Source organism: Tribolium castaneum, chromosome 6, assembly GCF_031307605.1.
Source record: "Tribolium castaneum strain GA2 chromosome 6, icTriCast1.1, whole genome shotgun sequence".
In the NCBI taxonomy this organism is placed as follows: domain Eukaryota; kingdom Metazoa; phylum Arthropoda; class Insecta; order Coleoptera; family Tenebrionidae; genus Tribolium; species Tribolium castaneum.
In genome coordinates this window covers 4,749,465-4,800,771 of record NC_087399.1, presented here as the reverse complement: position 1 = coordinate 4,800,771, position 51,307 = coordinate 4,749,465, and the positions used below count along the sequence as shown (strand labels likewise).

The following is a 51,307-nucleotide window of genomic DNA, read 5'->3' as shown; positions in this document are numbered from 1 at the left end:
TTTATAATTCTACTAAATTTATAGTCATAACATAAATTTTATTGCATCGAGTCGTCTATTAGAAATTAAATTGAAATTTCATCGAGACGTTATCAGGCGTCTGTTTCTTTGCTCATCTAAACAATCGTTACGCTCATTATGTGCAGGATAAATGCGTCCACCCAATAAATAAGGAGAGGTAGATAAATTAATAGCATAGCTGTATTTGCGTTACAACATCTAATTTATTATCTTATAACTATTGAAAGTGTTAATTATTAATAAACACAAACGTGTCGGATACATTAATTTACCGATTTTTTCCATTCATTATGGAATTAATCATTTTTATTCAAATATTAATTACCGAAATTAAATTAAAAACGGCGGTTTGTTCTCGTCGATCTATCAATGAACAGTTACATGAGAAAACGCCGCAGCGAATGCTGCAATTTAAAGACATAAATAACAAACTGGAAGTCCCTTAAACACCTTTTCGAAAATGGAATTCGATTATAGTTTAGTAATTTACAGTCGGGGGCGTGCGAGAACTGTTAATATTATCCAGCCGTCCAGACGAGTTCTCGGAGGATAATCCAGCTTAACAAGGATCTCCCGGAGTTGGACGAGCGGAGCCTTAGGAGCGAGATGCATGTGATAACCCGGAGTTGACCGAGTCTGTTTTGATTTTGTTGCAGATTTATTTTTTCGTGAGATATTTAATAAGATTGATCCTGCGGTGCGTTGACGAATTGATTTCGAGCCCGGGTCCTGTGTCTGTTTATATCGCGCCATATAATCACTAATAATAGAATGGATAAGTGATCGGGAATATCGGTGTGATCTATTGAAAGCGATAAGACACGCCGGATCTGATACAAGGATCGGTAATTACGCTGCCGCAAGCTCCAGTAATTAATTCCGAACCAGGCAACACCTTCTAATACGAGGCTTGTTTAAATTGGAGAGGCAGAAGATCAGCCCAAGCTGCGGCATGGGGAAAATAACGCAAATTGTTGTCCCATTTTTTCAAAATTTTTCTAATAAAGTGATTAACAATGAAGTTGTGTAACTACAAAGCAAAAGTTGTTGTTAAAATATACTGCATCAGAGTTAATCCGGCTCGGAGGACCAATTTAATGGGACTAGGTTCCACCACTGAATTTTCGCAATCAGGAATATGTTTGTAGTTTTAGTTCGATATTTTGATTAAAATGATTGAGGAAAACGTGTTTAAAAACTTGACTAGTCAGCTAGTTTTCAAAAAAAGTCGGAAAAATTGGATTGTGAACCCTGTTTTCGCCTCATGTCCGCTTTGCGAGAAGGTGGCCCCTACTAAGGGCTAGGTGCTAAATATGCTACATTCTCACGTGTCAAAGGTCGCAGTGGGACATCAATCACTATATTATGGCTAATAATATGGTGGGCCGCGGGCAGCTCGTCCCGACCATTATTGGGCCCTCTCTCGGATTATTTTATGGATTTTTGTTCCAACAACCACCTGGCCATTTACGCAAATCACCATTTAAAATAATGGATTTTTAAATGATTACCTCTATAAAAATAACTTAATGAAATCGGCTTTACTGCCAATAAATTAAGACGCGTCAAAGGGCGCCTGCTTATTAAGACATCAAGCGAAACAGCTCTTTTCCGATGCTCCTAAAACGTAATTAGTACGTCTGTATTATTACGCTAATTGCGGGCGTTTTTACTGCTCGCCGTTCAATGGAAATGAATAAATTGGTGCGTGAGCACTTGATAAATATCCCCCTTTGTGGGGCAATTTTTCGGCCATTTGTAAGTTTCAGAATAAATTGTGGCGAGGTGCAGTAATAGGGTCACAGTTTTCTTTTTTTAATAACATCCGAATCTCCAACTGTGATCCCAGGCACTGGTCTCGAAAAAAGTCAAAATTAATTAGTTTTTAATTTATAGCTTTCAAACACCTGCGCTTTGTTTCTGAAATATACATCACCACTGTAATTAGATTAATACGCTCGGGACATTATCATAATAATGTAATTATGAATATCTTACTTAATACGAGGAGTTTTCGTCTATTCGGGAACTGGCGTTTGTTGCTCTTGTAATTAATTAGTTGATTTCCATTTTTATTAACACTGTAACAATGTGTGCTTACCGATAATAATTAAGACAGCTGACTGGAGCGCTTTTTGAATTCTCTTATCTCCAGTGTTTTACATAAGCATTCACAGTATACCTGTAATTAATAAAAATGAGGAAGTAACACTATCTTCATCTATTACATTTCTCATGTCTTCGGCTCCGCGCGAAGTGTGAAAGGTCTTTTGTGTGGAGCGCTTTTTATTGCGAAACACCGACTCGATGCACGCCCGCAGGCCGCATCCTCTTATTTATAGAAAACTAAAAATAAGCCGATTATCTTGATTGAATTTCCAAGACAATGATGACCAGTTATTATTCACATGAGATGTATTAAGATTCAATCAAGTTTTCATCAATAAAAGTATAAAAAAATGTTTCTTTAGAAAAAAGCTTTTATTTAAAAGATGCACTAAAAAGTAAAAAACAATGTTTTTCTATCAAAAGAAAATATTTTTAAGAAAGTAATGACTTATGGCCGTTCCTATTGCATTGGCACGCAGATTACGTAAGTATGCAAAATTTCAGTTCATTGGAACAACGGGAACTTTTTTAAATTCGGCTCCAAAAATATGAAACAGACAGACAGACAACAAAGCAAGTTAAATAAATGTTTTTAAATATAAAAATGTGCCGCATGGTTCTACCATTCACCCAACTACCTCTGCCAGGATTATATTAATAGATGACGTGACGTTTTAACGTGGTGTGAAATATGGTGGAAGTTTGGCCGATTTCGGCTTTGTGTGCGGAAAGCTGTTCAGAGTGGAGCTTTGTAATTGAAATATGGCGTTTTGTCTTAATTGTGTTCTGGCTTGTCTGAAAGCGCAAATTGCTTTTTTCTGTCACCTATACGTCGTAAAGTAAGCCATTGTGGCCGGCCTGTAAGTAGTAATAAGCAATTCTGCGCAGTGCTTCGAGCAACGGCAATAAAGTTTATTTCTTCATTAGCCATCTCAACATCCTTTGATTTGTTTTTGTCATTTCCACGCAGTTTCTTCGAAGCATAAATTTTACGAGTGCTGGGGGATTGTTGTAAAAATCGCTAGATTTCGGTGGGCAGCGTTCGCGTCTCAACGCTTAATAAAGTCATTGTGAAAGCAACAATTTTCTATGGCACGTCGTGCCGCAAATTACGGGTTTTGAGTGGTGGTTCAAAGAGCGAAGCTCGTAATTTTGACTCTGAATCAATTTTTATTTTGCTCACTTCGCCTTGTATTTTGTACTTTATAGCGGCATAATTCCGTTGTGCTAAACATTATGTTCATTATTTACGGTTTTAGAAAATTTCAAAGTGAAATATTGAGTCTTGGTCACGATATTAAATGATTCTGTGGGTGAACCTCTTTGGCATGCATGCGAAATTTACATAAGACACTCGAGGGCAAAGATACCTTATGTAACGACTCGCGCGAACAAATTTCATCAAAAGGAGCCTAAGTAGCCGGGAGAACTTGATTGGAACTCTCATTTAAAACTGTTTATCACTTTACGAATATTTCACACACAGAGATAATGATCAAAGTTGTTATTACCTCATCATAATGTAATTGTTTATTATAACAAGCCATTGTAGTAAATTACTTTTATGAAGAATAATAACGCATTGGGTTAGATAATAAAGACATTAAACTGACGGGTGAAAGGGCTGGGAACGCTATCCTGAGTAAAATCTTCTATTTACTGTAAAAAACGAGTCAAAACAACACATTTTGTGTTCAGAGATTGTTTTGCGCTTCCTCCACGTATTAATATATTCATATACACCCACACCTTCTTCGGGATCTCCCGCAGTTCGAGCCACGTAATGGATTGTGGTTGTAATATATTTAATTAGTCTTGAAAGCTGCACCCAATGTTCTTAATGGGAGTTGTGTTAAGGCGGTGTAATGATATCTTTTACACGTATTAACGTGGAAGTGTTCTGGTTATGAGGATTGCCCGCGTTCTCCATCACAGGGTTTTGCCTTTGCATTTTTAATACTCAGTTTCTTTGTCTCTCCTTGCACCATTTATCGCACGATCGATATCTATTGCTCCAATAATGGCACTGGCCATTGATTTATTGCTCGAATTTCCTAATTTATGTTGCGTTAGTCGCCCGATTAATCATGATTGTATGCACATTCACCGAGTTTTACACATTAATTAAATTCCGTATCAAGTGCAACAATCTCATAATTATTTGTAATTTGAAGTCAGTTCATTGAATAACTTTCAGACGTGTTAACTGCTCGTGATACGACCTGACATGAGAATTACAACGGCTGCACTCGGGGTTAATTAAATTTTGCACATTCTTTAAAATAAGTTACGAAATTATAGCTTTACTTGGAAAAATCATCAAAATGTAAAACTCAAATAAAGATGTAGAATTATACATTTTTTCTTTGCACTCTTCAGTCTCGCGGTCACGACTAGTTCGAGGCGAAAAAATTATTAATCTGCTTAACAAGACGAGGAGTAATAACATATAATATTATTTTTTTCAACACGTTTGAGGCTGGATTATACAAGGTGTCTCGTCTAAACTCACACTAGAAGTATTGAAAGTTCTAATAAAGATATTTATTTGAAAGTTGGTGCTCAGCCATAATGTGTTGAGTTCTGCTCAATGAAAATATTTTTAAGATGGTGACACTTTCGGTTATACCAGAAGTCGTTTTCAAATTTCTCTACAAAAATGGCATAGGACTTAAGGCGATATCTCGCAATAAAAAATTCAGTTGTCAAACGCCGATTACGGCCAAACTAAAAGAGCTAGGGGAAAACGGTTTTTTCCATCGTAAAGAGCACATTAAAATCTATAAGATAGGGTCGGTTTTATTTGATTTTGAGACACTTTAAAAATTGACCGATTTTAAGGGGGGGGGGTGTTAACTTTTTTTTAATTTTTTTTATTTACTCATTCACGGCTAAACTATTTCAAAAAACTGAAACTATTTTGATCCATACCTATGCAAAATGATCCGGGGAATCGATTGGCATCGAGAAAATTGCCAGACTCTCAATAGTTTTTTAGTTATGATTTTTTTTAAATTTCACCAATTTTTGCTTTTATCTGCAATTTGCTCGAAAACTATTAGTTGGAGAACAATAATCTTTTTTGAAAAAAATAGATATTTTAAAGAGCTTTCCAACGATAATACACTTCATAGGGTTATCTCTAATAGTTTCGGAGTTATTGCTCGACAAATGTTCCGGGTACCCAAAATCGACAAAAACCGCGACAAAAATTGAAAAAATCAAACATCAATAAATTGAACATATGGACTTTTTGTGGGCTTTTAACAACTTTAGTGGGTTGTTAAGACATATAGAAGTCCATGAAAATTTGCTGGAGTGAGTTAAAATTTTTTTTTCATCTCTTTGAAGGTAAGTGTATTACTCAGGAAATTTGAGCAAAAAAATTGAAAATTTTAAATCTCATGAAAAGTTGGTATAATACAGAAAATGAGCCGCTGAATTCAATGGAACAAACCGCATTGCTCTACGACTTTTAGTTTTCGAGTTATGAATTTTTTTTGGTAAATAAAGTTTTTCACTATAGATATTGCCTATCTTAATTTTTAATTTTAATTTTCTCAATTACGACTAAACTATTTGAAAAAGTGGAACTGTTTTAATCCTTACCTATGAAAAATGATCCGGTGAATCGATTGACATCAGTCTGTCCTGTAAATTCATTGAATGTTGGTTTAAAAAACTATAATTTTTCACATTTTTTTTATTTTCATGGCAACCTTTGAGAAACGGCCAATGGCTAGGTATACGTTTTAGATCTTAATACAAGATTAGTAATTTTTGAAGGACTTAGTCAAGTTGGGGCACTGCAGAAATTTATAGGAATTTGCAGGAATATTTCCGTTTTGCATTTTTATATTTATTGGTTGAAAGCTTGTCGGCGCTTTCTCTTGCGTCAGTTTTTTTAACAAATGCGTTCGTTAATAACATGTGATGTTAAATTTCGTCAACAAGCGTTCCGTGAGCTCGTGAGCGCCTAATCTCCACGTGAGCACAAACAGGCCGTCGTGTTGATACCATCTAGTCATAATGGAATGTAGATACGAATGTATTCAGCAACAAAAGACACGACTACAAGTCCGAACAGATTTTCGTGGCTGTAATTCATATCTGATTATAGCATTAACACCTCCATGGCCAGTAAAATAACTCAACACACGTCGAGACATGTTTATCAATTATGCGGCCAGGACCGGGTCTATTAGTTATTCACATTGTGAACGTGGAAAGTCCATAAAACGCCCCACGGATTATTAAATTAGGGTTTAGCGTGGAAAAAGCTCGCGTCGAATTCCGTGCCCGAATCTTCAATTTATTCGTCGTATTTTACGCGGCAAACAAAGAGTCGCGGTTCTGGACTTCTCATATCTTACTATAATAACTCGGATGATTTTTTCTCTAGCGTTAATAAAGCCGTCACTGTACATAATCGGGCCGACAGAGCGGACAGAGCCTCCAGCTAAGGTGCTAAGCCCCGGGGGGCGACACATTCACCTTCATAAATCATTTGTGTTATTATCCGCGAGGGGCCAGGTGCGTACAACGTCTTCTTCGCTGGCTCGACCGCTGGGTGAAGCGAAAGGGCCGCTGTCACGACGACGGCGGGGGCCCACCGACTCTCGCTCCACCAAATGGGACACATTTTTACACTTCACACAGCAAATCCGCAAGACGGTTCGAAACTTCTGACATATCTTAATTCAACGGTTGGCAAAATTGAATTTTTAATGCCTCCAAGTCGTAAAGTTATGGGAATATGATCAAAGTTTCAATCGTTCACTTGTGGCTTTATTAGGGACACCCTAACACCCTAACCAAAGGGCTAAATGAAAGACTAAATCAAGTAGGAGGACCAGCAAGTAGAATAGTATTTCAGAAATCATTTGATGGTTACAAGGAATAAACAATAATCAAAGTATGGATTTGTCATTATCACATCATGGAAATTATTTAGCAAAATTTATCTCGTCTTGCAATGTTTGTTTTATTTGAAAAATAAAGTTTTAAGTCAAAATGTAGGTATTTATTTGGGATGTGCTCTTACGTTTACAATTTGGCGTCTTTATGTACTTTTAGCATTTGCCGCATTATTTTCTTATTCCTGTCAGTTTTATGCTCCGCTTTACGTTTATACGTCTATATGTTCTCTCAATCTCTTATTTTTGTTTACGTGTTGTTTCACTTACCTTTTCTACACTTTTTTTTATAGAAAAATTGTTACCCTGATCCGGGTTCGAACACCCGACCTCCCCCGTTGTAAGTGGCGCTTATACCACTGAGCCACCAGGCCCCAGGTACTGGCCGTCTTTTGCAGATATTTTAACACAAGCTTTTTAAATAAATCAACATTACAAACTATATAATTGCAATAATTCTCCTAAAAGACAAATACTTTTGTTTAAAAGTCGGCGAATTAGCTCGAAAAAGCATTTTTTTCCACTTTTTTCAATTTAATTTTCTAATTTTTTATCAGATTTCATCAAAAGATACCAGGCGTATAAGTTCATTCTACAATTTTAAAATTATTTTTACTTTTTTGAGACTTTCAGCACGTTTTTGATCGAAAATGGACATAATTTCTCCAAAAATCACCAAATTCGTGTATTTTATACTCAAAAATATTGGACGTGGCAAATCCTACCGTATTCGCAGTGGCCATGATTTTTATTAACAATGTTTTTCCAGACTTTACTAAACAAACTCAGTTAACTAAAAATTTTTTGACATAAATTAAATATTTTCGTTTAATTTTTTTATAATTTAAGAAAAAAGTTATCTAAGGATTTAACGCTAAAGTTGAAGTTATGTTTCACCTTTACATTCATCTCTTTTTCTCTCAAAACAAAAGGTATTTTTTCTTTATTAGGATGTGCTCTTACGTTTACAATTTGGCGTCTTTGCGCTTTTACCTTTTGCCGCATTATTTTCTTATTTCTGTCAATTTTATGCTCCGCTTTACGTTTTTACGTCTATGTGTTCTCTCAATATCTTATTTTTGTCTACGTGTTGTTTCACTTACCTTTTCTACACTTTTTTTATAGAAAAATTGTTACCCTGATCCGGGTTCGAACACCCGACCTCCCCCGTTGTAAGTGGCGCTTATACCACTGAGCCACCAGGCCCCAGGTACTGGCCGTCTTTTGCAGATATTTTAACACAAGCTTTTTAAATAAATCAACATTTCAAACTATATAATTGCAATATATCTCCTAAAAGACAAATACTTTTGTTTAAAAGTCGGCGAATTAGCTCGAAAAAGCATTTTTTTCCACTTTTTTCAATTTAATTTTCTAATTTTTTATCAGATTTCATTAAAAGATACCGGGCGTATAAGTTCATTCTACAATTTTAAAATTATTTTTACTTTTTTGTGACTTTCAGCACGTTTTTGATCAAAAATGGACATAATTTCTCCAAAAATCACCAAATTCGTGTATTTTTTAGACAAAAATATTGGACGTGGCAAATCCTACCGGATTCGCAGTGGCCATGATTTTTATTAACAATGTTTTTCCAGACTTTACTAAACAAACTCAGTTAACTAAAAATTTTTTGACATAAATTAAATATTTTCGTTTAATTTTTTTATAATTTAAGAAAAAAGATATTTAAGAATTCAACGCTAAAGTTTGAAGTTATGTTTCACCTTTAGGTTCATCTCTTTTTCTCTCAAAACAAAAGGTATTTTCTCTTTATTAGGATGTGCTCTTACGTTTACAATTTGGTGTCTTTACGTACTTTTACCTTTTGCCGCATTATTTTCTTATTTCTGTCACTTTTATGCTCCGCTTTACGTTTATACGTCTATGTGATCTCTCAATCTCTTATTTTTGTTTACGTGTTGTTTCACTTACCTTTTCTACACTTTTTTTCATAGAAAAATTAAAATCAACATTGCAAACTATACAGGGTGGTCCACAAGTAATAATGAGCCTGAAAAAATTTTTGAAGCAACTTATATCCTTATTGTTATTGCTTCCTTACTAAAAATTGAAGAACTGTGTTTTGTGTTTTTGTTCCTAAATTTTCTGACACGATTTGTGTGTTGTTCAATAGCCAAAAGTCAAAAACTGAAATTGCCATTTTTATTAGATTTAAACATAGAACCAATGTTATATTTTCGTACAAAAACAAAAGCATTATTATTTAAGCATCTCAGAACGGCCCTGGTTTAATAAATCGGGAGCCGTTTTTATGGTGGATGTTGTAATCGAGCCCCGCGTGCGTCCCGTCTCGAGTAAGACATTAATAATGAAAATTTCCGTTCGTGCGTATCGTGTATTCATTTAATTAGAATTTTAACATTTCATAGTAAATTCGCCGAGACAGTTCCAATAACAGGTTCAGAACCCTGAATGACGTTGCATGAACTTACAAGCTGTCTGGGCAATATTTCAGAGGTGCTGGATCAAAACAACACAAAACGACCTCCTGAGACGGCAAATTGAAATATCCGCACGCGATCCGGGGCCTGGCCCTGAGGCCCGCCACCGCCCGGACTCAATAATTTAAACCAAATTTCAATTAACGAGTGCAAATAAAATCACATTTTTTCCAAATTCGGTATGCAATCGTTGTTTATTAATTCCTCCGTGATAACTAATTTGTCTAACAAACGTTGATTGTTAAACAACACGCAGCCATAATACACAACAATTCCATTATTCCCCATCGGGTCATTCAGTGCGCCGGCTTTCTTCTTCGCCGACATCGAAGATAAGGCCGATTTAATAACACAAATTACGTCTTTTTGCTGACATGTAACCCCGAATTATCTTAATGCTCGTGTTTATTTTATTCAATAGTAGGAACCAAAATTCCTGCTCATGAATAAGTCTTTAATTGATGGCACAACTGTGATTAGAGACAAAGCGGCTAATTCCAGGCCCGCGGCACATCGCATGTGATTTTTGCATGCGAATGCAATTAATAAGTGTAATTCGTTCTACAAATTACTGAATACAAATAAACAATCAGGCTGGATTTATGGCAATTTCCAATTATATTTATGCCGCACGTTGGGCATTAATTGCGGCTGACTCTGGAAAAACCGGAGCCGCATTGTCCTGAGAGGGTTTGCCCGATTGCAGGCGTTATCTGCAGCCCGAGGCTGGCCGGCTAATTGGGCCCGAATCGAATTCAATACCGGATGCACAATTCACCCATTACAAAGCAAATCATGACCCAAAATTTCGCGAATCCGATACCGATTTTAGGAAAATCAGAGCAATAATCGCAACTCAAGTCAAATTGTTTTTAAGTAATCTAAACTCAGTGTATCCTATTTATTTTATAAAATTTCGTTCTAGTATTTCAATTTTCTATTTTTTGTAGATAACTCTATTTATCAAAGTTAGTGATGGAAGCATATGTTGGGCATATGTGTTGAAGTGGTTACTTAAAATAATTACCTGCTAAAAATTCCATCTGCACCCATGGCAATGTCTGCAACACCCATATCATAATTTTACGTTAATTGCGATTGGTTTATAGTACCAGTAATCCATAAATAAAAATTATGGAAAAGATTAAATTGCCCAAAAATCGCTCGTGGCGCACAAACCCAAAAATTAAGCAAATTGCTCTTGAGGAATTGTTTAAGCGCGACTTTCACATGACTCCTGCTGGAGAAAACGCACTTTATTACAAACATGATAGATTAATTACTCTCATAAATCATTAATACGCACATAACTGTTTTTATTAATTTAGTATTCTTATGAAAATTAGACGGAACAATTGTTGGAACATTTCTGGATTTCATGACGACCGGTTTCAGTATCAATTTGTTGGGCAATTTTTCGCCGATATAAAACCCCACGGTGCATTCCGAAAGCTTTTACGGCCCTGCGCGCCCGCAACGGTAAGTAAGACATCCTGTAGCGGTAACAGCATATTAGCCGGTGCCTAATCCCTATCCAATTATGCGTGTCAAGGCAGTTAATTTGAATCGTCTGCGATTCAGATGTCATAAAATAAACAAGTCGGATGAAGGTAGGCGACTAATAAACTCGCACACACCGTATGTACATTTATCGGTTTTCACGTTGCAAGGAGCGAGTCCTGTGTGCTGCTGGATAGCCCATTCGGGCGTCTAAAGTGTTACGGAGCTTCGCTGTAATAAATTTAAATAAGCATTCTGTTAATAATTAGCAACGCGTTCTCGTGTGCCTTAATTACCAACTAGGTTCGATTCAATCTGCAGAGATTAACGTGCGGCTTGTTCTTTTATTAATTTTCTCACTCACGTTTTCTTGCTCGTTATCTTCTCTTTGCCAGCTTTAAAATAACTTTTGTTTCTTTGTGCCCCGTTCTTATCGGACGCAGAATCTCCATAGCCGTTTATGGCTTTTTTATTGTTACACACCATGTGTAATTATTGCCGAATGGGATTGTTATTGGTGTCACGTATTGCGTAAACGGGTTTTGTAATTTGTAATTATTAGCCGAAAATTAATTGATTTTAGCTATATTTGTACCAGCCGTGGGTCGCGGAATAAGTGCCGCCATAAAATATTGCAATGGACGATCATCGGCTTAACAAATTGCATGTTACCTTTTTTTAACGAATTAATAAAGAACGTTTCCGCTTGTTCAACTTTGGCTCACTATAATCAACTCCTGTCATTTCAAACATGATGGATGGCTTATAATGTGTTATTTTAAATAATTTTGAATTCGGTTTTTAATGAAAAATTAGGTGGGCAGGCCGAGGCTAATGAATTAAATCAGTTCCACTTTGTTCCTTCAGGCACAGGGTGAACCAAATCGGGTGCTGCCTCACAGAAGCTAATTTAATATTGGTCTAATAATTCATTGACGTTTTATTAATTTTTCTATATCTAACAACAATAATAATAATAATAAAAATAAAAATAAATAAATAATAATAATAATAATAATAAAAAGATATAAAGATTTTTGACCTATTAGGTACATTTTCAAGTTTTGTGAAGGAATCTTGCGAAGTAATTTTCTTTTTGCTAAAAAATTTGCGAAATGTTTGAGCTGGAACACCAAGTAATAGCGAGAATTAATCTTTATCATAAACAAATCGGTCCACAATTTATCCACGATTTGTGAACTCAAGTGTAATAGAAAACTTGAAATTTTCTTAGAAAACAGCGAAATTTCAGGTGGTTTGGCCGACATTTACAAAATAATCAAGCACCAGTTTTTTGCTTAGTTTTAATCGCTTTATGATTGGTCTGTTTCACAGTCGGGAGTGCAATACCCCACCCATAGCCAATAACGAACGCTTCAATCGTCTTGCAATTTTTTGTGCTCCAGATAAATAAGTAGGAGGAGACTTTTATATTTTTATTGGTCAAATTCCTCATTCTTGAAACAAATAACACCAGCAAAGAAGTTTTAGGGCTGGTCTTCTCATAGAACGGAATTTTGGCTTAGGTGGCTTAGTTTTTGAAATAATTTGATTTTTTTTGACGAGAACACACTTTTTTAAATTTATTATACAAAACCTAAGAATCCTATAAAAGTAGGATCTTTACACAATTAGTTAAAATCTACACTATTGCCGGTTGGAAAAAATTAATAATGATAATTGTTATAAAATTATTGTTATTGTTATAAAATCATAATAAACAATTGACGAACACTACAATTTTGGCACGTCTACATAAATTATTTATTTTATTCAAAAATCAAGGCTGATACAAAAATTTTGAAAAAATTAAAAATGTTTCAAATATTTTTATTTTTAACATAACAAATATATTTTGAGTTTTGAGAAAAAAAATATCCGGTCTCTACTAATAATGAATTTCAAAAATTGTGTTAAGACTGTAAGAATTACCAAAAAGAGAAAGTAAATATAATTTTTGCCACTAGTTGTGAAAAATTGTGTTTCCGAATTCCTCAGCGGCTTCGCATCGTGACAAATTGAAGATTGTTGTGATAATACCAGACACGCGGTTGGAGACTGAAGAACACTCCGCCTGCATCAGTCCCACCTCACTTTGTCACACCGCAATGTATTTTAATTTGAGCACTAAATGAAATATCACATAACATAAAGCCGCCCACAAAAATATAAATTTATGACACCGCAGGGTAAGGCATTGTAATTACAGGAAATTTCCCGTCGACTGTCCACCAATCCTCAAGTTAATTTTTTACCAGAAAACTTCTTTCCATCGGGAGATAATTACACACCCTTCATTATTATGTATTGTGTGCAGTCTAATTTATTCAACTCATCGACTGATTTACACAGCCCGGGCCCAATTAATTTAGCTCCACGATGCGGATATTTGTACAACTATGATATCGTAATAATTTTAACGTTGTTACCCTTTTGGCGTCATTGCTCCTGAAAACCAATTAGAGGGAAAAGGACGAATTAGCGGGACGTCCTCTTCTACACAACCCAATTAATTACGCGGCGCTACCCTCCTATACACCGAATCGCGCTCTGTAAAGATGGTTTTAATGGATTTTGCGCCAAAACGTATTTTATAATTACATTTGATATATTCCACCTGTTTTAATTTGTTCTTTTTCGCTTTGTAAGCTGTTTCATAAATTCAGTGGCTTTTTGTTCAGCTGTCCTGTTGCGTTTTAACTACATTATGCGCTAAATTAATTAATTACCCTTTTTAAATACAGTAGCCGGCTCAACAAATTGCGCGAAGCTTTCTTTAATCGCAATCGCTCCAAATAAAAATTTTATTTCGTTTTTTTATGCAACACTTGTTTTTGTGTGAAATTTTCATGACTTGAGATTGCATTTTTGCAAATTAAGCAATAATTCAGAGGTGCATCCCGCCTGTTATCAGCCTCCCATCGGCAGCAGCAACAAATCGATTTCGTTAAACGTCCGTGAATGATTTGGATTTATGGAGATGGGCCTGATAAAGAGTCCATATAGTTTGGGGTTTGCTCTGGGATGAGCAATGATAAGGTGGTGCAGCATATGGCCGACAGAGGGCTGTTAATGCCCTTATCTCTTGCAGGGGCGGCGCTGGCGCGATTTATGCACTTGCCGGGGGCTGCCGTAGTGCATCCAATTTCGGTCAACTGATCGCCGATTAAACCGTAATTAAATCCCCGAAACTAAAATTTGAAGAATGCTTGAGTAGTGATCATCAATCACGCGAGGTGCTATGTTACTAAATCACTATAAATCAGCTTCAATAAGAAATATTAAATCGATTTCTTTATATCGGTTATTACCGTGGGCTTTTAAGCTTTACCGCGCAATCTGGGATGTCAACATCATTTTTCATCGTGTCGCTTCTTATGCAAAATTTGTCTTCTCATTTCCATCACCATCGCGAGCTTTGAACGAACACAAAAGTAATAAATTACGACACACTCGTATCACGAAACAAATTATGACCATTACGATACTAAAAATAGTCGGGATTATAAATAGCTTCGAGATTAATCATCGCTCATTGTTGGTAAGTAAACTAGTTGCAGACAAAAATAGCGGTTTTAGGACTAATCGGGCCATTTCCGAAACAAATTTGCTATTTTCAGCCAAGATTTACCGAAGTGACAACAACGCAACCTACTTTTGATTCAATCGTTTAGTAATTTTCCTGCTATTAGATCACAAAAAGTGATTAACACCATCCTTTGTGCTTAATAAGTAATAACCCACACTGATTTGTGGGCGTATTCTATACTACCAAAAATAGAACAATCAATCAAACCTCGATTGAATTGTCCACCAACAAACCAAGAATTGAATCCGACCCTATGGTTAAAAACCCATAACGATTAAGTAAACACAATAAAAATTTTTGAGGAGAAAAAACGCCGCAGTCGGTGCACACGCAACCTGGAATTATAAAATACCTTCTCTGGATTTAATTTACCTGATGGTCGGATAAAAAACGTTCCATCTTGCCACAAATAACACCCAGATATGAGGACGTTAATTAAAAACTAATAGCTAAATGGTATCAATTAAGTGGGTAGGTTTGCGATTACCATTTCCATACTGGTCTGAGAAAATTGCAGACCATTCCCATATTAATACTAATAGCCGGTGATTGCAACTAATTGGGTGCAAACTTGCACATCGCAAAAACTGCAACTTTAATTCAGTAATTGTGGAAACATTAATTTAAGCTCGATTTTTGTGTCGAAATAAAAGCACGAGATTCCACTAAGCGTTTCCTGAACAAACAACAACGAAATTAGAAAATTAACAATGTTAATGTTAATGTAATGTTAATGTTAATGTTAATGTTAATGTTAATGTTAATGTTAATGTTAATGTTAATGTTAATGTTAATGTTAATGTTAATGTTAATGTTAATGTTAATGTTAATGTTAATGTTAATGTTAATGTTAATGTTAATGTTAATGTTAATGTTAATGTTAATGTTAATGTTAATGTTAATGTTAATGTTAATGTTAATGTTAATGTTAATGTTAATGTTAATGTTAATGTTAATGTTAATGTTAATGTTAATGTTTATGCTAATGTTAACGTTAATGTTAATGTTAATGTTAATGTTAATGTTAATGTTAATGTTAATGTTAATGTTAATGTTAATGTTAATGTTAATGTTAATGTTAATGTTAATGTTAATGTTAATGTTAATGTTAATGTTAATGTTAATGTTAATGTTAATGTTAATGTTAATGTTAATGTTAATGTTAATGTTAATGTTAATGTTAATGTTAATGTTAATGTTAATGTTAATGTTAATGTTAATGTTAATGTTAATGTTAATGTTAATGTTAATGTTAATGTTAATGTTAATGTTAATGTTAATGTTAATGTTAATGTTAATGTTAATGTTAATGTTAATGTTAATGTTAATGTTAATGTTAATGTTAATGTTAATGTTAATGTTAATATTAATGTTAATGTTAATGTTAATGTTAATGTTAATGTTAATGTTAATGTTAATGTTAATGTTAATGTTAATGTTAATGTTAATGCCTTTCCAAGAAAGAATAAACCGTAATACTTTATGTGGAATAACAATTTGAGAGAAATGCTATTCTAAAAAAAGATGATTTGGGTCTTTCCTGGCTACCTTTCATGGGAGATGTGGCTTTGTAGGCAAAGCTATCGTTATCTTTAATCAGCTGGACAAAAAGTGGTTCATGCCCCTTTTATTATTATCATAATTACATATAATTACACTGTTGGTTGTTATTGTGGAAATCATTTACATGTCGCGGTGGCAGTGGGCGAATTATCAATGTACGGAATCGCGTGATGATTACAAAAATGAATTTGTTATACAATGCGGTGTTTGTAGCAACTTGAAGATAATCTTGGCTGTTCTTCAAATAAGGCATATAATAATTCAATTATGTTTAAATAACACAGAAGTCAGGAAAATGGAAATACATTGTTGCGTGATAGTGATGTCTGACATCGGCAATTCGAGCAATGCAGTCACGGAGGGATATTGAAAACGTCGGCCGGATAATTGACGAAAAATTGGACAGGGCGCCTGAAAATGGAACACGACATAATTTCGCGTTGTGCTTTTTGAAATTCCATCGAACTGATGGCTCCCAAAATAGAAATTGAACGATTTTTTGTATAAGAGCGAGCTTCTGTGGTCGTGGCCGGATTTAATTTGCTCGATAATAATTAAAATCTCGTTCCGTAGAAAAAATCCTATTCGTCGGAGAGGTTTAATTAAAAAAGTGGGAATGGTCGAACGGATGACTGAAAGCCCAGCGCACTAATTTTCTCGCGATGGTTTATACACTGGCTTTGCTACGCGCAATTTACCTGTCAAACAAAGTTATTAAGATATCTCTGTCAGGTGTTTTGTTCGGTGTGCGGCTTGGATACTTTTTCATTTCAGGCCGAATGGAGGTGGGGATCGTGCAAGGAAAGGTTGGCTCACATCGTGGCTCACATCGTAAATAAAATCGGGGGAAATTATTGTAATTGACCGCGCTGGGAGCTCGTTTCAAAATAAACGAATTTATCGAACAACTTACGACTGTGATGCCAATGGTAATGCCGACCGGTTGGACTTTTTTTGATATTTATTAAATATCTCACGGCTACTCGGCGACGGGGGTCATAAAGTAATATCAAAAAATTGCACCTGGATTAAGTTGTCAAGGAAGAGGACCCCGGTGATGAATTGACATTAATAACATCCTCAAAGAGAAATCTCGGCACTGTGAAGCCAAAATTAAGAAGAAATTGCTCCGAGATCTTAAAAAAGGTGGATTCGGACCAATGCGATATTTTTGTGTCTCAGTTAATCTGTTATTAAAAGAAAGTTAAAGAAGAAAATTTCACAATATATCTAAAGGTTTTCTAAAAAAGCAGATGGTTTGATGATTATTGATTATCCATAAAAATTTAAATTTAGATTCAAATTCAAATTTCAAATTTTTAACAGTCTGGAGAATGAAGAATATACCTTACACCTATCAATAAAAAAATAAAAAGTGAAAATAAAAAAATGGAGAATTATTTATCATAATTTATGAATCACTTAGACTGTTTTAAACCAAGACTATATACAAAATCATAATTAGATAGAAACTCTCTAAATTTTCCAAATATTTTTTATCAATTTACAGATATCGTTAATATTCTACTTTCGACCAAACATACAACAGTCTTCAACTTAATAATGAGTTGAGGTTTTCAGAAACAATTAGAATTGCTTTTAGGTTTGACCACCTCAGTAATAAATTCTCCACAAAAAAGGTTTTTTGAAAAAGAAAATTTGAAAAAATCAGGGGTATCTTCCATTTTTCATATTTCTGTGTAATGAAATTTTTAATTGAGTTGATAACGAACCGTCTCTGTACTGCTAAAACGATTTCGTCTGGAAGATTTTGACTTAGAGGACGCAATACAAATTACTAAGTACTACTAGTTTTTTTCTCAACTTTTGAAATTTCGAATTCTTAAAGAAGATTAAAAAACTAAAACTTCTCTCTATTCTATATATTTTTGTTTATCACTTTCCATCTCTTGATAGTTAAAACAGAATTCGAGGGCATTTTTAATATTGTCGTAAGATTTACCCAAGTTTTAAAAAAATGCGTTTCGAAAAATTGTGTAAACATTTTCATAGGTATGTGTGCCAACCCAGTAAACATACAGACCTAGATCTTACGTTTTTTTAACGTTACGGCGGTTGATATAACTTTATACGTTGAAATTTATAACGTTTGTTATTTGGTTGTATAATTACGTTTTTTTAACGTTTATGTTGCAAAGTTTAAAAAACATCTTTTTTTTACTAATTTTTAACATTTAGAGTAACGTCTTAACTTAATGTTGTATTTACGTAAAAGACGTAAAAGAACTTTAACGTTATTAATAAACGTGTTTATTAACGATTCTTTTAAACGTATAATTTACGTTTTAAAAAAACTGAATTTGCTTTTTATAACTCTGTCTAACGTCAATGTAACCTTTAATTGAACGTTATATCAATGTCGTCAAACAAAATAAAAGTAAACGTAACTAATGACTTGCATAGAAAACACAGAATATATAAAAAATAACTGCAATTGTTTGTAACAACTAGTCTTGCATCTATTTTTAACAATCATTATAAAATATAAATACTTCTATAAAAAAATAAACAAAATAAAAAAAAATTACAGCCTTTTTAATTTAATGTCACTGACTTTTAGGAAATTGAAAAAAGTACAGTGCTGGTATTGTACTTGACTTCTAATAAAATAAAATTCTTGAAACTCTACACACCTAACTGTACATTTATAAGGACCACTCTCAATTTTTATTTTTTTTTCTCAATAAATATGTCACAGTCACTCACAGTTTTGTGATTTTTCGGGCACTAGCTCTTAAATTAACTATACTAAGTGCTAGCGGATCGAACCAATACCTTATCCACAGAAACATTAAAAAAATATTTATTTATAAAAAAGTTTTGAACGTTTATTCTTACAGTTCAACGTTACAACAAGCGAACTAAATCCATGGCTTATGTTGATTGTTTAGTATTTTTGGTCAGAGATTTGTGTCCACGTAACCGCCGCATTATTTTGTCGTTACAAACCAATCACGCGCCCAAATCATGAAATAATAGAAAAATTGAAAAGTGCATTCGCGTGAACGTACGCTCGATTTTCGCTATCAGATTTCCACAAGTTCCGATTGTGGAGCTAATGACTCAATTGCGGGCGTCATTTCCATTCATTCTCGCCCCTTACGGGGGTCATTGTTTAGTGTTGACGGCGCCCTGAGCAGAATCTATAAGCTTACTGACCCGTTCTGGCACGCAATCATTCGCATTTCCGCCTTAAATCATGTAACTTGAGGTACTGCAGGGCGTTGGTAGCAAATTCGCCGGTTGATATTTCATAACCGCGAGGACAGGTGACGTTCGGTGGGAATGCAGACGCGAATTAGCATATCGTATATTGATTTTATTTATAATTATGTGCTTGTGAAAAGGATAATAATGCCCTGGTCGAATCTGATCGCTGGAGGCCCACTTTCTTATCTCTCGCATGAGCAAAACGAGCTAGAATCTCCAGTTCGTTGTGGTCAAGTCTCCAGTAAATTGTTTACGTGTAAACTCAATTAGCGCATTTTTTAATGCTTCGCTATGAGTGACGCAGGAGCCAAACATCCGTGAGTCACGTCTTTGGGCGAAAATTGGGCCCTAATCCGGCGTGTCCAGCCAATCGGTGTTGATTTTTTCGGTGGGACTTTAATTAATTCCAAGTGAATTTTTGAAGCTTCTTTGTGCAACGTAAGATGCGGTAATTAAGTTATGTTGGTAATCAAGGCGCTCTTGCCTACTGGGCTTATCTCATTAACTCGCCTATATTTCAATCAACGTTCCAATTTATCACGCAAAAAAAACTATTAAATTCCCCTTTTGTCAAGCGTCGGGTTTTTGTTTCAGACAAATTAAATTTCACCTGACGAAGAAATCCATTATTTTCGATAATAATAATACCACGACGGGATTATCAATTTAAGAGCCGGCAATAAACTCATTTTGTTTATGGACGAGTCGCCCGACTTTTATCGAGTAATTATTTTTAATATGGCGTGTCTGACACCTAGTTTGCCTGAATTGAAAAAACCCAATCGGCTATAAAAACCAGCTACCGAAACCGAATTTTCCGACAGGATAAATCAAAATGCTGCTTTTATCACCCAATTCATTAGTGTTACGACCTCGACTACAAAGCTGTAGCATGATGGAAGTCAATTTTCGGGAAAAAAATCAGGGAAATTGTATCAGTGGCCAGTCAGGCGATGTTAACTGTCCAATGTTATTATTTTGAGCGTGTTTGTCCAAATTTTTTCATAATTACACGCTACAGGACCAGGAAATTGTAGCTTTGGCTTTCAGCTCGTAACACTGGATGTGATGACATGTATTTATTATTTTACGCAATCTCTTGTTAGGCAAATAGCAACAAACACGCGGACTCTAAACTAGTCAAATTTTGAACTGTTTACTTGTCACGTGATCAAGTAATTATGAAAACGGTAAAAATCCACAAATAATGCAGCAAAAGCAAGAATTTTATCGATGGAATAAATTTGTTTACAGCGATGTGCACGGTTGGCAAAGCTTAATTATTCATCTTCTTAAGTCTTCTCCAATTATAGACTGCTTTTAATTGCGTGCAAGTTAAATAATAATGCCATAATTTTATGTCTTGTTTTCATGTTATAATTATTTTATTTTCATCATCCATGAAATAATAATGGTAAACTTTGCGTTTACTTTCAATGTTGCTATTAAGTGGTGATTATGCCGGCATAATAAATTTAGTTAATTATTTCGCAGAATCAACAATGTTTTAATAAACAAATTTTATTTAGTATTGGAAATAATATTAATTTTTTTCGGTAATTTGAGGTGCTTTGGGAAGAAATGAGACTCAAGTGACTCGAATAAATAATATATTTATCATCATACTTAATTAATTTGATATATTAGTACTGCAGATCACTGATAGGAATACATTCAAAGCTTGATAACAATATTATTCATTTCCATTAACGTTGTGACGCGATATTCGTTGTTGTTTTCCATATTGTCCGATAAAACAATGAATAACTGGTAATATTGGAATCAAGCTGTGGTACATGAACTTAACTAAAATAGGACGACATGCACGAAGAGTTTAAGTGTATTCTAAACAATTTGAACTTGCTGGATGTATTGCTGTACTATGTGTGTTATTACTAATCATATTAATAAATACAGTACTGGAATGTCTGGGACGTTTATACACAGGGTCGTTTAGACTATATGTACACTTTATATTCAATAAATATGTGAGATTCCGGCATTTCCGGATCAGCTTGTGATATGTGTGTGGAAAAATCGGTCGGAAATGTCGAAGCTCTCGCTGTTCTCGCACCTATCACTAGATATAAAACATTATTGCACAACATGTTTCATCTCCGAGCATCTTCAAGTATTGAGTAGCGACTCTATACTGAAGGGGTTAAGTCTGCGGGTCTTGTCGTCGTGCGAGGCGGCGGTCAAATCCACCCCCGATTCCGAGGAGAACATCCCCTGATCGCTACAAGCGTACGTTTCCGATTCTGCGCCCGAATCCCCCACCACGTCTATATCGCTATCACTGTCGGCGCCGTCCGCACCCCTCTGGGCCAGATACTCCCTCTTGAGGGCCACGAGGTCGACGGCGATGCCCTTGGCGCGCAGCTTCTTCGCCTGCCGCTCCAGAGCTTTCTGGAGCTTTTTCCGGCGACGCGCCCGCTCGCGGGCCCGCAGCTCGGCGGGAGGGATGGGCTCTCCGGAGCAGGACTGCGGGTGAGCGTTGTGGGCCGGTCGGCCGGGGCCTTTTTTCGTGTGCTCCTTCTTGCGCCACTTGGCTCGACGGTTCTGGAACCACACCTGGAAAACGAAACACTTTATTGATAAAATATTCGATTAACAGAGGCGGATTTAACCGTCTTATGGCAAAAAAAACTTTGGCACTATATCAAATAAAAAACGCATATGCGATTCAAACAGACAAACAATTTAGTTTTTTATAAAAATGGGGTTTTCTTTAATAAAGCCGTTTGTTCGCTATTCGTCTTTTTTTAACTAATGGTCAAAAAGTTTACTATGTTTAATTAATTGAAACCAAATATTTTACTATCTATGAAATGAAATGTTGATTGCTTCAAAAAAATTCTCAGGCTCATTATTACCTGTGGACCACCCTGTATTTTTTGTTTGTAATGTTGATTTATTTAAAAAGCTTGTGTTAAAATATCTGCGAAAGACGGTCAGTACCTAGGGCCTGGTGGCTCAGTGGTATAAGCGCCACTTACGACGGGGGAGGTCGGGCGTTCGAACCCGGATCACGGCAACAATTTTTCTATGAAAAAAAGTGTAGAAAAGGTAAGTGAAACAACAATTAAGCAAAAATAAGACATTGAGAGAACACATAGACATATAAACGTAAAGCGGAGCATAAAACAGACAGAAATAAAAAAAATAATGCGGCAAAAGGTAAAAGTACGTAAAGGCGCCAAATTGTAAACGTAAGAGCACATCCTAATATAGAGAAAATACCTATTGTTTTGAGAGAAAAAGAGGTGAACCTAAAGGTGAAACATAACTTCAAACTTTAGCGTTGAATCTTTAAAGAACTTTTTTCTTTAATTTAAAAAAAATTTAACGAAAATATTTAATTTATGTCTAAAAATTTTTAGTTAACTGAGTTTGTTTAGTAAAGTCCCAAAAAACATTGTTAATAAAAATCATGGCCACTGCGAATCCGGTAGGATTTGCGCACGACCACTATTTTTGACTAGAAAATACACAAATTTAGTGATTTTTGGAGAAATCATGTTTATTTTCGGTCAAAAACGTGCTGAAAGTCACAAAAAAGTTAAAAACAATTTTAAAATTGTAGACTCAACTTATACGCCCGGTATCTTTTAATAAAATCTGGTAAAAAATTAGAAAATTAAATTGAAAAAAAGTGAAAGAAAATGTTTTCTCGAGCTAATTCGCCGACTTTTGAACTGAAAGTATTTGCATTTTAGGTGAATAATTGCAATTATATAGTTGCTAATGTTGATTTATTTAGAAAGTTTGTGTTAAAATATCTGCAAAAGACGGCCAGTACCTGGGGGCTGGTGGCTCAGTGGTATAAGCGCCACTTACGACGGGGGAGGTCGGGCGTTCGAACCCGGATCAGATGTAACAATTTTTCTATAAAAAAAAGTGTCGAAAAGGTAAGTGAAACAACAAGTAAGCAAAAATAAGAGATTGAGAGAACACATAAACGTATAAACGTAAAGCGGAGCATAAAACTGACAGAAATAAGAAAATAATGCGGCAAAAGGTAAAAGTACGTAAAGGTGCCGAATTGTAAACGTAAGAGCACATCCTAATAAATGGAAAACACTTTTTGTTTTGAGAGAAAAAAAGTTGAACGTAAAGGTGAAACATAACTTCAAACTTTGGCGTTGAATCCTTAGATAACTTTTTCTTAAATTATAAAAAAATTAACGAGAATATTTAATTTATGTCTAAAAATTTTTAGTTAACTGAGTTTGTTTAGTAAAACCCCGAAAAGCATTGTTAATAAAAATCATAGTCACTGCGAACCCGGTAGGATTTGCGCACGTCCACTATTTTTGACTAGAAAATACACAAATTTGGTGATTTTTGGAGAAATTATGTCTATTTTCGGTCAAAAACGTGCTGAAAGTCACAAAAAAGTTAAAAACAATTTTAAAATTGTAGCGTCAACTTATACGCCCGGTATCTTTTGATGGAATCTGGTGAAAAATTAGAGAATTAAATTGAAAAAAAGTGGAAGAAAATCTTTTCTCGAGTTAATTCGACGACTTTTGAACTAAATATATTTGCGTTTTAGGTGAATTATTACAATTATATAGTTTGTAATGTTGATTTATTTAAACAGTTTGTGTTAAAATATTTGCAAAAGACGGTCAGTACCTGGGGCCTGATGGCTCAGTGGTATAAGCGCCACTTACAACGGGGGAGGTCGGGTGTTCGAACCCGGATCACGGCAACAATTTTTCTATGAAAAAAAGTGTAGAAAAGGTAAGTGAAACAACACGTAAACAAAAATGAGAGATTGAGAGAACACATAAACGTATAAACGTAAAGCGGAGCATAAAACAGAGAAAAATAAGAAAATAATGCGGCAAAAGGTAAAAGTACTTAAAGGCACCAAATTGTAAACGTAAGAGCACATCCTAATAAATGGAAAACACATTCTAATCAAGGTAGACAATATTTTTTGTCTTAAGAGAAAATTATCAGTATAGTTATTAATGTTATTATCTTTCCCACACTGAACCCATCTCACTATTTCACGGAGCCATTTTTATCGAGCCATTTATGTATTTAGTTTCTGGCAATAGCATTATAAAGATCTGTGATAAGCTCAATTAGTTTCTTTTTGGCACGAATGGCAGATGATTAAATCTGTTGATTTATAAACTGTTCTCCGATTTTAATCTTGTTTAACAGTTTCCAACAAATCTGCTTTCTTTTAAACAATAATTGTTAAACACTTTCACATTTTCCATACGCCTGGCCTAAACTCCCCATCGGGGCATCATAGTACAGTTAAATAACGATAAACGGTTGAGATAATGTCGTAACGAGAGCTTGATAAATCAAAGAATTCTGTACGTGTATCAAATTAATGTCCATTTCACGACGTTCAAGATTTACACCTTACCGGGAGATAATTATCTTAATTAGCGTTAACCGATCAGAAGAGTGGAAAGAATTGGTTTTTAAATCTGGTTCAGCACAGATTGTCCGATTAAGCCTTCCGTGGTCTTCAATTAAATCAGATTGAATTGACATTTGTAAATGTAATCAGCGTTTGCTATCATCGCATGTCTGGATCATTATTCAAATAGGTTTTTCCCACATGATTGCAATTTTTGGAACAGACCTGATTTATCGGCGCTGCTCTGCCAAAGCTGAACCAAAACACGGCATTCCTCAGTTTGAATTATTGACAGCTTCATGAATTTTGATGTGAAATTGTTCCTAAAGTCATCGACGAATTCGGATGCACCTAGCGCACATATGCGGGCGACAGTGACCCACGCTAGCGTGCCGACACGGCGATAAACTTTTATTAATAGCAAGTAAACAGATAAAGTGGTTGGTATAATCGAGTCGATTAATAATTTTTCGCGGAAGACACAAATTAGTGCTGGATAATGGTTTAATAAGCATATTAGAAGCGGATTGTTGGTGTCGCGTTATGCAAATGGTGATTACAGGTGCAGGACGTGTCGAGGATTGATAATCGGGCAGCGGCGGCTGAATCAGGCTGGTAACGAGTGAGTGAATTTATTCGTCCAATAAAGTAATCATCGCTTTTAATGCAGCGCATATGAAGTCATCAACCTTAGCACAATCAATTTATATGTATATCATGCAATTATAATAAACTACTGCCGTGATACTAGAGATGATAGCGCCAAAATGAGCCCTCGGGCGCCGTGTAAACGGTCTACGCGCTGCACAGGCTAGCCACTACACGCCAGTAAGACATACAGCCAACATCACGCCCCCAAATTACCATGTTAATTATAGTGGTGTGCCTTTGGGGTGCTAGCTAGCGTGACGCAGAGCAATATTGGCCAAACTGAGGCTAATTTTCATTAATTCGTGCGGCCGGTCGCGTTTTCCCTTTTGTTTTATCGCGCTACATGCTAATGGGCCAGATAAGGACCCGCGGCATTCACGTGGGGAACAAACCAGAGACGAGCTTTCTGGCTAAACTGGCAGCTGTAGCGCTTGTTCGTGAGAGATATTTGAGCCTTCACCGACAGGGCTTAACTTTAACCGTGATTTACGGCCAAAGTACCAACAATTAATTCTTTGCGAGTTATCTGATCGCGAGCTGAAATATTAATTGGCCTTATCTTGATAACAATTAGCACGTTTAGCTCAGCTGCCATTACCAACAACTTCTTATCGGCAATGTTTCCAACTTTTCAGCCGGATAACCACCGGCTCTGCTCCACGCGGGTTTGGATCGATCAATATTTTCGCAACAAAATAAAGTGACCAGTTACTGTTAGAAAGATAATTGAATTTGGCCCTCTGCGGAATTAATTAGCCCATTATGCGGGTCGCAAATAGAATCCGGCATAAAGTCATCGGCGGAGATAAATGCAAAGAGGTAAAGTTTGCCGATAAACGAAGTGAACTTTGCTGAAGCCGGAATTTTCCGGCGGTTTTAGATCGCTATCGCGCCCGGATTGAATCTTGGGGCCGTATTATTAGAAACCGCCACCGCTTGGCTTGAAATTAATTTAGATAAAGTCATTAAAACTGATAAACTGAATTCGTAAATTCGTGCACGGTCAAATTCTCTCTAATCTAATAGGAAAATAATTACAGAGTTCGAGGCGGCAGTGTGTTACAAAAACCATGTTAATAAGAAGTCTGGTAATGTTATTAAGTGAGTTACAAACAAGAATAATGGAGAAATAATAACTCATTTAAAATCCATTCCATCGAAACTTGCACACGGAAACTCGTGATAAAAATGCAAATAACAACGATGATTTTTTCGATTTGGTGCTTATTCTATTTTTCACAGATTTGCGATAAAAAGCAAATTTTATTAGAGCACCGGCTTTTATGACCGCCATCAGCTCGCCGGAAATTTTCATGTTGCAGAACGTATTGGCACGATATATGGCCCGGTTGCCGCCCATAACACTAAATTGTCTTCTGTTTTGACAAAATGTGTACCGCTCACAGACAAATTCACACAATTCGCTAATAAATTTACCGGCAGAACTGGCTGGCGGGCCTCGAGAAGCAAATCAATTTTTATTTTAATGTAGCGTCTTTGTGTTTTATAAGAATTTCCGCCGAAACCACCTAGAAATTTACATGTTTCCAGAAAGAGAAAAAAAATTTTTTTAATTTTTTTTTAATTAGTAGGGCAAAAACTATGATCCTGGGAAACGATAGACGTCGAGCTAATTGCAAAATTCCTAATAGTTTTTTAGTTATTTTTAGTTTACCTATTTTTAATGTTGTTCCAAATTCTTTAGAAAACTATTAATCATAGAAAAATGGTCTTTTATAAAAAAGGTAGATAATAATTAAAAGAGCTTTACAACAATAATAAACTTAATGGAGTTATGTCTAATAGAACCGGAGTTATTACTCGATAAATGTTTCGGATACCGAAAACTGACCAATATCGTGACAAAAATTTAAAACATCAATCATCAAAAAATCGAACAAATGGACTTATTTTGAACTTTCAACAACTTTACAGAGACGTAAAGGCATATATAAGTCCAAAAAACTATGATAGAACGAGTTTTAAAAAAATCTAATTTTTTCACATTCTTGAAGTATTACTCAGGAAATTTTACCAAAAAAATTCAAAATTTTAAATCTCGTGAAAAGTTGGTATAATACAGAAAATGAGCCGCTGAATCCACTCAAACAAACCGTTTTGCTCTACAACTTCTAATTTTTGAGTTATGAATTTTTTTGTTGAATAAAATTTTCCACTATGAAAAATGGCTACCTTAAATTTAGGCAAAATATTTTAAATTTTTAATTCTTCCGAAAAAAAACTTTAGTGGATTTTTAAGACATATAAAAGTCCATAAAACTTTGCTAGAATGAGTTTAAATTTTTTTTTCATTTTTATGAAGGTATTTGCCTTGACCATTAAAATTTTATTTATTTTTTTACTTTCTTTATTACGTCTAAACTATTCGTAAAAGTGAAACTATTTTAATTATCACCTATGCAAAATGATTCGGGGAATCGATTGGCATCTACAAAATTGCAAAATTCCCAACAGTTTTTTTGTTATGAATTTTTTAAAAATTTTACCAATTTTTACATTTATCTGCAATTTTCTCGAAAACTGTTAGTCGGAGAACAATAAATTTTTTTGAAAACAACAAACAATTGAAAGAGCTTTGCAGCAATAGTACACCTTATAGGGCTATCTCTAATAATTCTGGAGTTATTGCACGCTAAATGTTCCAGATACCGAAAATTTACCAAAAAAATTTTTTTGAGAGACTGTTATACGAGCAATCAGCCGTAAAATTTAATGGAACAAACCGTTTTGCTCTACGTCTATTAGTTTTCGAGTTATAAATTTTTTAATAAATAACTCGGCGCATCCACCATTTTTCAAATTAAAATAATTTTTTAAATAAGTTTTTAAGTAAGCTGGTGTTGTAAAAATGGTGGTATAATACGTAAAATGAGCCGCAAAATTCAATAAAAAACTCGCTTTGGTCCTAAGACTTTTAGTTTTTGAGTTATGAATTTTTTTATTGAAAAAATTAAAATGTACTTCTAGCCGAAACCGGTGCCCGTAACGATTTCGGGTTTTGACGAAGAAATAAATAACTTCAAGTTCTCTCTGATGTTGTTTTGATTTTTGCTCTAGTAAGTCCTATAGTTTCTGAAAAAAAAACGTAAAAAGTTTTCTATTTTTACTTTTGTTAGCAAAAAATGTCAAGTACCATTAAAACATTAAAGCTTTGCCAAATGTCATAGGTTTTAAAACACATAAAATTAACCGTTTTAAATAAGTAGGTAATCACAAATAAAATTTTGTGTAAGGGAATTTAAAAGAGTTTATATAACGAGTAGGAGCCTTTGGCAAAAACGTGTAAATCCAAGCACTTTTATTATTTAAAGCGCTAGTAAACTGTCTATTTAACAACAATAAAACAACGTGAAACTGGTTGTGCATATTTTTTTATTCAAATAATCTAATAATTTTTTAAGAAAGCATGGAGGTCTTTGCAGAGGTGATTTGTCTTCCAATTTTCCCTAATCAAATCTTGAGATCAATGCAAATAAAACCGTAATAAGAAAATCACTCGAACTGCACCACCGTTCCCCAAACCAATCTCTGCGTCGTTCCACGTCCCCCTAGACACTTTCCTTTAGACAAAACCAAACAGGGTGTAAACAGCACATGTTTCTGGAAATATCGAGTCCGGAGAGCCAATCGCGTACGATCTGAGGTCAGCAAGGTTGAAAGAGGGTGAAGAAGAGGCTTCCTCCCGAGAGATCGATCGTGAACCCGCAAGATTACACTCTGATACACACTAACTCGCTATATTGACCGCCGTTCCGGCCGCCATAAGCTCACCGATATGTCTATTGTTTTTAAATTGATGGCCGCGCAGATTTAGCCCCAACTGCCTCGTATTATTCAAATCGTTCACCAAGTGTCGGCCGGGGATTCAACGCAATCAAACTCGGAATAACACAGAAGGCGACCTTCCATCACACATGGAAATTTTAATTTCTCTCGCGTTTTTTTCGTATGAAATACTTACAGCCACCCTGCTTTCCTTTAAGTCTAGTCGCATGGCGAGCGCCTCCCTCATGAAAACGTCGGGGTAGTGGCTCGCCAAAAAGGCCCTTTCTAATTCTTCTAACTGCCAGCTATTAAAATTCGTCCTACTCCTCCTCCTCTTGGAGGCTGCACTCTCGGAATCGGCGCCTTCGCCACTGCTCCCGGCACCACCTACAAGCACAAAACCCCCGATCAATACAAATAAATTTCAATAAAAAGCCCGCAATGAAATTACGTCGGATTTGCGAAATTACGAGCGCTGGAACAAAACGAGCGATCAATGTTTACGTTCGTTTCCAGCATTTATAATTTGTTGTTGTCGAATTGAATCGGTTTCAATTGTCGGCTGATTTATACGATTCGGTGTGTAACTCGGCGTTTCATTGGTCGACGGATATGCAGTAATGCCAACTGCACGGACAAATCACCGTGTTTAGTTGCTAATGCCGGCCTTTATCAATTTGTAACGATTACAGTTAGCAGCGTATCATTAACGCGGCTAATAGTTTGTTTAGTTTGATCGTTTTTATTGCGGCGATTCGATTTGCTCGCTTTTTAATTAGAAATAGGACGCCGCTATAAAGCGAATAAGAATTGAAAAGTTAAAGTGCAAATGACCGAAAAAAACTAACTTATTCAATTTGTTCAAGTTTTTAAATTCTGCGCTTATAGTTTGAACTTGAGTCAACAAGTAGCAAATTTAATTTGCAACTTTGAGACTTTTTGGAAGAACAATTTTATGGACGCGACATAAAGTAATGTGGCTAGGGAACCACTTTTTTAACTTTCACACACTGCTTTTTCTACTTAGATTCATACCCAGGGTCGGATTATAGTTGAAGGAGCCTCTAGAGCCCCCCCTTCTACACCTATTTCCTAATCTTTAATTTTATATGATTTATTAAACTTTTGTATTATGTAGTTTTTTTAACCGAGGTAAACACGTGAATAAAACAGTAAATAACTTAATAAAATAAAAAAAATGGAAATAATGAACAAATCAAAAAAATTTTTTTTAGAAAAAAGTTTTTATTTAAAAGATGCACTAAATAGTAAAAAATAATGTTTTTTCGTCGGAAGGCAATATTTTTGCTTACAAATTAGGATTTTAAAATTTATAAAAGCCTTGAGAACAGTGCTCAATTTAAGAAAGTAATTCTTTATTTTCGTGTATACGTATGCGTATACGTATACGTACAATTAACAGTAGAATTTAATAACACAAACCGTTTTTTCTATGTCTCTTAGTTTTCGAGTTATAATTTTTTTTAATAATTAACTCGGCGCATCCACCATTTTTCAAATTAAAAAAATTTTTTAAATATGTTTTCAAGTAAGCTAGTGTTGTAAGAATAGTGGTATAATACGTAAAATAAACCGCAGAATTCAATGAAAAATTTTTTTTAGTTCTAAGACTTTTAGTTTTTGAGTTATAATTTTTTTTAGTAAAAAATTAAAATGTGTTTGTAGCCGGAACCGGTGCCTGGAACAACTTTCGGTTTTGACGAGAAAATAAATACTTTCAAGCTCTGATGCTGTTTTGATTTTTGCTCTAATTAGTCTTATAGTTTATTTTGAGACTAGCAATGATTTTCTTAAGGATTTCTTGCTCAATATACCATTTCATGTGCATCGGTTTAGAATAACACTAGAAATGTAGAAAATTCCAGTTTGTAAATATTAATATTTCCTATTAATATTTTTAATTATGTAATTAATTTTAATTACGAGGAATCGTAAAATAAATTTAAAAAGTTGTATGCAGAGGGAAAAAAAATAAGTAAATATTTAATAGCATTAAATAAGTGTTGAGTTTTTTTGCATTTTTAAAAACTCGAGACAGTTGTAAAGGCATAAAAAATTCCATGAAACTTTCCTGGTGCTAGTTTAAAAATAACTCTTTATTTTCGTTAAGGTAAATTGACCACTAAAATTTTAGGCCAAAAATTCATAATTGAAAATTTTTTGAGAGACTGGTATACGAACAAACAACCGTAAAATTCAGTGAAACAAACCGTTTTGCTTTATGTCTTTTAGTTTTCGAGTTATAAATTTTTTAATAATTAACTCGGCGCATCCACCATTTTTCAAATTAAAATAATTTTTTAAATAAATTTTCAAGTAAGCTAGTGTTGTAAGAATGGTGGTGTGACACGTAAAATAAGCCGCAGAATTCAATGAAAAAATTGTTTTAGTTCTAAGACTTTTAGTTTTTGAGTTATGAATTTTTTTAATAAAAAAATTAAAATGTTTTTGTAGCCAGAACCGATGCCTAGAACGACTTTGGGTTTTGAGAAAAAAATAAATATTTTCAAGCTCTCTCTGATGTTGTTTTAATTTTTGCTCTAATAAGTCTTATAGTTTCTGAAAAAAAAAACGCAAAAAGTTTGCTATTTTTACTTTTGTAAGCAAAAAATGTCAAGTACCATTAAAACATTAAAGCTTAGCCAAATGTCATAGGTTTTAAAACACATAAAATTAACCGTAGATTTAAGGTTTTAAATAAGTAGGTTTAATTAAACAAAAATAAAAAAATTACTGTAAGACACAATGATTTTTTTAAGAATTTCTTGCTCAATACACCATTTCATAAGCATCGTTTTAGAATAACACTAGAAATGTAGAAAATTCCAGTTTGTAAATATTAATATTTACTATTAATATTTTTAATTATGTAATTCATTTTAATTACAAAAAATCGTTAAATAAATCTAAAAAAGTCACATGCATAGTTTTAAAATTTTTCTTTAACTTGTTTTTGCTGGCGCCCCCTAATGGATAATCCGGCCCTGTTCACACCAAACCGCAAGAAAATTTAACGCGTTGTAAATTTACTTAGTGGACATCTACCGACACCTGTGACACTGATTGGTATTAATTTGCGCCAATAGTTCGTGATTTAGAGATGTGATTTGAAATTATTGTCTAACCAATTTCGGTTTTCAATTTGCTGATCGTCGCAGTTTTTGGTGTTGAGCTCCAAATTTAATTTCCTTTGTTTCCCGAGTAGCAAATCATTTTGCTCATTGCAGTATAAGCCTGATTTATCATCTCCTGCTAGCTTCGTTTAATTTCAGGCGTGATTAAGAGCTTTAAGCTCGGACGACACGACCTCGTCGAACCGAGGTGTGTGAGGTCAAAAGCTAAACGCCTCAAAGTCGCACTTCGAATTTGCGCAAACTAATCCGACAAAGTGGGAAATTTATTATTCAATTAGGGCGCAATAAACACAATCAGATAAGGTCCGTACAATTTCCTTGAATATTTTTCGATGCCAGATAAGCGTGCATGTCGAATGCGTATAATTCCATATTTCGGTGACCGCTTCCGTATGATGTATACATTCAATTCGTCTCGGAAAATAGAATTTTCGAGATAAGTATTGTAAAGGAATCGCGAGGGAGTTTCGGCTTTGTGTACAGCGTGATTACAGAGGCGAGATTCGGGCCCCGATTTGATTTATTCAATTTTTGGAATTGCAGTCTAGCCAGACGCTGATATATGGTCAAGATAACTTCGGTTCAGTTTTATGTACGAAATAGAAATGTGCGCTCGTATGAGAACGGGAATATATGGGACAGCGGGATGGAGTTATGGAATTATGAGGCCTAGACGTTAAATTAAAACTTTTGGACTGTTTCACATACAGACGCCTTCCCCTGATTTATCGCCACTGCAACGCGAACTTTCAACAGACACAGGGAGGGTCTTGACAACTTCCAGTGCGCAATTTGTGGCTAAATTTCCCACATCTCTCCGAGAAAATCAATTACGTCTGCACACATTTTACAATTTAATGATCTACTAATGCGCGCGTTATGAATACATTTCATCAGTTTGTTGCCGACCAGCTGATGAAGCCATTAAACCTCAGCCCGATTTTTTCAGAGTGCGCCTGAAAGGTATGCTGAGGCGATATTAAAATCCAATTTACTGCTGATTACACATAATTCCAGCCGGCTTCACATTTAGACATGTTTATAACATTATAAGCGAGAATATAACTTAATATTTCAATGCATAAATTTATTCACGGCAGACATCTGCAAATTGACTCAAACAAATTTACGATGGAACATAATCCGGAATTGCGGTGATCGATTCGGACAAAAAGCGATAAAAACCTTGACATTTGCCACAAATATGTGGAATCGATTAATTGATAATCGGCTTTCTCTGAATTTAATCCAAGAAACCAATTATGCAAATTGGCTAAAATCGACCAGCGATTGCAAAACCGGCAATTAAATTCCAGCCGATTGTTTACACATACTTGGGAAAAATGTGTCAATTTGATTAATGGCGCGGCTATTTCTCGACTGAGTCATTAAATGGAAATTTCATTTGGTGATTTACAAAGCACGCTCAATTGAAATCGATTCAACTTTCAAGCGAATTATTGATCACAACTTCCAAGAAACGTCTGATCCAAATTATATTTATTTTCCCGACGTTTTTATTAAAACATTAAGGTTTAGTTACAGCGAAAAACCACTTCTGGTTTTTAAATTCAATTAAACTTTATAATCAATTTTTGATTTATAGTTGAAAAAACACATCCATAATTTAAGAAACCAATTTACTTAACGTTATTTCGGACCCGCAAGGAGACGGCCAGGTTAGTTTAGTCACCGTACAAGTAGGCGATTTATCTTAGTAACAGGTTCGTTTAAAATCGGTAATTCTTGTAAAGTTTAATTAAATTAAACGCCAGTTTGTTTACCACTTTTCTGGTGGAAAATATTTACAAAAGTGTGTTTATTTTCATTAATGATGCAAGTGGTGTTGTTTAATTTCCAGGTGTTATTACGAGCAATAAAATATGTTTTAGATTGTTTTAAATCCTTTAATTACGGTTAACTGCGTCTGACGCCAGGCACATGGTTAATTTCCCTCATTTGCACTATTAAAACATTAAAAATAGTCGAGCTTTTATAAAAAGCCTATCCAATTTGTTTCAGTCATTATTGTAAATTTCCATACGCTGTTCGTATTGAAAATTTCACGAAATTATAGCCGTTCCAAAGCATATAAAACTTTGAACACCATCATTACTGAAACTGCACGGTTAGTTTAATCAATTTCGTCAATCTCAAACACTTAATAATAAGATAGCGAGCCATCGCTCGCTGTATCATTACCATAACATCTCTATTATAATAGTACACAGGGCCGGACTCACCCCCGGACGTTGAAGCAGAGACACGTTGTTATTTTAATCACATACGGCAAAGTTTGCATTTAAATATTATCAAGAAATAATTATAACGTGCTTGAAAGCCGGAGAAACAAGAAAAAGTTAACCTGAAATATGCCTTGAATACGTAATTATTGCGAGATAGAATCGCGCAAATTGATTCGGAATCCAGCGACTGAAAAATAACGTAAAAAATATGCTAAATTATTTATCGACTTTAGTAGCTCTTGAATTTTTCATTACGCTTCTGAATTATTGATAAGTGTACAAAATTTTTTCCAATCTAATTGATTTTAGAGCATAACGTTTTATCGGGGACGCCGCCGCATTAATATTAAAGCTGATCAATATGAAACGCGATTTAATCTCGAAACAAAAACTGCTTGGGTTTCAAATGCCTCTGGAAGAATTTCGGAGGTTTGGTGTAATTAAATCAGCCCCAGCTCTCCGGCAACATCCCCTCCTTCGAACAGCCCTGCTTTCAGGAGTCCCAAGTTACGTTTTTATTTCTTGATGATTTATATTGGTATTAGGCCACTCTGCGCTAACCTTCTGATTTGTTCTATACAATAATAATAGAGTCTGGCTGGTAAATGGGACCCGGGGGGGTGATAGCTCAACTGGGGACGAAGCCCTCACTCAATTTACCGCTACATTATAGCAGCGTGTTGGTTAAAACCAACCTCGAGGGTGCATGTCATTAGTACTCGCAGGATTTCGATGCTAAATGAGCGGGAATCAAGAGGCTCCTCGTTGTTTACACTGCGATTATCATTTAGTCCACCCCTGTTCAGACGCGCTTCACAAAAAGTGCAGATAATCTATCAAAATATTTTATTAGGAAATAATGATGTCTGTATTATGACTGAAAGCATTGATATTCCGCGCTAATTATAATTAACAAATAACAATTAATCATGTTTATGGCCCCGTAATTAATTACGCCAAGACAAGATCATTACTTTTACTGCTTTGAAAAATTAATCAAGCATTTTTATGGCTCACACTTGATGCGGGATTGCATTTTCGTCCGGAATTAATAAATTAGGAAAGTTGGGCCTTTTAGCCTAATCCGCAGCCAATAAATAAAATTAAAAGCGACACGCGTAACAAATAGGGTATTTACCGCCGAAAACAAGCTTAATTTCTATTCCGACCCCGTCCGGGGTGGAAAAGTTAACACAGTAGCTCGTCTTCCCGAAAACCGAAAGTCGGCGATAAGCCTCTCCCATAACAATCTCCGAGAGGAAATCGTACAGCGGTTCCGTCCTTCTTCCACCCTTAAATAATGGGGGAAGCGCAAACATTGTTTGTGGGGAAATATTAGATTAACAGTAATTCTAAGCTAATATACTTTGATACGCGTTGAAAGTCGAGCGCTGATCTCGGAGGGTGGCTGCTAATCCGCGATGAATTTACTCCGAGTGGAAAGATTATTCCATTTTAAATTTCCTAAAGCGGTTAAAACACGACTTATTTTAAATTATGGTTTTTATAAAGCGGCTAGAACACACCAAACCATGGCAGGATGAGCCATTGAGACGACGTTATTAAAAATTTAAACATTTTTGGTTTAATTTGCATTGAAGGTGGTTCAGTTTTCTTTAAAACGTCAGTACTTTTTATAGAAATAAATAGATGAGGAAAATTTTTAGTTTAGTGTAAGCAGCAACATTTTGTAGACAATAGAAGTAGCTTCGAAGAAGCTACTTTAAATAATAGTTTGCGATATTTTTTGGTTCTCAAAACCCAAAAACATTGGGGTTTAAATAGCAAACGTGATGAAATAGCGCCGTTAATTTTTTTTGAGGAGCACTTCAGACGGTTTTTTATTTTGAAATCTGAATCTAGTGGTGAACTGTTATTTGGAACATTATTATTAGGCAATTTTTTCAGAGAATTTACAAAGAGAGGACACATTTGTGATTAGACAACTCGTGAATTTCACATCAGGATAATAAAGCCGCTCATAAAATACTTTTTATGAAATGCTACAAGTATTTAAGCAAAACAAATCTATAGTTTTGTCTAAAATAAAGAGACTTATCGAACTATTCTCAAAAGAATTTTCTGGTTTTTGAAAGGAAAAACCTAAAATCTAAATATTTAAGCAAATCAGTCGTTGGTTTTGGACAAAATAAAATGTTTCGAGCTTTTTCCAAATGATTTTGCTTTTTTATGAGAGACCTATTTTTTGGATAAAATAAAAAAGTACCCAAGTTATTCCTACCAAACCAATTTGTTATTTTTTGAGAAAGAAACCGTGAAAAAATGTATTTATTTAAGCAAATAAGATGGAATTTTTCGTTTTCGGTCACAATAGAGCGATTTTGAAATTGAAATTTGATAATGTGTGCACTCATTGAAAATATTGTACAGTCACGATCAAAAAGAATGACACCCCTAAAACCGCAGCCCCAAATATTTTCGAATGTGTACGTTTTTGGTTAGTTTATACTCTAGCTGGATATTGTCTAAACTAGCTGGACAGTTTGTTGAAATTTATGAGCTAAATTATTTTATTTGGACTTTTGCTGACGGGCCCGGTTGTCAGTTTTTGATCGTGACTGTGCAAGAACTTTAGCTCAATTTAATAAAATTATAACTTTTCCAAAATTTTCTCTAAAAAACAGAGCAAACAAATCAAGATATAATTTCTATTTTTACGTAAATTGACCAAATTTCTTATTAAGGGCGCAGTTCTTATTAAAAAATAAGATACGTTGAAGAAACTACATATTTATTTACTGAAAGATACAAACAATTTTTCAAATAAGAACATTTTTCTCTAATAAAGTGACGCATTTCGCGATATTATCTGGCCTTATAATTTAACAGAAAAAGTCCAATAATTAAAAAATATAATTAAATTAAAACATAGATATAATATAAATATAATAAACCCATTTTTAGTGAAAAATATGTTAAATCAAACAAAAAAATATTAAATTTCGAACATTTTCTGCAACTTTCTGCATCATTCAAATTTGATAAGGATTTTTATTATTGCGATTTCTGGTACATATTCAACAAAATATAAAGAATTCTGTAAAGAAACTGCATTGCACGAAACAAACCCAAAATAACTCATTTCTGCGTAATTTTTCTTAAAGAATAAGTTTTGCCAAATGATAAAACGTCGAAAAATACAAATTTTCACCTAAATATGTGGACTTAATTAACAGAAAAAGGTCAATATAAAGTATTAACTAACTCTAAGTTTTTCTATAAATTAACATTTTTTTATAAAACAATTTTTGAATACAACTAAATCAGACAAAAAATGTTCTTGAGTGATTTCGTCTAAAATTCAATTATTATTTTTTAAAATAAGTGCAAAAAATTGTCGTTTTTGACCAAATGAGGCAAAATAAGCTATTTCCAAGCCAGAGAAACGGTTTAAAATCAACGTATTTTAATGGAGGAAGCGAGAAAATTGTTCAATTTTATTAAAATATAATATGCAAGTTAAATTAGAATTAAAGTGCTATTATGAGTGAAGCTCACTATTTCATGAAACCAAATGTTACATTTTTTTAATTGTTTTTGGTATTTTAAAAAAATTACATCAGGGTATTTGAGCCTGTTTGTACCAAAATGAGGCAATCAGGACATGAAAAGGACTTTACCTGACCTGACTAAATCTTCAGGACGACTGGTCCTGGATTTAGCTTTAGCATTTGCTATAGTACGAGTTGTTATTACAATAAATTAATCACTGTGCAATATTTATGCATACAACTTTATTTTTTTGTTGTATTTTTTGGTTTGCTACATTGGGAACTGAATCCTGTGAAAATTCTCTTAAAATAATCGAAAGTTCATGTAGTTTTTATATGAAATTTTATCTTTGTAAAATTTTAAACGGTGTTATTATAATTCCAATAATAATAACCGCAAGTGTCAAGGACCTGGGTAATGGATAGGATGTGGGGCTGATTGCAATTTATTGGAATTATTGTCTTCAAATAATAACAATAAACCGCGAACCCGTCGAACCGCAAGCGCTTAATTAAGTAATAAAAATGGTTGTGAGGCGAACCGTAATTAAACCATTCGAATGTCGTGAAATTTAACATTTAGCGATGAATTATAGGTACGGAACCGTAATTACGCTACTAATTATTAGGCTGATGTTACGCATTAAAAATTTTTGTAAGTATTAACTCGGGGGTAAGCTGGCTAAATTTAACCACAATACCAAACTTAACAGTTTAATAACTAGGTTTAAATGTCTTGAGCAAGTTTTAAAGTCGTTTCCAAAGTTTAAAGTGGCGGTAGTTGGCTTTTTGAAGAACACGTTTAAGATTAAAACAAAACACGTTACAATAGTGAATTAACCGATGTGTATGTGTCAACATTTCTAATTATACCTACAGCCAATTGCTCTATTAACGTGTCTGCCGGTACTTTTATGGAGGACATTGTCGTTATCCCCTGTATACACAGTCGTAATTCACAATGCGGTTTCCGGAACATTTGAAAAAATCAATTTTCCGTGTCATTAGTTTTAGGTGCTAAGTCTGTAGAACCGGTTCGTTGCTCCTGGGGGAGTTTCCTATTATCGCAATAAGCTGGAAAAATGTTGGAAACAAGGAGTTATTGTTGCTTTTCACTTGCACAGCCTTGGTTTCGAATGCAGCTAGCAATATCTGTTAATTATATTATAAATGATAGTGTCGTTCGGATCCATTTATTATTGCTGTGGCACTTGACAACGTTGGCTTTAATTGAACTGAGTTCGCATGGCGTTGTATACGTGACTGTATTATTATCATTTCAATTATGCCTGAATTGATAATGCTCGTGTTCGATTTATGTAGACTGGAATATCTTCCAATGTCACTGGAAAATCGCCCAAATGATGTTTGCAATTTCCGACCGGAAACGAAACAAGATTGAAACACAACGTAAAATAATAAAAATAGCAGATTCGGATGAATTTAATTTTCTTTACGAAACGGCGACAACAAAGAAAGTTGTCATTGCCGTCCGTTGGTTGACAATAGAATTCAATTAATTCAAGGAAATTGGTGTAAAAATTACCCCGACTCGTATTGATTCAACAAAGGGCTGCAAACAGGTTACCAGCCTTGCATTTATTTATTTAAATGGATTATGTGGCATGTTTTCTAAAGAGTGCATTCCATAAATCACATCAAGTTTAAAAATCGCGTTCGTGGTTGTGGCATAAACGTTCAGTATTGTGCTTTAATTAATAACAGCAAATTATTTATGTAGCTGGCTTGGAAAGTTTTAAATTAACACATTTATGGTGGAAAAGTTAAAGACAGACATTACGTTGAGTTAACTTGCAGACAGTTTGATTGATTATTTCCTTTCTAGCTATTGTGAGGATGTCGTAAGACATTTTTCAGAAACAAAACAGTTTTTAGGAATAATTTCAGGTGTGTGTTTAGACACGTCTGGTAATAAATTATGCGGTAAAGTTTCTATCTAAGTTTGGATCTTTAAAATACTGTTCCACATTCAAGGCAAAAATTGCTGTTATTAAAGTCGGAGCTAGTTAAGTTATTTTCTCCAGAGCTTAACGTGATAGAGCTGAGTTTTAAAGATATAATTCTATTATAATGCTGTTACGACAGTGATAAATATCAGATAACATGTGCTCCAGTAACCTTTCGAGTTGTATCGAGATTGAAAATGTTGTAAAATGTTACAACAATGGAGATTTATCCCGAGGTTGGTCTAAGATGATTTCATTTTTTGTAACATTGACTGCCTTTAATTATTATTTTTTGTTAGTTAGGTACATCCTGTTTCGGATGCAAAATCTAATAACGAAACCTAGTTTAATAAAGCAATAGAAAAACAATTAAGTCGAGAGCGGGATACTAAAATTCTTATTATCTCAGCCATACAACTAATTTTTAATTTACACTTTAACCGGAAATTAATGATTTATTTTTTAATTTCCAGCCATTAGACGCCGTTTTTAATGATAGTTTAGTAGCGATGTTTCACTACAAATTAATTTTATGGCTACTCATTACTTTTTTGTCTTCACCGTGGTTCTGTTCTACATCGTGATGATAATAGAAACATTATTTTTTAATTTCAACAGCCGATGATTTAACGATTTATAACTCAAATTATTCGTATATGCATTGCTGTAAAAACTTGTCGCGTTCTAAACCAGAAATCTCATCTCCATGAGAATGCGATTTATCACTCCAATCAGTGTGGATTTTTAATTAAGAATTAATTTCGGCGGTTTGGTGGCCTTGAGAGAGGATTTTTTAGGCCAGGTTTGCGCTGGGCCTAGAAAATTAATAAGCAACTTAATTTCAATTTCTTTTAATTTTTATTCTAAATGAGAGATAATTAACAGAAAACACAGTAGAGAATAAACAATTAGTTGGGAAAATTAGAAGCTTCTTATGCTGGAATTAAGTCAACACGTCTACAAAATCAAGGACCATCCTGTAAAGTTGTCAAGTCAAACTACACGTAACGTTTTTCTAACTTTAGAACATTAATATTTAAGAATTATAAAAAAAACGTAAACTTTTTTTTGTTTACTAAAACCTATAGTAGAACTTCTAAAATCTAAAATAATTATTGCAACAGCTTGCATTTGTAAAATTTGGTTTGGTTTTTTTATTTATTCCAGTTAAAGAGAAGGAAAAATTAAAAATGTGTATTGAAAAAATGGTTGTTTGAAGAATTACTGTAAAATTATAGAACAAATTAACACCTAAGTACCTAAGTATTACACAAGCAAAATTTTTTTCCAAGATACAACACTGTCAAGCTGTGGAAAATAAAGAAAATAAAGAAAACACTGTGATCATTGAACTGATTATCGAGTGCAGTTTCAGTCACGATTACATGATATTCGGATTAAAAAGTGATCGGATTAAAGAGGTCGCTCTGTAGTCAGAAGGTTTTTATTTTATTATGCATGTTTTTCTGTACCTACACGAAAGTGTTTTAACTTTGCACTTTTGGACAATAAAACTGTTAAGTCTTCCACTTTGAGTTAGATTCTACTTGAAGTCTGAAGCATGAATAATTATTTCTCTAGCTTTTTTTCTGTTCAGTCTTCTTCTTTATTGCTAAGAACATTATAATCTGACATTCAGACACAATTTAGTTTATCATTTTTGCATTCATTGATGCGATACATAATAAGTTATAATCCTTTAATTATATTTTTTTTGTAAATTGCTGCTTTATTTTTATTTTAATAAACTTCAATAAATAATTTTTGTGCCTTTCTGCTATACAATGGCTTAGAAAAAATGAGCCAGATTAAACTGTAGACACGCAACTATTGCAATTTAATAACCAGTACTGAATGTATCTATAAATAATGCATTACTAGTTATTTATTATACAAGACGATAAAATTTTATTTTATCTTCGAGAGCGGTTACAGCCTCGAGGCGTAGGCCGAGAGGTTGAAACGATTTAGAAGATAATGGTGAATTTTATCGTCGTGTACAATATTATTTCGATTGAATTACTGAGTTATTTTGATTGACAGTTATAAGCTGTTTCAAAACTATAAAAACGTTAACATCGCTGTTTTTTTCGCTCAAAACTAGCTGTTATAAATTATTCATGTAGTTAAAAAAATAATAGCTAATCAATGACTATTTTACAATTTTATCAAACTTATTTAAAAAAAATATTCGGTAAAATGCGAGGTTGGCATTTTTGTAATTTTGAAACAGCTAGTATCAACTTATAAACGCCAAAAAATTCAAGAATGAAAAAACATCCATAATGGTTTTGAATTTTATTTTTCTAGACGATAAAATTCCGTTTTATCATGAAGTAACGAGTGGATAAAATACAATTTTATCTTTAACGATAGAATAAGTATTGTATTTTGTGTCGTATTTTATTTGTATTTTTATCTATTTTATTTTATTATGTTTCCTTCAAGCTATAACAATTTAGCAGTAAGTATTAGTATACTTGGAGACAAAAATGTCTAAGAAGATGTCTAATATTTTCTAAACTTTAGACTTAAGAAATATCTTACACATTTTAGACTACAAATTCAATAATTTCAAGAAATATTATAATAATGTAAAAATTTAATTGTTTTAAAAAATAAAAAACAATAGAAGTCAGTCAAAAATATAGATTTTTTTGAATTTTTTTAAATTATGTAAATGTTATTTTTAGAATACATAGTTAGGTAAACCCCCGAGAACTTATCCATACCATATATTTATTTATACGAGAAATAACAGGCAGATAATAGGCAAATATTAGATACATTTTTTTACCTAATCCTAAAGATTTTAAGCTTTACAATGTGACATGTGTTAGTGCGAATCATATTTAAAAAAAATAATAGGAAGATATGTAAACAATAATATAATTCCTGTCGAAAAAAATTACTATAAAGAGTGTCTCAAGAGTGAAAAGTTCATATAAACAGAATTAACAACAAGTAATTTTTTTTAGTCAAGATTCTAGCTATAAAACTCAAAAGATAGGTCTATGACTATCTACTGACTTTACCTATGCAGGTAAAAACAAATTTTAAAATCGTCAAATTTTTAAAACTTTACTTAGCTAGGTGCATAGATATAATAGCAGGTAATTAATTTTTTTTTTGGTTAATATGAAATTATTTTCGTATATTGTGTCAAAATCCTTTATTATCACTGTAACCTTTGATAAAGTTTCGCTCTTGGATTTTTCTCGAAAATTTCGATTTTTTGAAAAATCGGCGCTTACCTTTCCCGGTATGCGTCTCACTGCCGCTGTCTTCGGACGGCGGTCCCGGCGGAGCCCGGATTCCGTGCCCCAGCCCCGGAGGATACCGCGGCCTGTTGAGGGGGGCGAAAGCCCCCGGCATCCCCAGCAGACTGGCAGCGCCGGGGAACTGCAACAAGGGGGCCCATGGCGGTCGCGGCGCCAAATGTGCCGCCGCCGCCGCATACAGCTGCAAAGGTGGCGGCAACACCCCCGATTCCAGCACCATATCGTTGGGGTTCACTGTGAGGGCGCAAATGAGTCAATCACTGAAATCACTGGTGTCTAGATCCATTTTCGAGTCACTGGACTTCCACCGGCCAACACTGTTTCATCGAGTCATTGTGCACAAGAACACTCCGGGAGCACTCGATCCCGGAATTCACCGCTTTTCATTTTTTTGTTCCGGTGGTCATTTGTTTACACACGCACTGGATTTGCTAAGTTTCGTTGTTTTGAGTTAGTCCATGTGCACTAGATTGCGTGTCTGTTTCCAGTGCTTGTTGGAGGTTCACTAACCATAACATTGTATAGGTTCGTGTAGAGGGCGTAACGGTTGCCACCTTTTATTTGGCTATATTGTGATTGGTTTGTCGAGGGAACGCCTTTCATGTTCTCCCGCCCAAATTGCTGAATATCATTAGTGAAGTATGGGGTGATGCCAATATGTTCGTGTTATTTATTGTTTAGGGTTTGATGTGTTTTTGGTGTAGTTGAATTTGGATTTTTATTATTTTTTGATGGATTGATAGCGGCGCTCTTTTGTGATTTATCGTTAATTAGATTTTCCGATTTAATATGGAATATTTTCATGACTAGTTTTTAGACACGAATTCATTTTTCGAGGCCTACAACACCAATTTGTCATTTTTATTATGAATAATTATCATATAAAGTTGTTTGCTCTGTGATGCGATAAGACGACCCAATTTTGTTTTTTGCATTTAAAAAATACCCAATTTTGTATTAGTCCCGCCTACTGACTGCGCCAATTAAAAACGAAAAAATGCTCTTATAAAAAAGTATTACAACTGTCAGAAAATTGGAAAATAAATGAATTGGAAAAACTATTATACAAAAATAGATATATCAACCTTATAATATATACAAAAAATAATACTTTTAAGAGTAATTACCTATAATTATACTTACTAAGTTTTTTGTGTCTTTCAAAAATTAAGACTCACACAGAAATCAACGTTTGCTATTTAATTTTAAACATTTTATATTTTTCTTTATAAATGTAATTTTTTTCAGAATTTTTCTAAAATTCATTAGGTATAATCAAAATTAATTAATTAATTATAGTATTGAACCACTGCACGAAATAAAAAATACGTAAATAAAGTTGTAGGCAGGTAGTACTAGACCCCAAAAATATTTATATTTACTTAAAAATATATTGAAAAAAAATATTATAATATTCAAAAAAAAAAACTATCAAAGGAGCTTTGAAGCTTGTTTTATATTTATTACTAACTATTAATATCTTTAAATACAATTATTCTGTATTAGTAAAAATTGTAGAAAAAAATTGAAAATAATGTACATTTATTGAGAAAAATAATAATAATAATAATAATAATAATAATTTATTTGTGGCAGTAAAACAGTTACAATATAATTAGTTACAACAAGAAAAAAAAATACGATAACAAAATTAAAATTTTCTACAAGTTGTTCTTACCATAAATTGTACCAAAAGGCAGCAAAGCTAATCAAGGTTTTGGCCCAGACAATAAATGAGAAATAACAAAAAATAAAAATAAACAATGTGATTAAAGAAAAATAAAAAATATAATAATAAAAAAATATCTAATTCTATTTAACAAATTTATAGAGACGAAAAAAAAATACATAAGAAAAATAGAAAAATCATTTTGTAAAAAACATTTTGTATTTGTGCTTAAAATTCAATGGCTGATTTCTGTGTGATTATTAGTTTTTGAGATAGGTTACTGGTATCTAGTAAAAACTACTCCAAGTAGTAGTAGAGTAGAGTTGTCTTGTAGATTCTAAAAATTTTTTGTGAATAATAATTTTAATAATTCTAGGAAGTTTTTTTAATTTTGAAAAAAATTACTATAATGTCGTTTAAAAAAACAGACTAATAAATATATATATTTTTTATAGTTAGGTATTTTTCTCTGAAACGCCTTAGAATACATACGGTGAAAAAATTAGAGAAAGGGATTATTTCAGCTGAAGTTGAGGACTTATCGTGGTATAAAATTGCGGCTGAACTATTTATTTTTCAGGAATTCTTCATTTCGTAGAAATTTTTCTATATATATATTTACATTATTTATTGTCGGCTACCGTTTTTCTCCTCAGGTAGGACCACTTTTGGTTATATTAATATAAATAAGTCATCAGTAACCAAATCGCTTTTAAAAAATGTCGTGTATATTAATTAATAATAATTAGTTATGTATACATTTCAGTAGGCGTCCGAACACGTATTTACATATTCATAATACTCCAATTACAACACTGTCCTAGAGAAAATAATTTCATTTAAATCTTTGCCTGCTTAGCATAATTGGATAACTAAAAGTTTGACAATTCGATAAATTATCGTAAATTTATGTCTTGGGTGGAGACAATTTTTGACATTCCACACTCCAGCCTTAATAATTAATTTTTTGTCCTTGCTCTGTCGATAAACTTTTAATTATTCAATACTGAAAACATTTAATCTGTTTTATGGTGGTGTAAATACGTTAGGGAATTGATTTGGCTGACGTAACTTTAAATATGGATCAGCTAATGTCTAGATTATTAGCACCCTGAAACCGAACTCCCCTGCCACTTTTGTTGCCAAAGCAGCGATTCGAGCCGATGACTTAGCACTATAAATATTCAGAACGATACAGTCATCATCAATCATTTAGTAAGTGACCTGTCATTGTCATATCCCTAACACCCTGTTTGTTGTAACATGGATGTTTATAACCGGCGAGGTGTTGGATCAATTTCAAATCAAGCGCTTTGTAATCGCCACACGCACCTAACAAAAACAACAATTCGAAAATGTTAGTTTATTCAAAATTGTTTTGGTGCTCTGGTTTTCATTTTTTCTAATTTTGTCGTAAGATCTGAATAAACAAATATTTGCTCTACAATTTTTTTATCGCTTTTCCCTTCTTATCACTGTGATAACCCTTCCTATCCACACAATCTTAGTCTCATAAAATTGTCGAAATGGCAAAGTTTGGTAAAACTTGTGCCCTCTTCTGTCACAATTCTTTAACGTTTTATTTCAGATTATTACTGGAGAGACTACTATGGAGACATCCCTGATGATGCTTTCCCTGCAGGTTACGACCGAAACCTAGAACCCACCTACATTGGCCAACTCTTTGTTTTAAACCATGGACTTTTAACCACAAGAATTTACAAGGGACAAAAGTGTGTCACAGCTTCTAAAGAAGGCATTCATACTTCATCTGAAGCCATCAAGGTATAATATGCTTGTGTTGGCACCACAATATTAAAAAAATCTAGATTTTGTGTAGCACTCAAGCGGAGAAATTCCGCTGGATTCCTTCAACAGCTTGCGAGCTACATGTTGAAACTATAGGCAAACATCTGGTCGTAGGAGGTTACGAAAATGGTAAAATCCTCAATATTGGAAGAGGTTCATACCAAGAGGAGGTAATTGTGGGGAAAGTCTGCAGTTACAACATCGGAAACGCCCTAATGTATTTTCCTTACAAAAACGAAGAGGTCACAATGGATTCGTACGAAGTACTAATTTACGACAATAATAATATTGATGATATTGATGTACGTTAAATAAAATAAACTTTGAAAAACTTATCACTTTATTTTATAGTTAAAAAAACCCTTATTTTCCTTACTGATTCAGAATCAAAACTTCCTCAGTAACACACATATAACCGAGATGTAACCTTCCACTAACCGCCAGCTCCCAAATGTGACGCTTTTATAAGCTAACTGTTAGTTAACCGTCTTATCTAACCGTTATCTACGCGCGGTTATATAATTCCTCTTATATTTCGGTTATATTGGGGGTGTGTCGTTATCTAACTTTTATCTACACGTGGTTATATTACGGTTATATAATTTTCTTTACATCTCGCGTATATTTCATATATGGCAGTTATATAACCGTCACATAATCTTTGCTGCATACGCTAGACATAACCATGGTTAGAACACGGATATATAACCTAAATTTAGCTTGGGCTATAACATAACGGTTATCTAACCGTAATATAACCTTGGTTAGTTAACTGTTACATAAGCTGAGTCTAGCATAACCATCGTAGATTTGTGTGTTGAGGTTATATAACGTTATATAACCGAAAGATAATTCAGTAAAACTGTGCAACTAAGATATTAGATCTTTGAACTAAAATCTCTATCTTTAACGTCTCATAACTCGAAAACTAAGAGAGTTTACAATGGTGATTAAAAGCAGGCAAGATCTATCACTGAATCTAGCATAGGCTATATAGCATTACATACATAGCAGTTATATAACCGTCACATAACCTTTGCTAAATACGCTAGACATAACCCTGGTTAGAACACGGATATATAACTTAAATTTAGCTTGGGTTATAACATAACGGTTATCTAACCGTAATATAACCATGGTTAGCTAACTGTTACATAAGCTGAGTTTAGATTTGTGTACTGAGGTTACATAACGTTATATAACCGAAAAATAATTCAGTAAAACTGTGCTACTAGAATATCAGATCTTTGAAGTAAAATCTCTATCTTTAAGGTTTCATAACTCGAAAACTAAGAGAGTCTACAATGGTGATTAAAAGCCGGCAAGATCTATCACTGAATCTAGCATAGACTATATTGCATTATATATATATAGCAGTTATATAACCGTCACATCATCTTTGCTGTATACGCTAGACATAACCATGGTTAGAACACTGATATATAACCTAAATCTAGCTTAAGCCATAACACAACAGTTATCTAACCGTAATATAACCATGGTTATAGATGCTAAACATAACCACGGTTTGATAACCGTTATATAAGCGGAGTCTAACATAACCAATAATTAGATTTGTGTATTGCGGTTATATAACGTTATATAACCAAAAGATAAGTCAGTAAAACTGTACTACTTGGATATTAGAACTTTGAAGTAAAATCTCAATCATTAACGTTTCATGACGAAAACTACAATGTCTACAATGGTGATTAGAAGCAGGCAAAATCTATCACTACGTCAAATTTGGTCAAAATTTACTGATTGCCTCCTGTGTTAATAGATCCAAGAAGCAATATCTGTCAGTTGATGCAATGTTTAAAAATACATGCAAGAGATTAAAGTTCATTGTTTTTTATTTTTATCTGGGAAAACCCTAACGGTCAACAAGAGCAATTCGATTAGTAGCAAAATGTCTCTCGCTTACGTACTTGTGATACTTTTGAAATTTTTAATAGTTTCTGGTAACAAATGGGATTGCGCTGGTAAGTCCAATAAATCTCAAAACTAGAAAAAAATTCTAATTTTCAAGACTACTACTGGAGGGACTACCATGAAACCATCCCCGACGATGCAATCCCTGCAGGTACAGACTCTCACGGAAAGCCTCTGTACATCGGTCTGGCATACGTCAGAGGATACGAGCTGCTCCCAGCAACAATTTTACCCTCCGAAAAACTCGCCCGCACAACAGCTTACGCAAAAGTTTTCAATACAAGAGACAATGTGAAAGTATAGTGGCAAGATAGTTTGTTTAAATGTCCCTTTAGATTCTTTGCAGTCCATACCCGGAAGCTTTCGAGTGGATTTCAATCGAAAGTCGAGACTTGCACAAGTATGGCAAGCATAATTTGATACCTGGTGGCAGTGAAGTCGGCGAAAATCTATACATTGGGCGGGTTTTCCGCGATAATGGTGTTATCGTTGGGAAAATTTTCAGGCACGAACGCCAAAATAGAGGAATCTGGTTTCCTCTAAAAAACACGCATGGTAATTCCCTCTCGTATGAAATCCTCAACTACAATTGCGACAGTGCTATTCCGAAAATTGATCCAAGAGTTAACGTGGAATAAAATAAATACATCAGATTTGTGTACGCATCCTTGACTTTGCAAGTTATCTTATCAGGGCAAGTGTATGTAAACAGAATCTATCGACGATTTCGCTTCCAAAAGCTATGCTGATGCATAGTTTGCGGTAATAATATTAAGATGTAAACGTTACTTCATAAATCATCCGACAATCGTCAAAATTCCTTATTCTAATTTAATACGCAGTATGGCATTGGAGGATAATTCGGGCCCCCTGTGGGTTTCCTTTGGGCGAGCCACTGGCGTAACTCTTTTTTGTCTCGCCTCGTGAGAAAAATTCACTCCAGTCGAGCAAACACTATAAATTTCCGCGAAAGCGACTTAGTTATTGTATTGTGAAAATTAAATATCATTGTGCCGATTGGACAATCCGGGCCTAACTGTTATTTGCCTATTCTCGAATGTCAGGAAATCGACTAATGGCATTGGAGTATCATTTCCTGCCATTATAACACTTTTGTTATATTTAACCAGTGCTAGGTGGTGTTATCTTTCATATCCGGCACTCAGCCACGTCTTGGCTTTCCCAAAATGGGAAAGTAAATTATGTGGGGGCCATCTATCAGAAAAATATTAATTAAGCATTGTAATTAAAATTCGTTATTAATTAAAGCGCAATAAATAACTCCTAATCCAGCTTATAATTATGGCTGGTAGCAGCTCAAAGCGACATTAACAAGGCGACAAAATTAAATTCTCAGGACATTAATAACTTGAACTTGAACCTGTGGAATCTTAACGCGACAAGGATAAATATTTTAACAGTTAATTTTACATTCAATTCAGATTAAGTTAGTCAGTTGACAAGTTAATATTACCAGTAGTTAGGAAGATCGCCCGATGTTGAACATTGATATTTATGTAAAGCTCCCCATAAATTTATATTTAATTGTCACATTGAAACGCTCAAGCAAACGCAAAGCTCGAAATGTGGCCTTCACGGCCTGAATGAATTTCAATAAAATCGAAGCTCTCTCAACTTCACCGACGCCCTATTTAGCGTTAGTTAGGGTGTCGTAAATTTTTAACGACGCTTCAAATTAAACGTCCACGATAATTTCAAGTGACGGAACGGCCGGCCAGACCACTAATTACACATTTCGTGCCGCTGGACGGAATAACCATATTCAGATGCAAATTAATTGAGAACTCGTCAAAGTTCTTTGTTCTTGTTAGCTTCCCGATTGAGATTAATTATTTCAGTCGGACGTTAATTGCCTGTAATGCATTTCTGTTGATGCGGAAGTGTCGCGAGTTAAATAAACATTAATTCAAAATTTAAAATTAGATTTTAGTTGTTCATAATTATAATAAACACCAAGATTTAATTTGTGACGCCAATTTAAACCCATCGCATACGCGGATGATTTAGTTTGACATTTATGGCTTTATTTTCGCTGCCTTATCGCCTCGATTTCTGCAGTAAGATGTGTAAAAATTATGAAGTCTTAATTAGGGAGTACGCAGCCGAGATTGCAATGGGATTACTACGCGGAAATTTATAAGAGCTATAAAGAAGGGAGATTATAAGATGTATAGGGGAGAAAAATTACACAGGGTCAGATCCGGCAGAGATAATGGCCTTTTGTAATTGGATTTTTATCTTTATCTGCGTCAAGATGCAATTGATTAGCGAAATTATGAATTTGTGTAGAAAAACAAGACACAAATTTGAAGTTATTTCGGTGGTGGTGTTTGGATTCGGCAACAAACGGAATAAATGAATAAAAGCATCTCTCAACCCCCGGTAAACGGGGATTGTATCTGATGGCAGCAAGTGAGCGAGTTGTTATTGGAAAAGGGGCGAGTTTTACAATTGGAGACCAACAGGTCCGGTTTAAAACATTGCTC

The 51,307-nt window shown here is 34.2% G+C and overlaps 3 protein-coding genes across 5 annotated transcripts; 2 read left to right on the top strand and 1 right to left on the bottom strand.

The window, feature by feature from the left end:
- Positions 1-20,994: 20,994 nt before the first annotated feature.
- LOC657741 (homeobox protein unc-4) lies at positions 20,995-43,911 on the bottom strand. Its single transcript, XM_964183.5, has 3 exons — positions 43,361-43,911; positions 29,423-29,613; positions 20,995-21,971 (listed from the first exon to the last, which is right to left on the bottom strand). Exons 1-3 carry the CDS (start codon positions 43,605-43,607, stop codon positions 21,525-21,527), a joined length of 885 nt encoding a protein of 294 aa, XP_969276.2. The 5' UTR covers positions 43,608-43,911; the 3' UTR covers positions 20,995-21,524.
- LOC103314048 (uncharacterized) lies at positions 25,389-47,200 on the top strand. 3 transcript variants are annotated; one of them, XR_010334596.1, is made up of 4 exons: positions 44,138-44,152; positions 44,205-46,271; positions 46,645-46,841; positions 46,886-47,200. XR_010334596.1 is itself a non-coding variant. In XM_008198840.3 (3 exons), exons 1-3 carry the CDS (start codon positions 46,583-46,585, stop codon positions 47,174-47,176), a joined length of 501 nt encoding a protein of 166 aa, XP_008197062.1. In that variant the 5' UTR covers positions 46,462-46,582; the 3' UTR covers positions 47,177-47,200. The 3 variants fall into 3 exon arrangements, 1 of the variants encoding a protein (XP_008197062.1); XR_010334597.1 differs by lacking the exons at positions 44,138-44,152; positions 44,205-46,271 and adding an exon at positions 25,389-25,411; XM_008198840.3 differs by lacking the exons at positions 44,138-44,152; positions 44,205-46,271 and adding an exon at positions 46,462-46,595.
- Positions 47,201-48,705: 1,505 nt separating this feature from the next.
- LOC100141766 (uncharacterized) lies at positions 48,706-49,453 on the top strand. Its single transcript, XM_001810756.4, has 3 exons — positions 48,706-48,850; positions 48,898-49,097; positions 49,136-49,453. Exons 1-3 carry the CDS (start codon positions 48,778-48,780, stop codon positions 49,436-49,438), a joined length of 576 nt encoding a protein of 191 aa, XP_001810808.1. The 5' UTR covers positions 48,706-48,777; the 3' UTR covers positions 49,439-49,453.
- The last annotated feature ends 1,854 nt before the right edge of the window (positions 49,454-51,307 follow it).

Bases quoted from the DNA above. Each gene is read 5' to 3' on its own strand.
- LOC100141766 (XM_001810756.4), top strand. From the start codon at position 48,778: ATGTCTCTCGCTTACGTACTTGTGATACTTTTGAAATTTTTAATAGTT. The intron at 48,851-48,897 runs GTAAGTCCAATA...CTAATTTTCAAG, and splicing joins TAACAAATGGGATTGCGCTG to ACTACTACTGGAGGGACTAC. The intron at 49,098-49,135 runs GTATAGTGGCAA...ATGTCCCTTTAG, and splicing joins ATACAAGAGACAATGTGAAA to ATTCTTTGCAGTCCATACCC.
- LOC103314048 (XM_008198840.3), top strand. The intron at 46,842-46,885 runs GTATAATATGCT...AAAAAAATCTAG, and splicing joins CTTCATCTGAAGCCATCAAG to ATTTTGTGTAGCACTCAAGC.
- LOC657741 (XM_964183.5), bottom strand. From the start codon at position 43,607: ATGGTGCTGGAATCGGGGGTGTTGCCGCCACCTTTGCAGCTGTATGCG. The intron at 29,614-43,360 runs GTAAGCGCCGAT...TTGTGCTTGTAG, and splicing joins TGAGACGCATACCGGGAAAG to GTGGTGCCGGGAGCAGTGGC. The intron at 21,972-29,422 runs GTAAGTATTTCA...TTCGTTTTCCAG, and splicing joins TAAAGGAAAGCAGGGTGGCT to GTGTGGTTCCAGAACCGTCG.